General features: G+C 36.7%; 2 protein-coding genes and 1 non-coding gene across 4 annotated transcripts; 1 reads left to right on the forward strand and 2 right to left on the reverse strand.

The window, feature by feature from the left end:
- The first annotated feature begins 14,121 nt into the window (after positions 1-14,121).
- On the forward strand, positions 14,122-14,203 carry TRNAS-GCU (transfer RNA serine (anticodon GCU)). Its single transcript has one exon. It is a non-coding gene; the product is annotated as a tRNA-Ser (tRNA).
- Positions 14,204-21,594: 7,391 nt separating this feature from the next.
- Positions 21,595-23,719, reverse strand: LOC133797297 (RING-box protein 1a). The gene is made up of 5 exons (XM_062235157.1): positions 23,519-23,719; positions 23,369-23,419; positions 23,166-23,225; positions 21,996-22,067; positions 21,595-21,876 (listed from the first exon to the last, which is right to left on the reverse strand). The coding sequence occupies exons 1-5, from the start codon at positions 23,646-23,648 to the stop codon at positions 21,839-21,841; spliced, it is 351 nt and encodes a 116-aa protein (XP_062091141.1). The 5' UTR covers positions 23,649-23,719; the 3' UTR covers positions 21,595-21,838.
- Positions 23,720-42,046: 18,327 nt separating this feature from the next.
- Positions 42,047-44,113, reverse strand: LOC133793799 (serine/threonine-protein kinase RIPK-like). 2 transcript variants are annotated; one of them, XM_062231074.1, is made up of 5 exons: positions 43,538-44,113; positions 43,307-43,442; positions 43,058-43,194; positions 42,836-42,962; positions 42,047-42,738 (listed from the first exon to the last, which is right to left on the reverse strand). In XM_062231074.1, exons 1-5 carry the CDS (start codon positions 43,907-43,909, stop codon positions 42,362-42,364), a joined length of 1,149 nt encoding a protein of 382 aa, XP_062087058.1. In that variant the 5' UTR covers positions 43,910-44,113; the 3' UTR covers positions 42,047-42,361. The 2 variants fall into 2 exon arrangements, with proteins under 2 accessions (XP_062087058.1, XP_062087057.1); XM_062231073.1 differs by having other exon boundaries at positions 43,307-43,446; positions 43,538-43,653.
- Positions 44,114-72,089: the final 27,976 nt, after the last annotated feature.

Below are 72,089 nucleotides of genomic sequence, written 5' to 3' on the forward strand. Positions count from 1 at the left end.
GCACGGTCCTCTATCCCGAGCCTCTCCGAAATCCTAGTCACAACACATATAAAACGCCCTTTAATGCTAACCAATCCAAAACCACTTTCCGGGGCCAATCCCACACTCTCGAAACCCCCAAATCCCTAATACAATACATCGAAGACATTCCCCGAACCCCCGGAGTAAAGGCTCAAAATTGCAAGATCTCAAGTTCTGAAAATGGCCTAGAGCCGCGGCGCTGCCCTAGAGGGCCGCGGCGCCCAGCAAGTCAGAAAGCCTCCCCTGCCCAGAAACAGCCTCGAGCCGCGACGCCCAAGAACAGGGCCGCGACGCTCCTTCGCGAACCTAGAAATCTGGGTTTTTCCTTGCGTTTTTCCCGAGCTAAAACCATTCCAAGCAAATACCTAAGTCCCAAAATCATTTCAAAACCCCAAATGAACCCTTTAACAACCTATAAACATCATAAACAACACCAATCACACAAACACACCCAAAATCCCTTCTTGAGTTTCAAATTCCTAAAACTTAAACCATAGCTTCCAAGACGCAAACCAGAACTTGAAAACTATAAATCATGCCTCTAGAATCTTGAACCACACCAACTACGAAAATTAAACATGCTAAAGATTCTTACCTCAATCAAACTCAGCTTGAACTCCTCCCAATTCCAGCTCCCAACATCTTTCCTCTTTATTATCCTAATTGAATTTCCAAGTAAAACCAGCCATATTCCCTTTAGGTGTTCTCACTCAATCTCTGAAAATTCAGACTTAAATTCAACATAAACAGAGCACAATTCTTACCTTTGAGCAATCCTAGCTTAAATCTGGTTTTGGTTGCCTCAAACTCCTTTGAATCTCCTCCTAGGTCTCACAAGTTCAGCCCCTTCTTTATTTCCCCTTTCTTTCTAGCTCTTTCTTCCAAATTCAGCATAAACCAAAATATAACCAAGTGTAATACGTATTCCCTTCTCCTTCAGCTGAAGTAATCCAAATCTGTAACGCCCCAACTCCAGGGACCGTTACGGTGTGCCTTGTAAACAGTGCTAAACTCGCTAATCGAGTCATTTGGCCAAAATCATGTAACTAAGTATGATTAGCGGTTTAGGGATTAAAAACTTTGGATAAGATGTAACGTTTCACTAAACGTTTAATATATACATTGGGATCCCAAATATATAATTTTAAAGTCTACTACAAGAAAATATTTACTACAGGCCGTTCTAAGCGGCAAAACAGGGTTTAACCCTAGTTCCACTTTAAACCTCGGCCGTGGCGGACGAGCAGCTGCATATGTACACGTCATCACCTAAGCTCTCCAACTCAAGGATGGTCCAACTTCCTTTTGCCTTTACCTGCACCACAAAGCACCCATGAGCCGAAGCCCAGCAAGAAAACACAATACAACATGATATAATATCAATAGTAATCGTATTACTTGTTCAGAACCAACAGTCCAAGCAAATAGGTGACTATCACAGAAGTCACAAATGTGGGGACAACACCCTTTAGCCATGTGATGATAGGATCACCAAGGCTTAACAAGTGAGTGAGCATCTCATTATCTTCAAGAGGATAGGTGCATGGTGATTGGTCACCAACATAACCTTCCTCCCGACTCTAGAATCGTAACTATGGAACAGCGTTCCCTAGCCATGTGACAAACAGTCACCGGGGCCATATGCCCTGGCTTTGATCATCTGGTCTTAGACCAGGCAAGCGCTTATAAGTTCATCGACTTTAGGTTCGGTCCAGCATTGATGCCATAGAGCCATTCAATGCTGATATCGATTAGATCTAATCTTCATTCGGCCCTGCGTCCTCGACGCTCATGCTGTTTCTAACCCTCAGCTCAGTGAAACACGACCAGTGCTCAACCCGTTGTGAGCTTAACTAATAAGTCACAACCTCACAGACGGATCTGACACCATTGCCGATTCTGATTAATAAGTCAGTGCCATACACAAGTAAGCCATGCCACCAAACATATATCACATGTCCAATATCCATAAACAAGGTATTCATCATACTTACTTAACAAGTATTAATACAATTAGGACCATGCACAAACCCAGAGGCACAAGCTCTGAACAATATCATACCCAGTACTCAAAGAATGTCCTAATCACATGTTTCACATGCATCACATACATTATACTTAACAATCCAACATGCACCAATAATATCCATGCATGTCACGTTTAATAATCAACCAACATACATTAGTAACAGCCATGCATGCCACATTTAATAATCAACCAACATGCATCAATAATAGCCATGCATGTCACATTTACACAGGGTGCAGTTTTCTTACCTCAGATTCAAGCTAGAATGATTTAAAGAACGACCCTTGAGAACGATCAACTTTTTGGTCCTTTAGCGGTTACCTGGTCATAACCAATTATGAGATTCCGTCAATAAAATGAATAACAAAAGGTTCCCAAACCAAAACCTAGCCTCCGAGACATCAAAATTTACTCAACCGGGTAGTAGGTTCGACCCCGAGGCCTAAGGCTTGAATCACCAAGCTAAAAACACATTTCTGGCCAAAAAGTCACTAAGGGCCGCGGCGCGCCCCTCAAACAGAGGCGGCCTTCCCTGTCAAGCGCCATGGGCCGCAGCGCACCATTGCCATGCCGCGGCTCATTACGCAAATCAGCTAAAAATCCAGCACGCACCAGCTCGACTTCCCCTGCGTTTTCCCTTGAAACCAGCCCTTCAAACCAATCCAAAACACCAACCTAACAGCCAATACAACCATTAAACATCATCCACAACTCACCCTCATCAAAACCCAAAGTAAACATCAATCAAACTTCCATTAATCCAAACTTTCCATCAATAAATCACCAACTAAAACTTAACTCAAAAACAGAGTATGGCTCAAACTCAGGTTCAATTCCTTACCTTAAGCTGATTTGAATCCTTCCCAATGGCTGAACTCAATCTATAATCCCCAAGCTTTGACTCCCTAGCTTGCTTCTTCAATTTGGGACCAAAAACCTCTAAGGGTAAGAGGAGGAGATGATGCACGGGTGAGAAGGAGATAAGGGCTCTGTTTTTTACACTTCTACAGCCTTCTAAACACTCCCAAAGGCTGATATATAACTTAGGGGTGAAAAGACTATTTTTCCCCTAGGTCAAATAAAGGCTCCTAAACACTCCCAAGGGTAAAACTGTCATTTCCCGCTTATCTCGTTAATTATAATTAACGCTCTCCAATTCCCGCTATTCTCAATATTCTCAAATGCCAATAAATCATATCCCATTACCCTTTAATTCCCGATAATGTTCTAATCATCAAAATGACCCCGAGACTCACCCCGAGCCCCGAACTTAAACCCGTTATGACTAGACCGAACACTTACATTTCATGATCGTCTCATGCCGAATAGCTCGAACCAATCCACCTTATAATATGGCTATATTAATTAATCACAACCATGCACTCAAAATACATAATTACGCCCACAGCGGCCACATTACCGAAATGCCCTTACAATTAAAATATGAACCCATATGCATGCATTCACCATCATATAATAATATAATTCACATAAACATGCATATAATCATTAAATACCATAACAAATCAATTATGGCCCTCCCGACCTCCTAATCAAGGTCCTAAACCTTATTAGGAAATTCGGGGCATTACAAAATCCTTGCCTAATGGCCATTTTACCCTTCCATCTATTTCCCATTCCAACTCAACCTCAAGGCCCTTTTTGTCATTCCTACTTCCTTACAATTCTACCACTTCATTTAACCAAACTTGTTACTCTCAGTGGTTACTAACGGTTACACAAGTTACCAAATTACCAGTTACCACTAACTCACAAGAACCCAATTGCAAAATCCCCAAAATACCCCTAGGCTCCTCCCGAGTCGGGTATTTAATCCTGTTGTGACTTTTAAACTAAATAGCTCCTTAGGACCGTCTCGGTACGTGCATCACACTGATATCACCACACTCACGTGGTACAAATCACACAATACAATTATCGTATTTATGCCCTCAACGGGCTAAGATTATCAATTTACCCTTATCATGCAAACGGGGCTCACATGCATATTTATACCACCTAAACATGCATTCTAATCACATATTCATTTAAATTCACATATTATCATATTAATTCACTTATTGCCCTCCAGGCACGCTAATCAAGGTCCTAAACTTTATTAGCAACTTAAGGTGCTACAGTAACCCTAGCATAACTAAATAATAAAGAAGCACCACATATATGCCAAATATGCCCAAAATGGCCAAAATATGAAAATCACCCAATTAATAAAAAATGAGTTCAAATGCATATTTAATACACCGAAACATGCATATAATAAATTAATAGCATAATAAATCAATTATGGCCCTCCCGACCTCCTAATCAAGGTCCTAAACCTTATTAGGAAATTTAGGGCATTACAATGATCATCATTTCTCAAATTGTAATTCCATAATATATGTTACATTTGACAAAATAACATTTGTCACACTCTATTATTAGTCACATAATTCATTTAATCAAAATATTATATTTTTGTAAAATAATATAACATCCCTCTACTTGATTAAATGATACTTCTCTTGTGACAAATAGTTTGTAACATTTATTTACTCAATCAAACATTATATTATAGAATAATATAATATAATATTCCCCCACTTGATTAAATAATTCAACTCTCTATAGAAACCAATGCATTAGTGCATAAAGTAAAATGTATTTCGACTTGAATTTTACCTTAGTGTAATTATCACAAAGTTTGTTGAAGTTTTAGTTGCCGAAGCATAAAAACCACTATTCCTTGATAACAAACCGGTGATAATGCACACAATTTTTCTATGTTCACTTGAAAACCTCATGGCTCGTTTGTGCACCGTTAATGGCCATGTGCACAAATCCATTCATGGACTTTTCTTGAGAATGAACTCCTGATTCTCTTGTGAGGTGACACCACCCTTAAGTCCATATAGGTGGAACTTTTATAGTATCTTATTACCCTTAAGATACTTGTCATCTCAAGACCAAGTTCCATTAAAAAACCTTTCGGCTTTAACCCTCCAATTAGTAACACTTAGTACTTATATCTCAGATGAGACAATTTTAATTACTATACACATTCACTTAGTTGACTTGTTATTTCCTATTGAACCTAACACTAGTTTGAGTAACTAGTATATTAAGATAGTTTACCATCAACCATGAATCTCTTTAGAGAGTTTTAGTCCCATCTCTCGAGGTGTACTGGATATTTTGTAAAAGATTTAGTTAATTGTCAAGTCTTCACTTAACTTCTCAAGATTTTGATTCCATTTTGAATCATTTTCTTTTACAAATATTATGCATGGATCTCTCATTATTTTATTCAAACTTTGTGTTTGCTATAGTTTGAATAAAATAGTTACACCTTTATCAAAATAGTGAGTTTGACTGTAGTCAACACCTACACTATTTTCACACTTTAATGTCCAAGATAATATATTTTATCTTGATTTGAATATAGAAACATATTTGTTTTTATAACCCCCTTTATGGTTGAAATTGATACCTTCTTGAATCAAATATCTCACAAGCAAGAACTTTAGACATCAAACATGTCTAGAGTATTCATTTTATACACATATAGTTAAAAATAATTTAGAATATGGAATTCCAAATCACACAACTTGTATGTATACATTATAATAAGATGACCAAATTAATCAATCATTTTCCAACAAAATAAATTGATTAATTTTGGAGCATCACCCTCACGTTATTATCACTTTAAAATAGAAATTTCTTCATTTCTATTAAGTCATTTACATTATCCTCCAAGATAAAACTAGACTTATAATTCCCAAAATCTACCATGAGTCCTTAAACTACATGATAATTTCACATTAGATCAAAATAAACAAAACATCAATGCTAGTTTATTTTGACTCATTTACTTGCAAAAGCAAGACACACTATTTGAATGTAACATTCACTTAGTTTGCTTTCTTTTCATATTTCACAAGATGAAATATGTAAACACAAATACAATGTGAAAATTTCTCAAGCAAATAATCACTAATTTTTACTTTTAGTTGTCTAAATAATATCAAAATCACTTAAAAACTTTTGTGCATTTTCTAGGAGTCTCTTTGAGATTCTTATGAAAGCACTACTTTGACATCTATTGATTTTTCTCACTAAGATCAATTTCAAGATGTCAAAAACACTTAAATCAAAGAAAATAAATCTTCATTGATTTATTTAAATACCTTGATTTCTTATACTTTAAAATTAGTTTTACAATTAAAAATGTCCTATCATTGAGAATAAATTGATCATATCACCATTTTATCATCTTTAACCAAAATGAACAAACTTTTGGTTTAAAGATTCAAAATTGCTTCTCCAATTTTGTAATGTCTCCTCATTGAGACATTGAATATTCTTAAAGTCTATTGGACAATGTGACGTTATCTCAAAATAATATTTGGCACACTCTACTATTTGTCACATAATTCATTTAATCAAAATATTATATTGTTTATAAAATAATATAACATTAGATCCTATCTATTATGAAATTAAATTTCTAATTTGTTCAATTTAATATAATTTTGTAATTTGTTTAGAAATCAGATGACAAAGTTGCTCACTTTTTAACCTGGTTTTCATAGCTCTAGCCATATATACTCATTTTATTCTTGCATTGAAGATTGAAGATTTCATTTATTAAACAACTCTTAATTATTAAAGTATTTAAATTCATAGTGTTGATGGATGTCTTTGTCAACTGATTGATTAAGTTGTATTAATTTAAATAACATGTAATGTGGGCACTGATATAAATCTTTTTTGAATGGGGTACATTTGGTTCAAAATTAGCCTAGTATGACGTTAATTATATTTGAATACGAGACAAAGACATTGGCTGGAGTTAGTAAAAGATTATGACTATGAGATTTTGTATCATCCAGGAAAAGCCAACGTTGTAGCTGATGCTTTAAATCGGAAGGGTCCGGGACAGATTTATGGTATGAGGCTGATAGCCAGAGAGTTAGCAGATGATATGACCAGAGCTGGTATAGAGTTGCTGGTGGGCCAGTTGGCTAATATTACGCTACAGTCTACACTGTTGGAGAGAATCAAGGAGGGTCAGTTGAGTGATCCACTGTAATGCCCCGGATTCCCTATTATGGTTAATGGCTGGATTAGTAGGCCGGGAGGGCCATAATTGTTTAATTATGTCATTAAATGTGTTTATGCATGTTTGTGAGAATTATATTATAATATGATGTTAAACGCATGCATGTGAGTCCTCATTTGTTTACAGGGGTGTTTTGGTAATTTGGCCCGTTGAGGGTATAATTGAATATCTGTTAGCATGTTAATGATATATTGTGAGACCACATTATAATGTGGATTGGTTCGAGTATTTCGACGTGAGACGATCTTTAAACATGATTTATCGGTTTGGTCATAACAGGTTTGAGCTCGGGGCTCGGGGTGAGTCTCGGGGTGATATTTATGGTCATGGCGTTACCGGGGATTTTATGGTAACGGGATATGAATTATTGGTGTTTGAGGATATTGAGATTAGCGGGAATTGGGAAGCGTTAATTATGATTAACGGGTTAAGCGGAAAGTACCAATTTTGCCCTTGTGATGGTTCTAGAGGCTTTGGATGACACAAGGGTATTTTGGTCATTTTAGGGAGGATATATGTGACTTTAGGTGGCTGTTGGCTGTAGAAAGTGGTAGACTAAACAGGACAAAAACAGAGACTCTCATCTTCCGTTCCCGTACACAATTTCCTTCATTCTTCCTTTGAGGTTTTTGAGTTCTAGGTGGGGATTCAAGCTAGGAAACTCAAGGGCTGGCTTGGTGGACTTGGTTCAGCTTGTAAGGGAGGTCCAAAACCGGTTTCAAGGTGAGTTTTAGCCTTTGGTTTCAGGTGTTGCTCTGTTTTCGTTTTAGTTTTCAATTCATGGTTTTTGATGTGGGAAGTGTGAATCAAAGGGGGGTTTTGTGTTGTTTTGATTGGGGTTTGATGAGGGTGAGCTATGGGTGTTATTTGGGGGTTTAATTGAGTGTTTGGAGGAGGTTTGGAGTTGGTTCGAAGGGTTAGTTCCAAGGGAAAACGCAGGGGAGAGTTGGCTGGTGCGTGCTGGTTTCTTGGCTGGTTTGCGTAATGAGTCGCGGCTTGTCTATGGTGTGCCGCGACCTGTGTTGGCTTAAAAGGTGGAAATGGCTCTGTCAGGAGGGTGAGCCGCGGCCCATCAGGGCAGATTTAGCCAAAAAGATGTTTTTAGCTTGGGGTTTCAAACCTTAGGCCTCGGGGTTGAAGCTAGTACCTAGTTGAGTTATGTTTGATGTCTCGGAGGCTAGATCTTCGTTTGGGAACCCTCAGTTATCATTTTTATTGATGAATCCTATATTTTGGTTATGACCAGGTGACCGTCGAGGAATTTAAAGGTTGATCGTTCTCAGGGGTCGTTCATATAATAATTCTCACTCGAACCAAAGGTAAGAAAACGGTGTATGAATACAGTTGCACCCTGTATAAGTATATGACATGCATGGTTTGATATTGGAGCATGTTGGTTGATATATGTGGACGTGGATTGCATATTAAATGTTGATGTACGCTGATTACCTGTTTAAGACACTGACTAGTCAGGGACTGACTCTAAAGTCGAGAATCACGCATTGAATGGCTCTATGGCATTAATGCTAGACCAACCCTAGGGTTGAAGAACTTATAAGCGCTTGCCTGGTCTACAACCAGATGTCTATAGCCAAGGTATATGACCCCGGTGACCGTTTGTCACATGGCTAAGGGACGTTGTCCATAGTTTCGACTCTAGAGTCGTGAGGAAGGTTATGTTGGTGACTAATCACCATACACCTGCCCTGAACAAACTTATGAAAGAATCACTTATCAGTTAAGCCCTGGTGACCCTATCGTCACATGGCTAGTGGGAGCGATGCTCATTATTGTGACTTTTGGCTATTGTCACCTATTTGTTGGATTGATAGTCCTGAATGGTTATTATGATCGTTGTTGATATTATATCATGCTATATTGTGTTTTCTTGCTGGGCCTTGGCTCATGGGTGCTTTGTGGTGCAGGTAAAGGGAAGGAAAAGCTTAACCAACCCTGAGTGGAGAGCTTGGGCGATGTGATGTACATACAGGGCCGCTTGACCGCCACGGTCAAGGAGTTCTCAGAGGGACTAGGGGTTTACCCTACTTTTGCCGCTTAGGCCGGCGGGGATTGTAAATTTGCAACTGTAGTGACTCTTTTGTATCATGAACATCTTGTAAACATTTTGAAAGGCTCATGAGCAGTTTATCTACTTAATGAAATGTACCCTTTCATTTTTACTGGTTTTCACCTTAACCTGATAATAACACTTAGATCACGTTTTTAACCAAAGGACTCGGGTAGCGGGTCAAATTTCTGGTTCACTGTTCACCGTAACTGTTCTGGGGTAACCAGGGCGTTACATCCACAACTGATCAAGATGAGAGAGAATGTTTTGGCTGAAGCATCCAGAGATTATACAATGTCTGAGTTAGGCTTCTTGAGATATAAGGGGCGGATATGTGTTTCGTTGGACACTGCTTTAAGGCGAGAGATTCTGGATGAGTCTCATACTACACCTTACTCTTTGCATCCAGGCACCACGAAGATGTATCAGGATGTGAGATCGTTGTATTGGTGGCCGGGGATGAAGAGGGATGTAGTAGAGTATGTGGCTAAGTGCTTGACATGTCAACAGGTCAAGGCTGAGCATCAGAGGCCGGCAGGGTTATTGCAGCCTCTGGATATCCCAGAATGGAAGTGGGAGGACATCATGATGGATTTCGTGGTGGGCTTACCCAGGACTGTTGGTCAGCATGCTTCTATTTGGATGATAGTGGATCGCTACACCAAGTCAGCTCACTTCTTGCCAGTGAGGACTACATATACAGTTGACCATTATGCAAATCTCTATGTGAGAGAGATCGTGCGCCTCCATAGAGTACCTAGGTCGATCGTGTCAGTTCGGGACCCTACTTTTACTTCCAAGTTCTGTGGGAGTTTACAGAAGGCCATGGGGACACAATTGAAGTTCAGTACTGCTTATCATCCTCAGACAGATAGGCAATCTGAGAGGACGATCCAGATATTGGAAGACATGCTGCGGGCATGTGTGCTGGACTTTGGTGGATCTTGGAGAGAGAGGGATGTGAGTGATCAATTCAACAATTAACATAAATGAACCATTTAAATAGCATAGGAACCCTCATTAGACTCAACCAAAGACTAGAACATCTTATTTTGAATTTTGGAGGGAAAAACACGTCACTGTACGATCCCATATGGACAGCCCAAGCAACGCGTCGCCTGCACCCAGACGGTGCATCGCTTGTGTAGTCCCTCAAGGGACCAGCGATGTGTCACCTCCTAGAGGCGACGCAACGTAGATCCTTCTGACTTGACGTTTCAAAACTTGTCTCAAAACACTCCCAAATGCTCCCAAATTGTTTGGGTACACTTATATACTCAAAAGAAATAATTTGGACCCAAAAAGATGATTTATAAATGTCTATACCAAAAGTCAATGCTTACATGTTGACTTTAGTGAAACTGTTATGGTTTTTGCACCTCTTCGTGCTTAATCAATTTCACTATGTATTTAACTAATCATAATAACAAATGTGTATACTCCTATGAATAACAAGTGCCATTTTATACTGATTTTTAAATTACAGAGTACCCAATAATTATTATCGAGAACACAAGGTACTATACTGATTTTCAAATTACAAGATACTTGATGATCATTATCAAGAATACAGGATACCAAAGTTGTACTTTGTTATACTACAGACCTCTTATATGTCGAAGAATAATGATATGTGTACCAAAATTATGTACCAAAACATTATACCAAATGTTTTTTAAAATATTGGGTCTCGTTTGAAATAAAATTTGATTGGTTAAATGAAACTGTCACATCGGTTGTTGTGATGTTTTTGTGCATAATTTTAGTGCACATATCATTACTCTATACCAAATGTATGGTGGGAGTTTTGTAACGAGGGATATCCAAACGCCCCAAAAACGGTGATTGTTTCTATATCTAAACAATGAGTCTAGAATCCAGATCATATAGCACTATATAGGTACTTATATATAATAATATAAATTATAAGGACAAACAGTGCCCATTAATATGTGTTTTCTTTTTACCTACCGACAGTGAAAAGGAAACGATGGTCCAAAGCAATACTAATTTGTAAAAGAAATGGCTTATATATATTACGGATAGATTTGATTCCCCATAATACTATATGATATGATAAGCTTCGAAGTGGCATAAACTGTGTAACCACTTTAAGCTCACTAGTGGTGGGTAACATTAGAAGTTATAGTTCCACTATCCCAAATAATGTAAAAATGACACCTTTTTCCTTTGAAATATTAGTTTCATTTTCATTTATAATATTATGTTAGCATAAATTGGATCGATTAATTATGTGATACATTTATACTTTCTCCAATCTTAATTACCTTCGTGATCATACATGCATTTTACATTTGATTGAGTAGGTCATTTATAATTACATTTATTCTATATTAGATGTAGTAAGAGCATCTCCAACCGATATAATATATGATGTTGCACCAATACCGAAATAGTAAAATTTTAACACTATATTTTTTTTCTATTCCAATTACAACAACAAAAATTACACCAAAAAATATATTCTTTAATAAAATATAATATTTTTTTATTATTATATTTAATAAATATATTATATATTTAAAAAGTTGTATTAATAATATTATTTTATTATAAATTAAGTTTGTCGTTGTCTACAGTTGCACACTATATATGGTGTGGCACTGTAGACAACTCTATATTTGCTATAATATTTACCGTTCGGTTGGATTGAATATGGGGGATATCAAAGCAAATTTGGTGTTTTGCAGCTGGGTTGGAGTTGGCCTAAGAGCATCTTCAACCTATAACACCATATATGGTGTTGCACCAATACCAAAATAGTAAAATTTTAACACTATATTTTTTTTCCTATTCCAATCACAACACCAAAAATTATATTCTTTAATAAAATATAATATCTTCTTATTATTATATATCTAAAAAGTTGTATTAATAATATTATTATATTATAAATTAAATTTGCCGTTGTTTACAGTTGGATACTATATATGATGTGACACTGTAAACAACCCTATATTTGCTGTAATGTTTACCATTTGGTTGGATTGAATACGAGGGATATCAAAGTAAATTTAGTGTTTTGCAACTGAGTTGAGTTGGAGTTGGCCTAAGGATGGAAAAAAAACCATCATTATATTTATTGATTTTGTAATTTCTTCAATTTTGTTGTCATCAAACAAATTTTGTACAGTGCCCTATTAAAACGAGACCAACTTAACAGTTTGGAGTTTCTTATGCAAAGAAAAAAAAAAAAAAAAAACCTTCCTTCGAAAGAAGTAAGCAGAAGAAGACAAGTCTCTAGCTAGTAATTAAAATTTAGATTCCACAGATGAATTATTCGTATGTTGTTGACTGGTGATACTTAACTTCGAAGGATGTTGATCATGAATTCACGACAATAATTAATTAACTTCATTTGTTATAGGGAACCGAAGTCACATTAGCCACAGTTCACCCATAACTGACTAGCAGACTCTTAATTTATAAGTAGTCTGGAAATTAAAGAATATGATTTTTGAGTAACAAGAAAGATAATGCTCATTATTAATCGATAAACGTGTCCAAGGAGTGTGCATTTCAAGGTTTGAGTATATACATACACATATAATAAAAACAAAAACATATAATCATAACATTTTTCTCCATTGGAGTTGATGAGTGATTCTTAAAAAGATGTTGTCTAAAGTGAGAACATTTTTTAAAGGGCACGTCCTATACCAAATCAGAAAGTTCCTTTATAATTCTTTGATATGACTTAAAGAAGCACATGTACAAGGAAGAGAAATCAATGATCGATGTATTCTACCAAAGCAAATTAAGCTTTGGTACGTGGTGAATCGGTATTGAGAAGATGTGTCTTATAACATCAACCTCTACTTTGCCCCTAATCTACACAGAAGTTTTTTTTTTTTTTTTCATATAATATATGTTAAAGGCTAGCACTTTTAGGAATTTGGAGGATACAAATTTGTTTAATTATTAGGGGCTATAGTATGAAAAATTGAAGTTAGAAGAAGTAAGTCAAGATATGAAGATTGATTATTGGGTTAGAGTTATCGTGAATTTAGCCGTACGTTTCAGTAGCAAATGAATTAATAAACCAAATTGTAAGTCGTGTAAAATTTGAGCATCAACGTACGTGTATTTTAACCATTAAAAAAAGTGTTAGAATTGCGTAAGTATAAAGACAAGTGAAAAGTGTTGACAAAACCTACATTAGTCCATGTGAAAAACAAATAATTGAAGTGGTAAAGCTTTTATAAAAATATTGCTCCATTAAGTGGGTCTTGGGCTTTATATATCAAAAAAAGATTGAAGTGGGTTACATTTTTTATTCACTTGTGCACGGGTGGTGTGTTTTTTTTTTCTTTCACAATGTTGGTTCAAGATATAAGAAAGCATGCCCCCTTCGGTAGCATAAATTTGGACATTGATATTGATTGAAGACAAGGTTAGCATGGTTAGTTAGTGATGCCAATTTAACACGTGTGAATGTGGGACGAGGATTCCCCATTTTATATATTATGGTGTTAGGTAGAAGAGTGGTATTAAAATATGAGTTTCTCATACCTTCATATTTATTTGCATTATTTTTTTCTTAATTATTTATATATTTTATAAAATAAATAATTTTAATACTTTCTTTAGTTTTTTTATACATATAGCTCAAATAATACATAGAGACAGTAGTATATATATATATGTATATATATATAAACAATTGCCCTATCCATTCCATTTTTATTTAATAAACAAAAAAAAACAGAGATCATTTTGAAAGGAGCATTCTTGAGCTCGTTTCGCCACTTGTTGTGGCTTGATTGGGTTATATATATTTTGTAATGAAAGAGGGCAGTTTTGGTGTTTACAAATCAAAGTTAATTAGTATATTTAATTCCAAGACTAGACAACAAAGTCGCTTTGGCCGAGTGGTTAAGGCGTGTGCCTGCTAAGTACATGGGGTTTCCCCGCGAGAGTTCGAATCTCTCAGGCGACGTAATTTTTATTTTTTATTTATATCTTTATATTTTTTTCACAAATTTTTTATTTATATATTTTTGTACTAACACAAGCAGAATTTAGTTTTACTACCAAATACAAATATTTGACCAAACTCTCCCATTTATGGAGTCGGATGAATAGTGTTTTGAATTTAGTCGATATTTTCGCCCCCATAATGGTTTGTTTGTGGGATCTGGGTGGTGCTAAGATTAATTCCTTTTGAGATTGAGAAGTGGTCACCACCAGGCTATCCACAGCATTCCATTCCACTATGGGAGTCTTCTCTCTTCTGGTTCTTCTAATTTGGCATTATAAGTATGAGGATAGTCATGTTATGATTGAGTGGTTGCTGGACTTAATTTTCCCTCTCTCGTGGTATTCCATGTTTAGGCGATTGTCTTTTATGTTAAGAGGATCTTGAAAAAACTTCATGCTAACTCTTCGGTAATGGAGCAACTAAGTGAAAATTGATGGTGTCATAGTGTTATCTTTCTAAGGTTATAGGTGGAACTAATGACGTTTACGTTGCGTCTTTGGTTTTAGGCTTTATAAGAAGTTAATTTGATTGAGCTGATGATTTCTCGTTATGGTGTGTTTAGCCTTAGCTTATTTGGTTCATTTGATTTGATATGATATGATATGATAGGAACTCCTTGGTCCATCAGGGTTTGGGAAGATTGATGAATATTATTTCGGAAAATGCTTTAGTATGTGATTTTTTTTTTCCTTTTTCTTTTTTTAATCGTGTATGACCCTTCTTGATTGACAAAGATACACTTGTCATGAAGTCTTTAACCTAGCAATTTAAAAAGTACGAAAGAAAAGGAAACAAAACTTTAAATTTTGTCATACATTTTTATTTGTTTTTGTTTAGTTTTTCGAAAGAGTTACAATAGTGTCGGGATAATTCATAGTTACAAATACTCATAGTTATTTTCTCTAAATGGTGCATATTAACATACTCTGTCTTGTATATGTATTTTACTTCTTCTGTTTTTGGGTTTGTTTAAAAAAAACGGAGTTTAAAAATTATTATGCAATATTTTTTAGGAGTCACACGTGGGTTACTCATAACACAAGCAAGTGCTCGAGCTCACTGGGAACAACCTTGGGCAAATTTTATGGTTAGCACTCAGAGGACCGAGAGTCATTGGTGTTCGGGTTGCGGGCGTTGTGAATTTTTGCTGATTTGTTGGATTGCACCGCATGTGCAATCTGAATAATTTTTCAAACCACACTGCATAGAACTCAAACCACATAAACCGCACCTCAAAAATACAGTGCGGTAAGAGCGGTTCATATCTATCGCAAAATAATTTAACAATTAAATATTATAATTGATAAAGAAATAAAACTCATAACTAAAATGTGTTTAACAAAACAATAAATATACAACAAAGTTAAAATGTGATATAGAAGTAAAAATTTTGTTTAAGGAGGAATATATTTAGGTTGAAGTAGAATATGTGTTAGCATCTTATGAAACATAATAATTTTTCTATGTATTGTGTATATTATACTATCATTAAGTTTAGATGTAGTAAAATTGACAAAATATATATATATATAAAAATTAATATATATAAAGATGCGGTGCGGTGCAGTTTGAACCGCATTTATAAAATTTAAAACCGCAAATCGCGTGATTTGGTAAATATGCAAACCGCAACCGCACCGCGAAAGATTCTAAACCAAAATTTGTGGTGTGGTGTGGTGTAGTGCTCGAGGAAATGGAATGGAGCACTACTTGAAGTAGAATCTCAAACAACTCTTATTATGGGAAGAAGATGTTTAAAGGAGATGAAAACCTAATCAATATGTCTTAGGCTGAGGTCAGAGATTAATGATTGATTAAGCACTATTATGGGTCACTATGGTGCCCAATACCACTTTGATATTAATTAGTGCAATTAATTATAGGCTTATTTTCGTCGCAGGTCCTTAAACTATACACGTTTGGGCAAATTGGTCTCAAAACTTTTGTTTCGGCAAATTGGTCCCCCAATTTTGATTTTTTGGCACCGTTAGTCCCCCACCGTTAATTCACAATTATTTTGTTAGTTTAGGGACCAATTTGCAACCAAAAAAGTTTGGGAACCAACTTACAAAAATAATTCATGACCCAATTTTTTTACATGACAGTATTCGTTGGCAGCTCTCTTGTACATTTTCGAAAAATTCTAAATAATTAAGTATGCTGAAAAAATGGTTGATTTTTTTTTGTTGCGTGGTATTTTGGAATATCAGGAATTTTGTTTTCGACACACCAAATTATCATAATTTCCTGAAAACGTCTAATGGATTTTCGTAGCCACAACGAACATTGTGATGTGAAAAATTGGGTCATGACTTATCCATATATGTGAAACTGGGCGTGTCATATGGGTACAACAAATATTAAGAAGTATATATCAAATTATTTTTTATTTTTTAATATAAATAAAATAAAGGAGTGTACAAACAAATTTATACAAATGGGTAATTTTGTATTAAATGAAAATAAAAAATGCATGCTTATTTAGTAAAAGATGCGTATAAAAAACAGAATTCCTAATGTTTTGAACTACCACACAAGCAAAAAAAAAAAAATCAAACATATTTTTAGCACACTAAATTATCAAGAATTTATGAAAAACGTACATGATGGTTATCGTAACTACAATGAAACCTATTATGTAAAAAAATTAGATCATGACTTAACTACGTGTGTGAAACTGAAGATGTACCCAATGGTGAACTCAAAAATTTTGTTCACTGGGGGTGAAAATTTTTAAAAATATTTCGAGGGTGCATAAATATCAAAATATAAATAAAAAGTATTAAATTGTAAAATGTACATAAAAAGTACGAAATTGTAAAGTTTAGATGGTATAAATGTCAAAATTGACATAAAATGACTAAATTATAAAAATAAAATAAAAATTTAGTGCGGCGGGCATCAGCCCACCCTAGGCCCATCTGGGCTTGCTAGTAGTCGTACCGGTACAACAAAAATTGGGTCATGTCCTATTTTAGCAAGTTGGATCCCAAATTTTTTTTATTGCAAATCGGTCCCTAAACAAACAGAAAAATGGTGAATTAACGGTGGGTTAGTAATGGTGCCTAGAAAATCAAAGTTGGGGACTAATTTGCCAAAAAATAAAGTTGGAAGACCAATTTACCAAAATATGTATAGTTTAAGGACTCACTATGCAAATAAGGCTTAATTATCGGCTCTCACCTATTATATTTTTAATTAAAATATGTATAACACATACATCAAATTGTACAAATTACATTATATCCTTAATTGGCACCATTAGTTGACCACACCATAAGATATCAAAGTATAACAAATTGGGTAACTATTCTAAATTTTAGGGATTTCATTTGTAAAAACTATTATATAAATAACAGAGTCAAGATGAACAATGTATACACAAATCAATAAATATATTATTACTTTGCTGATTTGTAAACTTAGATTGAACTTTCGAGAAAACTCAAAGTATACTATTATTCTGCTAACTCAAAACTCAGTAATCTCATTATGTAATTCTTCAAGGTATTCATAAATAAAATTGAGTCTTGAACCTCATTAAAATTTGAACCAAGTTAAAAATTCTTCTGGTCATTTTATTATTCAGTAATCTTGATTAAACTTTCGTAGAAAACTCAGTAATCTCATTATGTAATTCTACAAGGTATTTGTAAGTAAAATTGAGTCTTGAACCTCATTAAAATTTGAACCGAGTGAAAAATAATCTAGTCATTTTATTATGGGTTTATGCATTTTTAGTCCATGTGTTTTGCCTCATTACCTGTTTGGACCCTGTGTTTTGACAAATTACTTTTTAAACCCTATGTTTTCTAAAATAGTTCAAATAGACCCCTAAACCTGATTTTGATCAAAGTTTTTTGAACTAAAATCACAAATAATTCATCAAACTAACAATTCAGAACAAAAATGCATTCATTCTACCTAAGAACTGTGTTGTTATATTCAATTTTTTGTTCATCAAAATCAGGTTTATGGGCCTATTTGAACCATTTTACAAAATACATGGTCCGAAAAATAATTTGTCAAAACACTGGGTCCAAACAGATAATGAAGCAAAACACATGATCTTAAAATATATAAACTCTTTTATTATTCAGTAATCTTTTTTCTCTCTTTTTGTCTTTCAACTAAAATGTGGCAAAAAAAACTATTTAGGTAATTGTTTTATTTATGTAATTTAAATCATGAAAAATAAAAATTAAAGGAAAAATACAATTTTAGTCCCCTAGTTAAGTTCCAGACTTGACACTGTTTAAAATAGCTCAAATGATAACCTTCTACTTAATAAAATATACCAAAATCAACCCTACACCTTATTTCAGTCAAACTATTTAAAATAAGAGCCATGTACCCTTGTCTTATTATAAAAAAAAATATAATATAATTAACTTATTATATTTTTTAATTTTGTTTACAGCTCATACGAGACTTTCACTAGCAATGGTAATAGTATAGATTGGAGAGTCGATTCCACAAAAATATAAAGAACAAAGTTAACAATAAAATGAGTTAAAAGATAAAAAAAATATGAAAAAATTAGAACAAGTGATATTTTTGTAGTTTTTGAGATTTAAGAACTACAAATAAAAAGAAGAAAAATATGTGATGTAACAAAATGTAACAAGTAAGAAAGAGCAAGAGTCACATATATGCATACTTATTTATTTGAATATTTGATTCACAAAAAATATACAAATGAAAAGTTCACATTCCAACTATTCATTTTATTTAACATTGAAGCACAAATATATTTCACAAAAAAAGTATTTAAGTAATTAATATTCTTTTATATTATTTTCCATGGAAAGATGGGATAAGTCTTATAAGAAATAAAAAAATGACACTATACCATTGGCAATATTGCAATAAAATATTGGACATAAAACTTAACACAAATATTAGTTTTATTATTTGTAAAATACATAAAAACAGTATGACTAATTTTATATTAGATTTACCAAAAATAAATATATTGAGTGAGATGGAAAAATAATGAAAATATTGTCAATATTAATTTTACTAATTTGATAATACATAGAAAGAGCTTGGCAAGATCTATATACTGTTAGTAAATATAAATAAAGATAATAAGATGAAGAAAAAAAGATGAAAGAAAATAAATCACTCAAATATATAAACTTGAAGTACATGGTGAATAAATAATATCAAATAAAGTCATAGTGCATATAGGATCATCTCTAACCTTCTTAAGAAAGTTAGCCTATTATGCTACACATTCTCATAAAAATTATAGAGAGAAAAGATGAGAAGTGAGATTGAAATTTGATACAGTTTTGCTACCTAAAAATTATGTATCAAACGAACAAAAGGAGCTCTTATTTATAGATTCTAAAAAAATGTTGAAATTAAATTTGGGTTTGGAAATAAATAATAAAATATGATTATTTAAAACCAAAATTTATTATTAATATTAATATTTAGATTATTATCATAGCAATTTTTTTGCCTTTTTTCTTTGCATGGAGGTGTAGTAAATAAGGGGCTAATGGGCTAATGGGCTTAAGGAGGCTTAGATGAGCATAAAAAAGGCAATTGACTCTTGACTGACGCAACCAATGCAGAGGCGACACGTGACGCATGGAAGGCTGCTGAGTTGTTCATCGAGCAGGTCCCCGCTCGAGCAGCTCCATGGGATGTTACCAGCTTCTTTCTCTTCAAGCAGCACACTTGGGCAAATCAGACTGTTGTTCTTTATACTGGTGAAGTCTACTCGAGCAACTGTCTTATCTCGAGCAATTCTCAGAATTCGATGTCGTTTACTGCCTCGTGTCCTCTTCAAATGCCACATCGCCATATCCAATTTTGGGTTTAACACTTTGTAGAGTAGATTGATAGGTGAATTTCACTTTTTAACAAGTGAATGAATCTAATGGAAAAATAATCATGCTTTTGCTTCAAATAGAGAAATAGAGAGAAATGCATTTTTGTTTCTCGAAAATAAAAATAGGTGGCAATTTAATGAGGAGCCACGTGGGATTTTGAAAATGATTATATACTGCTGGCGTTTTTAGCTCCAATATTATAGATGAACCCACTCCAATATATATAGGGCTAGTATGGCACAGTTGTGCTATGAGAAAAAACAGTTGTAGCTGTGTTGTAAGGAAAAACAACTATAGCTTTGATATAGGAAAAAATTGTTAAGTGTTTGGTAAATTATAGATTTTATAGTGTTGTGAGTTGGAAAAGCTATAACAGAGTATTTTGTAAACTACATGATTAAAATACTATTAAATATTTAAAGACCAAAATAAATTTCATATTTATTTTATTTTATTAAAATAAATTCACACATACTAAATAGATTTTAATATAAATATTGTATTTATTTAAACATGTTAAAATTAAAATATATTTTCGATAAGACACCAATAAAATGATCATCAACAAAAATGTTATATTATATAATATACACATATAATAGTATATATATTATAACTAGTTTGTGTAGCTAAAATTTTAATTATAATAATCATAGTATAATAATATCATCATGAGATAATCACAAATATACAAATTTAAACTATGAAAAACTCTCATTTTTTATATTTTTAATTATTTCCTTTTTTTTTTTCTAAAACATTAAATTAATATGTGTTTGATAAATATAAATTGAAAATAATATGAGATGCAAAAATAATATTATAGTATATAATCAAATTTATATTAATAAACATTTTTTAAAAAGTAATTTCTATATTAATGTGATTTGTCAATAAAAAATTACTAAAATAAAATATTTAATAAATATAAAATTATAAAAATATTTTTCGAACAAAATAAAAATATTTAAGATTTAATTGTTGTTTATGTTATCATCATATTAATTTATTTTAAATATTTTAATTTAAATTAATACATAATAAATAAGTAAATATATTTAGATAAAAAAACAAATCTATTATAGAATAAGCTAGTTTGATAGTTTTAGCTTCTAGCTTATGCAATAAGCTGATATCTAACTTTTATAACAAACTGGCATGTTAACTCAACTCTTAAATTATAACTTTTTTTTTTTTGAGGAAAAAAAAAATTATAACTTAGGCAATAGGAACTCCATAAAACAGTTGTGGAACCAGAATTTTTTATTCAATTTGAATTGATAAATTATAACCATTCGGTATACAAAATTATATAATGTGGTTTTATTTAAAAGATTTTTAAAATTAAGTTGGTGTTTCATATTAATGTATTGTTTTATAAGGGACGAAAAGAACAAGGCAATTGATAGACCCACCCAAGCGTATGCAATATATTATCCCAAATATATATAAAATATGAAATAGCTGAATCAACAAAGCTAACTATGAACACAAGGTACCAACTCAAGAAAATAAGTTCCGCTTAATGGTCATAACAAAACAAGGTAGTCTGTATTTTGTGGGTGATGTATGCACAACTGATTTCAAACACAGCTAATGCTTTCAAAAATAAAACCAATCCAGCCGATAACAGAGACGGGGGCTAATAAAAATAATCCAGCCGAAAATAGAAATCTGGTAGAAGTAGAGCACAGTGAATTATAATCCTCCTTGACACTAGTGTGAAAAAGAGAACCACGTGAAGCTTCTAGTGACCATACTTCTGAAACTCCCATTCGCTGTTATCTGTGTTGAACAATACAAGCGCAATAGGTAAACAAGTTAATGTGGACATGATGAAAAAACAGCAAAAAGTAAAGCAAGATTAGAGTTGTACAAAATAGGGAACGGAGCATAAAACATACCTAGTGGACAAACTTGACGGGTCTTGAGCCAACGGCTAATGCAATGAAAGTGAAAAGCATGGTTGCAAACCCCTACAGAGATAGAACGAACAAAGATGTTAAATTAAAGAATCCTTATCTACGCAACCACGCACAATACAAACAATTTCACATTACTTCACACACACAAACAACAAACACACACGCCCACATTTATATATGATAAGAAACGGATATCGTCACGTTAGTCCCAGCTTGGGTTCGAGCTTAGACCCCTTAGCCTCATGTGGCACTTCCACACTACTATAACTAAAAAATAAATAAATACACAAACAGGGATAACCATAAGGAACGTCTGAGGTTAAATATGCAAAGATCCATTAATCAGTTTCAAGCAAAGGATACGTCGCATAAGATGAATGTATAAAATTACAACAGTTTAAACAGCATCTTGATTCACAAACAAAATAGTATAGAATAGTGCAAATGGAGTTAAGTCAATTGGCACCTAATGATACCTAATATACCCAATAGCAAACATTATGCAGAGAGGCAAGTATGGAGCTTCAAGCAGCAAGTCAATGAATGACAAGTGAGAATTTAATCAACCATTAAGTATTGGTTTCAATGTATGAGGATACAAGCTACTAAATCTTGCAAAATTATATATTTTCTTTTCAATAGCGAGTAATATAATTATAGAGAAATTATCCAACTTCACAAGGAAAAGTTTAACTACCCTATAAAGCAAAATACAAAAGTAACTATTACTCGTGCCTGGTATCATCTAAAAGACTAAAACAGCAACTTAATTAAAGAAAAAACAAACACATTTACAACGCAGGAATACGTAATAACACAAATCACAAAAGGTTGAAAAAGGGCCTGAGTTCATACATACAACCATGAACCAACAAACTATGTCGCTCACAAACATTCACAAACCACTTCAATGAACTTCACAACATCAAAACCAAAACTCACTCCATTACATTGAAACGTAATATAAACATAGAAAATAGAGCAATGCCATACTATTAAATTAAAACAGAATGGAATAATAACCCTTTTCTTTCTGTTAAATACCATAAACCCCATTTCGAGATTAGCCCAAAAACTCAATCCTAAACAAATAATAATTGTAGCCAGATGAAAATAACAGACAAAATGCATAGACCTATACAAACATACCCCAAGCGACCGTACACTCCTCGCTAGTGGCGCTAGCCTGGTTCGCTTGGCACTCGATACCTGTAAGTCCAATAAGTAAACAAAATTATAAAAGAAAACTAAAGAGAGAGAGAGAGAGAGAGTTCGCCCAAACTAACAAAAAGAAATATTTAAGTTTCAAAATCAGAAAGAAAAGAAAACCAAATCGAAAATGACAAACTCACAAAGATCCATGATATGGTTCCTGCAGATCGCGCAGTTATCAACCACGATATCTGCATCAAAGAAAAAAATCACATAGAATTCAAAACCCTAAAATGAATAATTTATAATAAATCGGAGAAGAATGTAGGGTTAGGGTTTAGAGAAATTACCCCATGCCCAGAGGGCAACGGCGTTCCATTTCTTGATCTCGAATCGCTTTGGCTTCCTGCTGGAAGGGCCGGCACTGCTCGAAGGTTCGCCGGCGGGAACCATGGGAACATCAGTATCTAGAGTAGCCATAGCTTGGTACGCTTCTGCTTCTCTACGAAAAAGAACTGAATTTGTATTGGGGTTGAAAGAGTCAGCAGAGTTTATTCTCTAATAAAATAGTTAATAATTCTTCTTCCACCTGTCATAGGCTACTGAGGCCCACTGTCTTCTGGATCACTGTAGTATAGAATGGGCCGTCCGTTAATAAAGTTGGACTTATTGGGCTCTCTTAATAAGAGCCGAGAAGATATAGCAGAGAGGCCCATTACTTCTGGGTAAAACATCTTTTATGGGGTTTTTTAACAAGTTTACAAATATATGGTTTTTTCCAAAAGAACTTATTTTATGGCTTTTATTTAAAAAAATTAATTTTATGGATATAGTTCCCCATGTTTTTGTACAAGAATTAGTTTATGTCATAATTTTACTCTTAATTAAGTTTATTTAAATTATGAAATTATTTTAGGGTCCGTTTGGTAAAATTTTTGTTTTTAAATTTTTTAAACACAAAAATAGAAATATTATTTTATTTCTGTTTTTTTATTTTTAAAAAATACAAATATGTTTGGTAACTATTTTTGTTTTTTGTTTTTAAAAACAAAAAATAATAAACGTGTTTGATAACTTTTATTTTTATTTTTTGTTTAACAATGTGATGTGTTAATTTGAAGAAGAGGAGGAAAAAATGAAAACTGTTTAAAAAAATTTTGAAAGTGAAAAATTTCTATTTTCAAAATTTAATAAATTTTGTTTAAAATTTAAAAAAATAAAAAATATAAATAGAGTTACCAAACGCGATTTTATGTTTAATTATCAAATTTTTAATTAATTAAATAAAAAACTGTTTTTTTTAATGGTTACCAAACAGCACCTTAGTTATTTAAGTGTTTTTCATTTGATTATTTTTATATTAGTTTTATTATACAATAACTTAGTATTTTAAAAAGAGAACTTAATCTATTTTATTGTTTTTATATTGTTTAATGTTTATTTTTCATAATTTAATATTACAATTTAAAATCACATATACATTATCACTTTACTAATTTTAGTTTTTATCTCTTCAACTAATCTTCTCATTGAAGTTTTATTTCTCCTTCTTCTTTGTCGAACTTTTTTAGAGAAAACTTATTATTAAGTCGCCTCCCATTCAATTCAAAATATTTTATTATTTATTATCATTTTTATTATTGTACTTATTTTTTTTACTATACATAAATAAAATAAAATCAATTTTTTTGTTCTAACTTTTTTTTTTTTTACATTTTTTTAAAGATCATTACTATTTGTTTCCTTGTCTGGGTTAAGTAACTAATAGCAATCACATTTTCATATATGATATTTTTTTCAAATTTGGATGTTCCCATTAGGATAACCAGGTACCCATTAACGTTTTCGTATTAGATTTTTTTCTTTCAAATTTGAATGTTTACATCAAGGTAACTGGTTACCCATTCATGTTTTTTATAGCTATTTTTTTCTTTCCAAATTTGGATATTCCTATTAGGGTTACTAGTTACACATTCAAGTTTTTATGTCTAATTTTTTTCTTCCAAATTTGAATGTTCCCACTAGGGTAACTATTTGCCCACTTACATTTTTATCAGATTTTTTTTCTTCAAATTTGAATGTTCCCATCAGGGTAATTGGTTACTCATTCAAGTTATATATATATTAATATATATATATTCCACATTTGGATATTCCCACTAGGATAACTAGTTACCCATTCGCGTTTTCATATTTTTATTGTTTTTCTTTCCAAATTTGGATGTTCCTATAAGGGTCACACTAAAAAGAAAATGCTGAAAAAAAACTGATTTGATTTTGTTTACATAAAGTGGAAAAAACTATACAAAACAATTATATAATAAAAAATAATAAATAGTAAAATAATTATGTAATGTTAAAATATATGTGTGAAAAAAAAAAGATAATGCAAGGAGAAAAGAATAAGTACAAAAAAAAAAGATAAAATGGAAGGAAAAATTGAAGAAAAAAGAAGGAAAAAAAACCAGAGGAAATAAAACTAAAAAAATAATAAACTAAAGAAAAAAAATAGATGAATTAATAAAAATGAAAAGAAGAAGAAGAATAATAATGGAAAGAAAAAAAAAGATGAAGGAAAAAATGAAAAAAATGGAAGAAGGAAAAAAGAAAGAAAAAAAAAAGATATGAGAAAGGAGAAAGGAATAGATACAAAAATGAAAAAAAAAATAGAAGGAAAAAAAAAAAGAAAACGAAAAAAATATGAACAAAACAATACAAATTAAAGAAAAAATAGATAAATGAAAAAAAGAAGAAGAAGAAGAAGAAGAAGAAGAATAAGAAAAATGGAAAGAAAAATGGAAAGAAAAAAGAAAAAATAGGTAGGAAAAAATGAAAAAAAGAAAGAAAAATTAGTAAGGAAAAAAATAAAATAAAATAACTTTAAAATCAAAGAAAACATAACTATGATAAAAAAAAATGTAGCATAATTATATATTTTTTCAAATTATAAGAAAAAAAAATCTCATAAATATAAACTTTTAAATCAAATAGCTATAAAATATAGAAAATTAAATGTCCATATTTTTGTAAAACAACTTTAAAAACCCCATAAATATGAAAAAGTCTCATAACTTATTCATGTTGGCCAATAACTTATTCATGGATGAAGGTAGTTCCCATTGGTATATGGATATATCATACATAGCAAGAGAAAAGCAACGTCCACATTTACTTAATTTTATTTATAAAATTTATTAATTTTTTTATTAAATTTATATTTTTATCATATAAATTTTAAATAAATAAACAATATTATATATAAAAAAAATGACATAAATATATTAAATAAATAATTAAAGCAACATTATTTATTATTTAAAAATATATATATATATAATAAGATAACTTTTTAAACATAAATGATTATATTTTTAATAAAAATAAAGATTATGTATTATATATGATTATTATAATGATATTTTATAATATTTAAATTTATATTAATATAAGTATTAAATATCTAGTATTGTATTAAATATTATTATAATAATAAAATTTTATAATATTTGAATTCATATTAAAAAATTATGATTATATATTATTATCATAATAATATTTCATAACATTTAAATTTATATTAATATAATTATTAAATGTATAATCTTGTGTCATTTATTATTTCAATAATGATATTTTATAATATTTGAATTTGAATTTATATTAATATCATTAATAAATATCTATTTGTTAATTAGTTTTAAATGTATATTCCATTAAATATTTAGAATATTCCGTTAAGGTTAACAAAACAAACCGTTAAAACCAAGCTTTTTTTGTTATTTACACACTTTTTATATAAAAGACATATATATTTACATATATATACTAGATTATTCACTTTTGCTTAGTTTTATTTATAAAATTTATAAATTATTTGTACTAAGTTCTTTTAATTGTCATATAAATTTTAAATAAATAAATAATATTATATATAAAATAATGACATAAACATATTAAAAGAAAATTAAACTAAAACATTGTTTATGATTTTTTTTTAAAATAATATGATAACATTTTAGATCACAAACTACCATATTTAAGGTACAAAACTTTCATGATGTTATTCAAATCACACATCAATAATTAAATAAGAAACTTTTTTATTATTGATAGAATATAAATGTTATTCTAATTTCTTATTTAGTTACATAGCATACTATTTGTACACATAAACACTTATATATAATGTATTTATTATGTATTATATATTATTGTAATAATAATATTTTATAACATGTTAATTTATATTAATATAATTATTAAATATTTATTCTAGCAAAATTTTATAAAATTTAGGATTATATATTATATGCTATATATTATTATAATAATAATATTTTATAATATTTGAATTTAGATTGATATAATTATTAAATATTTGTATTACATATTATTATAATAATAATGATATTTTATAACATTTGAATTTATATTAATATAATTAATAAATATATAATGATATTTTATAATATATGAATTTATATTAATAGAATTAATAAATATTTATTTTTAAAAGTATATTTCGTTATATATTTAAAATATTATGTTAAAGTTAACAAAAGAAACTGTTAAAACTAATAATTTCATTTCTGTTATCTACACACTTTATATAAAAGAAATATATATGCTAGATACAAGCAAGGTGCAATGCCCATTTGCTTAGTTTTATTTATAGAATTTATTAATTATTTTTATTAAATTTGTGTCATTGTTATATAAATTTTAAATAAGTAAATAATATTATACATAAAATAGACATTTTTTTAAAGATCTACACGTCTAAGATGTGTACACACACATTTGAGAAGTTGAAAGTTTGAAAACATACCCAATTTTGAAAATATAAGGGTATTGTTTTGAAATTTGGTTTATTTTCAAGCTTTAAACTTCCCAAATGTGTATGTACACATCTTACATCTGTAGATTTCAAGAAAATACCCAAATTAAAAAAAAAATCACCTCAGACGAACGTCCGAATGAAAAATTATGCACTTGCTATGGATTGCATCGAGTTGCATCGAGACCTGTCAAGGCCTATCTAGGTGGCATCGAGGTGTGTAGAGACATAAGTTTTTTTTTTCACGAAAAATCATGATCTTTTAGATATACATCGATAGACCTCGATGTGCCTCGATGCCCAGTTCGATGGGCCATTAAAAATCATGATTTTCAAGAAAAAAACCACTTGCCTCGATAGGCCTCGACATGCCTCGATGCAAATCAATGAAATTAATAGAAAGTGCATAACTTTTCACTCGGGTGTCTGTTTGAGGTGATTTTTTTTAATTTTGGTATTTTCTTGAGATCTACACGTTTGGAATGTGTTCACACACATTTGGGAAGTTGAAAGCTTGAAAACACACCAAAGTTCAAAACAATACACTTATATTTTCAAAGTTGGATATGTTTTCAAACTTTCAACTTCCCAAATGTGTGTGTACACATCCCAGACGTGTAGATCTCAAGAAAATACCCAAATTAAAAAAAAATCACCTCAAATGGACACCCGAGTGAAAAGTTACGCGCTTTCTATTAATTGCATTGATTTGCATGGAGGCATGTCGATGCCTATCGAGGTCTGTCGAGACCTATCGAGGCAAGTGGTTTTTTTCATGGAAATCATGATTTTTAAGGGCCCATCAAGGTACATCAAGATCTATCGAGGTATATCTTAAAAATCATGATTTTCATGAAAAAAACCATATGCCTCGATACACCTCGATGCCACCTCGATAGGCCTCGACACACCTCGAAGCAATTCATAGAAAGTGCATAATTTTTCACTCGGGTGTCCGTTTTTTTTTAATTTGGGTATTTGCGTGAGATCTACATATCTAAGATGTGTACACACATATTTGGGAAGTTGAAAGCTTGAAAACACACCAAAGTTCAAAACAATACCCTTATATTTTCAAAGTTGGGTATGTTTTCAAACTTTCAACTTTCCAAATGTTTGTGTACACATCCCAGATGTGTAAATCTCAAGAAAATACCAAAATTAAAAAAAATCACCTCAAACGGACACCCGAGTGAAAAGTTATGCACTTTCTCTATTAATTGCATTGATTTACATCGAAGCATATTGTTGACCCAGATTTTGGTCAACTGACACGGAGTCGGAATATGCTTGATGTGAATGAATATGTTGAGAAGAATCCAATGACAAAAAGTAATAAGAACACGATATTTTATAGTGGTTCGACCCCATGATTTGGTAATGACCTACGTCCACTTAGACTGTTATTGATATAAGAATCAAAGGAGTGATCAAAGAACAAGGGTTCAATGAGTTTCACTAACCTCTGAAGAACAATACAATATTCCAAGGAGAATTACTCTAATCTTCAATAATTCCAAAGCCCAAAAAAAAAGTCCCTTCCTTGAGCTCTCTTTTTCTATTTATAGGCTCAAGGGGGATTACATAAGATCGTTACATATATTCTCTCCTGAATAATCGGATACTCAGGAGATTGTGTGAGTTAAATTCGGGATTTACAAAGATCTTCACAGTAATGTTACATTGCATGCAGAACCATCGACCAGACCGGTCGCAGGTAAGACTGGGCTGCTTACTGCTTCTAATACGTCTTCTGGTCGATGCACTAGCAGAGTTCCTCCAGATGTCAGCCACATGTCCAGAGATCAGTTGTCACGTCATCAATGCCAATTTTTTGGATAACATTTTCCCCCCAAGTTTATTTATTACGAGCAATAAATAAACTTTTGAGCGAACGACCCTTCGGTAACCCCGCCTTACGTGTCAGAACCCTTCGTGTGTTCTTGGAAAAAGCAACCTACTCCTGTCTAATCATGACCTTTCGGTTCCCCAGTAATAATTCGGCGGCCATTCTTCTTCCCCATATTTCGAAAAAGGGAAACTGATGATTACACCTTTTTAATGCCACAGACAAACTTATATAATATCTTCGAAATCTTCCTTTTCTTTTTACGCACGCCACTACTCTTTCCAGAAACCCTAAAATCAGAGCTCTCGTCTTCTCCCAGAAACCGTCCTTCTGTACCTTCCAAGTTCATCTTGAAAGCACCTCGACTTCCGAAGACTCTCTACCCTTCTCAACGATCTTTTTCTGGTAAGTCTTCAAATTTTTATGTTTTGTATTTTCGCAATGCATGCTTCTGTATGTCGACTGTTTGAGTTCATCTGTTTCTGGTTTGAGATGCTTGTGGGTAAAAAGATTTACAAGTTAGTTTGATAGTTAGGATCGTACTTTTAGGACGTAAAATCGAAGTAAAAATTCGATCTTTAGGCTAGTTGGAAAATAGGTTTTTCCCGCCCTAAGGGGAGTTGAAAAAGCTTTTTTGAAAAACTTTTTACTTTCACCCTTTGATCCGTTTTCAAACTGTTCGTGTGGAAAAATTTAGCTTTTTGTTAGAATGCTGTTGTATAAAAGTTTGGCTTTTATACTCGACCAGCGCTATTCTAAAAAGCCTTTAAAAATTCTCCATCCTCACCTCCCCATTCTTCTGTTTGCAGACATTGATGCCAGATTTGTGGGGAGGTGAACGGCCCATCGATGACGATCTTCTCGTCCAGCTGCTCGAAGGCGAAGAACAACCGGCCGCCCGAATCCACGAGATTCCTTTTTCTCGATCCTCATCCAGACCTCGTCCTTCTCCTCCTCAAATGGCTCGTTCCAAATCCGTAGGCAAGAAAAGACCTGACTCCGACGATAATCAAAACCTTCCTGCTCAGCCTGATTCGCAGGCTAGGGTTCCCTCGACCAGCGGTCGAAACAATCCTGTTCCTGACCCTAATATCCAAATTAGAGCCCGCCCTCGCCATCAGAATCTGCCTGATGTCGAGTGGTATATTTCCCCGACCAGCGTAGTGACCCTTCGGATGGTTGCTAACTATTTCAGGAAGTATCCCCTCACAGGGGTTTCCATCAAAATTCCTGCCGCAGACCAAAGGGCTAACCTCCCCGGAGGTATATACAGCGCCTGGTCTCGGTATCACATAGAGGCGGGGGCTTTCCTCCCTCTACATCCTTTTTACCAGGGGGTGGCTAATTATTTCGATGTCGCCCCCTTCCAAATTACTCCAAACGGATATAGAATGCTGGCCGCACTCTATATCCTGAACAAACTTAAAAAATGGCCAGAACCTACTCCCCACGAGCTCAATTATCTTTTCGACCTTAAATCTAACCCGCAACAATATGGGACGGGTTTCTTCCACTTCTGTCACCAGGAGACAAACCGGACGTTCCTGAGTGACACTACGCACATTTCTAACGTGGGGCAGTACAGTAAGGAGTACTTCCTTACTCCGGACATAACCAGCAACAACCTGGCCTTCACTCGAGGAGGTAAGTACCGTTTTTGACTGGTCGATACTTTTAATCAAGGAGTTTCCTTTCATTTTTCTCAAACTGTACTTTGTCTTTCAGGCCCATGGTTACGTCCGACCCCAACACCAGACATGGTGTTGAGGTCCAATAGATTGCCCAGGATGACAGACGCAGAAAAAATCGTCAAGTCCCGGGTTACTGATGAAAACCTGAGGCTGTCTGGCCTCCTGGCTCCTCGCCATGAAACAAGAGGGTCCGTGGTAGCTGATGCCACTGCCGAGGGGGTTCCCGAGTAGCAACCTCCTGCGTCCCCTCCTCGAAGGAGGCCGACGGGGGTTACAATCAGGGAGCCCACGGGCAATCCTTCCGCAGAAAGGCCTTCTGCTCCCCAAGGCAAGGGGAAACAAAAGGCCAAAGAGCCAGTTGTGGACCTGGGGGAATCCTCTGATGAAAATGGTAAAGTTATTTTGCTTTTAAATAGCTTGCCAATTCCCTGTCATTTGTTTGACGGGGAAGGTAACTTTACATATACTCCAAATCTAGGGCCAGACTTCTTCATGCCAGATAGTGAGTGTGTGACTAATAGAGTCAATAGTATAACGACCAGTAGTTGTAGCTCAGGTACTAACTTTGTGACCTTCTTTTCCGTTTTGATAAAGAGTCTTCATCTGCTTTTATCTTTACCCTTTGCACGTTTTTACTTGTGTGGAGATATGGCCACTCCCAACGTCTTCGACTTATACCAGGCTGAGGAGGAAGAGGAAGTTCCTCAGCTTCGGCGAAAGTCGTCACGGAGACACCACGGCGAGACGAGCCAGGGGCCTGCCAAAAAGAGTCGAATAGAAGATCATCCTAGGGGTGTGCCAACTGGGCAAACTTCTGCTCATCCTCCGGCCCCTGCTGAGAAGGAGACTCCCCCTGCTCCAATGAACCCTCTTCCGGCTGCGCCCAGCAGGGAACAAGACAAGCGGGAAGAAACTCTTGGGGCCAGACTCTCGAGCCGTGCCGTACGAGCAGCCAAAGACCGTATTGCGCACATCGGGAAAAACGACTGCGTCAAGGATGCAATGGTTGAGGCAGAGAGTATGACGGTCGACCTAATTCTGAACAGGACCCTGAATGAAATAGCCAGCGTAAGTACTTCTTTATCTTTTCGGCCTTAGTCTTTTAATCTTTGCCACAGGTTCTAACTTTATCCTCTATCCTCAGGCTTTGTTGTCTGCCACTACTGCTCGTACCCGCACCCAAGCCACCATCGAACAGGCTCGGGCAAAGGCTATCGAGAGGCACCAGGTGAAGGCAGCCGAGGAACTTTCGGCTGCAGAGGCCAAGCACGCAAAGGAGTTGGAGGCGCTGGCTCAGCAGAGGGATGCCGCGGTGACAAAGCTATCAGAGGCTGAAGCTACGAAGGCAGCTATAATAAAGCAGAGGGAGGAGTATCAAAATGCCACCCGCACCCAGTATCGCGAAGTCAAGAGATTGGAAGAGGAGCATAAGTCCAAAGACGAGGCCATTGTTACTCTTGAGGGCAAAGTAAAGCAGCTGGAGCTTGACAACTCCAAGAATCTGGAAAGATATAAGAGGACGACGCTCCGGTGTTTTTACAATTTCTGGAAACACAATTAGGGTGCCAACTTCAGCTATCTTTCAGAAGATGTCAGGACTGCTGAGCTGGCTCGCTGCATTGCCCAACTGGCTGAAGAGGAGGCAAGAGCCAGGGTCCCTGCTTCCCCAAGCATTGCTGGCGTAGAGGAAGAAGGAGTTGCTGAGGATGCTGCCAACCAGAATGCTGATAAAGACCCTCCTGCTCCCAATGCCTCTTGAGCTTTTTTAATATTTTTTCTTTCTTTTGTTTATACGACCCACGGGTCGTGATGTAAAGACAATTCCTTTTTTGAATTTGCTGCATGGGCAGCAAACTTTTTCTTTTATTTGAACAGTTACATCCAAGCAGTGATGCTTGCGGTGTAAAAGATTACATCATGATGCTATAACATTTTCATTTATTATAACATTTTTCCGTATGACCGAACTTAGCATAGTACTTTGGCTTGATTTAACAAAATATAAATTTTGAAAAATACTCTAAGTACCTTAGCATGCTTTCCCTCATTTTGTTCATGTGTTTACATACCTCATGGTACGCTTTGCTATCGATGTGCCTTATATGCCCCCCAAGTGATCGAGGAGATTTAGGTCATTGGTCACTTGCCTTGACCACGACCTGTTCGAACATTTCTGCTCGGGAGAAAAAGTAATACTTGTAATACAGCAAAACAACACACGTAATGAACAAATACTTGTAAATATAAATTCACAAAGGTTGGCAAGAATGACTGGCTGCGCACAGTCCCTTATAATCTCGTATTAAAAATGGACTAAACATGTCTTTACGAGTGATTCTAAGATAGAATCTTACATATATGAGCGATTAGCCATACAGCGTGGCTAACCCTCTTTGCAAAACTTGTAAAAAGTAAAATTAATACAAGCCAGTCCTTTAAAAAGGACTGTTCACTGATAGTACTTGCGCAGGTGTTCTCCATTCCAATAATGTGGAACGAGATCCCCGTTTAAGCGTGCAAGTTTGTAGGTGCCTGGATGAAGGACTTCTTCAATCTGGTAAGGTCCTTCCCAATTAGGTCCGAGTACTCCAGCAATGGGGTCGCGGGTGTTTAAGAAAACTCGTTGTAGCACCAAATCTTCGACGTTGAATTTTCTTTCTTTAACTTTGGAGTTAAAGTACCGGGCGACTTTTTGCTGGTATGCAGCAACTCGGAGTTGGGCTTTCTCCCGTATCTCGTCAATCGAGTCTAGGGATTCCATCATCAGTTGGCTGTTCTGGTCTTGGTCGTATGTTAATCGTCGATGTGAGGGGGGATCTAATTTGACAGGCAACATCGCCTCATATCTGTAGGCTAAGGAAAATAGGGTATGTCCTGTCGCTATTCGATGAGACGTTCTATACGACCAGAGGACTTCAGGCAGCTGCTCTGGCCACGCTCCCTTAGCTTCTTCAAGTCTCTTCTTCAGGGTATCTTTAAGAGTTTTATTCACGGCTTCGACCTGCCCATTCGCTTGGGGGTGTGCAACTGAAGAAAAGCTTTTGATAACTCCATGTCTTTCGCAGAAATCGGTGAATAAGTCGCTGTCAAATTGGGTTCCGTTATCTGAAACTATCTTTCTAGGCAAGCCATATCGACAGACAATGTTCTTGATAACAAAGTCAAGAACTTTCTTGGTCGTGATGGTAGCGAGCGGTTCAGCTTCGGCCCATTTGGTGAAGTAATCGTCTGCTACGACTGCGTACTTTACTCCGCCTTTCCCTGTAGGTAGGGATCCAATCAAATCTATCCCCCATACTGCAAAAGGCCACGGACTTTGCATATGCTTTAATTCGTTTGGAGCTGCTCGTGGAATCTTGGAGAACCTTTGACATTTATCGCATCTTCGTACAAACTCCATCGAATCCTCGTTCATAGTTGGCCAGAAGTAGCCTTGCCTTAGAATTTTCTTCGCCAAACTCTGCCCCCCAGCGTGATCCCCACAGAAGACTTCATGCACCTCTTTCACGAGTTCCTTAGCTTTTTCTGGTGTAACGCATCTGAGTAGTGGCAAGGAATATCCTCTTCGGTACATAACACCATCGACCAGTATGTACCTAGCAGCTCGCCTTTGTAGAGTTCTGGCTTTGTTTCTATCCGTTGGTAGCGTACCATTTGCCAGATACTCCAAATAAGGTGCCATCCATGTATCCTCCATTCGAATCTCCATACTGGATTCGACCGCTTGTATGCTTGGCTTACTCAGTCTTTCCACTGGCACAATGTTCAAAGTGTCAGCATCCTTCGCGCTCGCGAGTTTGGCTAAGGCATCTGCGTTTGAATTCTGATCCCGCGGAATTTGCTGAAGGGTGTACTCCGTGAATTGGGCTAGCAAGTCTTTTGTTTTATTCAAGTAGGCCACCATTTTTAAGCCTCGCACTTGATATTCTCCTAGAACTTGATTCACCACCAGCTGTGAATCACTGTAAATATCAAACGTCTTTATGCTTATGTCTTTCGCCATCCTCAATCCAGCGAGGAGTGCTTCGTATTCGGCTTCATTATTTGACGCGGTGAAGTCGAACCTAATAACGCAGTGAAATCAATGCCCTTCTGGCGTTATAAATATCACTCCCGCTCCTGCGTGGGATTCGTTAGACGACCCGTTCGTGAATAATTTCCACGAAGGGGCTTTCTCTTGAGGCTCAGGCGCACTAGGCTGTTTGCACTGCTCGCTGTCTGGGAGTTCGGTGAACTTCGCAATAAGGTCGGCCAAGACTTGTCCCTTGACTGCTGCTCGCGGTGAATAAGTTATATCGAACTGCCCCAGTTCGACTGCCCATTTTAATAATCGTCCAGCCGCTTCTAGTTTTTGGAGGACTTGTCGAAGGGGCTGGTCAGTTAGAACTGTAATAGGATGGGCTTGAAAGTAGGGGCGTAACTTTCTAGAGGCCAGGATTAGGCAATATGCTAACCTCTCGATTGGTGGATATCTCAATTCTGCCCCGATCAGTCTCTTGCTGACATAATAGACTGCCTTTTGTACGCCTTTTTCCTCTCGCACTAGTACCGCGCTAGCAGCAACTTCAGTAATCGCCAGGTAAATAAACAAAGTTTCTCCTTCGATCGGCTTTGATAAGATGGGAGGTTGTGCCATATGGGCTTTCAAGGCTTGGAATGCTTGCTCGCAGTCTCCTGTCCATTCAAACTTCTTATTTCCCCTAAGTAGATTAAAAAAGGGGATACACTTGTCTGTTGATTTCGAAATAAATCTACTTAGGGCTGCGATTCTCCCGGTTAAACTTTGTACATCTTTGATCCTTTCTGGCGACTTCATATCGATCAGGGCTTTTATCTTGTCGGGGTTGGCCTCAATTCCTCTTGAATTTAAAATAAACCCCAAAAACTTCCCTGATCCAACTCCGAAGGAACACTTAAGGGGATTTAACTTCATTTGGTATTTGTTCAATACATCAAAGCACTTTTGTAAATCCCTTACATGTCCTCCTTTTTTAGACTTTACCAGCATGTCGTCCACATATACCTTCATGTTTACTCCGATCAGCTCCTTAAACATGTGGTTGACTAGCCGTTGGTAAGTCGCACCTGCGTTTTTCAGTTCGAAGGGCATTACTTTGTAACAGTATAAACCCGTATTGGTCCAAAAGCTGGTGTGATCCTCGTCGGGGGGATGCATGCTAATCTGGTTGTAGCCCGAATACGCATCCATGAACGAGAGGATCTCGTGCCCTGCAGTTGCATCGACCAGCTGGTCGATTCTTGGGAGTGGGAAGTAGTCCTTTGGGCAGGCTTTATTGAGGTCTGTAAAATCCACGCAGGTTCGCCATTTGTCGTTTGGCTTGGGAACCAGCACTGGATTAGAGACCCATGATGGATAAAATGCCACCCTGATGAACCCATTCTCCTTTAACCTTTCAACTTCTTCTTTTAAGGCTCTCGATCTATCCTTATCGAGCAGCCTTCTCTTTTGGTGCACGGGTGAAAAGGTCTTGTCTATATTCAGGACATGGCTAATGACTGCAGGATCTATCCCAGCCATGTCTTTATGCGACCAGGCGAAAACCTCCTGGTTCTTTCGCAAAAATTCCACCAGTGCGTGCTTCGTGGTAGGCTCTAAGTTTTTCCCAACCTTCACGACTCTGGTCGGGTCTTTTTCATCTAGTTGGACCTCCTCAAGTTCCTCGACGGGTCCAACATTTTCTTCAAAATCCCCAAAGCAAGGATCCAAGTCTCTATCCTATCTTTGGGCAACACCCTATTTGGTGACTTCATCACCGGATTGGGCTTGTGTATCAACTGTCATCTGCAACCTACCGGAGGTAGTGCTCTTCGGCGTTCCATTCTTTGCCTTTGTGATTGAGGCGTTGTAGCACTCCCTGGCTTCTCTCTGGTTCCCCAACACGCGTCCTACCCCCGCGTCTGTTGGGAACTTCATGGCCAAGTGCCACATAGAGATGACGGCCCGTAGATCAACCAGTATAGGCCTTCCAATGACGGCATTGTACGGTGAAGGACAATCGACCACTACAAAAGTGGCGAGTAATGTCCTTGTTGCAGGCGCTGTACCCGTCGTCACTGGTAGTTTGATCAATCTGGCGGGGGCGAGTCCTTCTCCAGAGAAGCCATATATCGTTTGGTTGCAGGGCTCCAAGTCCTTAACGGACAATTTCATGCGTTCCAGTGTAGACTTATACAGGATATTGACTGAACTTCCTGTATCGACCAGCACTCTCTTCACCATCATGTTGGCCATCTGGATGTCCACGACCAGCGGATCGGAATGCGGGAAACGGACATGTTGGGCATCGCCGTCAGAGAAGGTTATTTCACCTTCCTCTGCCCGAGCCTTTTTTGGTGCACAGTCCTCCACAGTCATCATCTCGATGTCCTGGTCGTGGCGCAGAGTCCGAGCATATCGTTCCCTGGCCTTTCCGCTATTTCCCGCGAGGTGCGGGCCTCCACAGATGGTTAAGAGTGTGCCAGTCATGGGGGCAGGTTGTAAGGGTGGCGAGCGTTGGCGCGTGGGCGCTTGCTCGTTGCTACCCGGAGCTTCTCGTTGGGAATTTCCTGAGGCCCGTACGTATCTTCTCAAGTGTCCTTGTCTAATAAGGAACTCGATTTCATCTTTCAATTGGTTGCATTCATTGGTGTCATGTCCGTAGTCGTTATGATAACGACAGAACTTGGTAGTGTCTCTCTTCGAAATATCCTTTCGATTGGGGCCAGGTTTTTTGTAAGGCACACTAGAACTTGTGGCCTGATAAACCTCTCCCCGTGACTTAACGAGGGCAGTGTAGTTAGTGAACCGAGGTTCATAACGATTACCCTTGGCTCGTTTATTGTTGGAGGTGGAAGGCTCGTTATACGGCCGTTTTCCACCATTCTTGCCATTGCCGTTGCCGTTGCCATTAGGTTTGGAACCATTGGCGGCTTTGGCGGGTTCGGAAGCCTTCTTATCCTTGCTTGAGGGTTTTCCATCGTCGGCAATGGCTTCTTCGAGCTTGATGTAGCGATTAGCCCGGTCCAAAAATTCCTGGGTAGTTCTCACTCTTTCCTTTCGGAGACTTTTCCAGAGGGGAGAATGACGTTTAACCCCTGCGGTTATGGCCATCATTTTGCCTTCGTCCCCCACCGTTTTCGCTCCAGCCGTCGCTCGCATAAAGCGCTGGATGTAGTCCTTCACTGATTCTCCATCCTGCTGGCGAATTTCAACCAGCTGGTTTGCTTCGGTCGGATGCACATGTCCTGCATAGAACTGTCCATAAAACTCTCTTACGAACATTTCCCAGGAAACTATGCTTGCGGGAGGGAACTTAAAAAACCATTCCTGTGCGGCTTCAGAAAGTGTTGCAGGGAAGATCCTGCACCGAGCGTCTTCAGACACTTTCTGAATGTCCATTTGTATCTCAAATTTATTGACATGAGATACTGGGTCTCCGTACCCGTCAAAATTTGGAAGTGTAGGCATTTTGAACTTGCTTGGAGTTTCTGCATTAGCTATACTCTGTACAAAAGGAGTGCATTTCCTCCTAACGTGGTCGATATACGACGTCCTTCCCCCGACCAACTGCTGCACTGCTTGGTTGAGGGCATCTATTTGGGCCTGTACAGCGGCAGGAATCGCTGTGGCCTCTGTTGTTGGGGGGACGTTCTCGCCATGCCGCTCGCGGCGATCGTTGAGTACGTCACGCAAATCTTCGTCTCTTCTCCGCTGCTCGCTACCCCCGAGCCGGTTGAAGACATTATTTTGCTTGGGCTGCCCCCCAGCGTCCCGTCTATTGGGCTGGTCATCTTGAGGTACCTGGCTCCTGCCTTTACCTCTTTCTTCATTCCTTCGGCCAGCGTTTCCCTTGCCTGAGTCGGCCTCATTATATCCATGGCCATCTCTGAACCTTGATTGGCTATGGTGGGATTGACTGTTACCTCGATTTCCGTCCCTGGCTGAAACGTCCCGAACGTTAGAGGGCGGCCTGCGCTGGTCGTGGCGTCCCCGTACATTATCATGCCGTGGGGGACCCCGGACCGCAGAGCCTAACTCTGAGTCCCTCCTGTTACCAGGGGGATACTGACCTCTGTTCGGTAGGTTTGGCTTATCGCCCCTACGACGTCTAGGACTATGAGGCTGATGCTCGGCCCTATTCTGCCTCTGTTGCGGGGGATTGCCGCGACCAGCTTGGGATGGTGGCTGTGCCTCAGGGTCCAGCGGGACATCGTCATGGGGCACCTGAGGCTGCTCGGGCCTTTGCGGACTCGAAGGCTGGATTGGTGGGCTGGGATTAGGACCCTTTTGGGGTGGCCCATTGACAGGTTGGTCAGGCTGCGAAACAGGTGCGGCCTGATTCCTTGCCAGTTGCAAGGCTGCCTCAAGGGCTGCCATGGCTTCGCTCTGGCGGCGGACCATCTCCGCCTGCCTTTCGCTTAATTCCGCGCGCTGCCGTTCAATCTCCTGCTGCTGCCACGCCACAACTTCGGCAGCAGTCTCTTGACTGGCTTTCAAACTAGCCAGCTCCTCCTGCAACGCCCCCAGGGTACTCTTCAACGTTGTATCATCCATCTCTTCCTCCTCAAAGTCCAGATGTGACTCATCCTCCGCCATGCTCGCAGGGGGAGGAGGAGGTGGGTTTGATGGCGCAGCAGCGGCTGCCTGTCCAGTTTTCGCCATTAGTTTTCTCAGCAATGATAAATCAAGCTCTCAATGAAAGCACCAGAATGTTGACCCAGATTTTGGTCAACTGACACGGAGTCGGAATATGCTTGATGTGAATGAATACGTTGAGAAGAATCCAATGACAAAAAGTAATAAGAACACGATATTTTATAGTGGTTCGGCCCCAGGATTTGGTAATGACCTACGTCCACTTAGACTGTTATTGATATAAGAATCAAAGGAGTGATCAAAGAACAAGGGTTCAATGAGTTTCACTAACCTCTGAAGAACAATACAATATTCCAAGGATAATTACTCTAATCTTCAATAATTCCAAAGCCCAAAAAAAAAGTCCCTTCCTTGAGCTCTCTTTTTCTATTTATAGGCTCAAGGGGGATTACATAAGATCGTTACATATATTCTCTCCTGAATAATCGGATACTCAGGAGATTGTGTGAGTTAAATTTGGGATTTACAAAGATCTTCACAGTAATGTTACATTGCATGCAGAACCATCGACTAGACTGGTCGCAGGTAAGACTGGGCTGCTTACTACTTCTAATACGTCTTCTGGTCGATGCACTAGCAGAGTTCCTCCAGATGTCAGCCACGTGTCCAGAGATCAGTTGTCACGTCATCAATGCCAATTTTTTGGATAACACATGTCGAGGCCTATAGAGACAAGTGATTTTTTTTTCCATGAAAATCATGATTTTTAAGGGCCCAACGAGCTGGGCATCGAGGTCTATCGAGACACATCAAGTTTTCTGTAAATTTTTACGTTTCAGATCTAAAAAATTGTGAAAAAAATTGCAAAAAAACAAAAAAAATCTTGCACAAATCTATTTGAAATGCATAAATTAGTGTCTTTATTGAACTTTTAGTAGGTTTAAGTTTTATACCATCAAAAACTATCATGAGACATTTTATTTTAGTCTCCATGAACACTTTAAGAGGGAGGAAGGAAAGAGAGAAGAAAAAAATAGAGGGGGATGCCAAAGTTGTAGACGTTTTTTCAAAGAAATTTGGTGGTGATGATGGTTTGGTGGTAGCTGCCATAACTCCAAAGAATAAAGGTGACCCGAGAGAGAGGGAGTAGAGAGAGAGAAGAGAGATGGAGGCTAAAAAAATGATAAGGGTATTTTTGGAAACCAAACAAATAGTAGCATTATTTTGAAATGATGTTAAAGAATGATATTGTTTTGATATATGCACATACATTATGCATAAATATCTAAATTTCCCTTTATATATTTTTGGACTCTATATTTGGTCTTTTTAGTTGTTCGGATCTTATATTTTATAAAATAGTTTAAATAGACATTTAAATTTGATTTTAGTCAAAGTTTTTTTTGAAGTAAAATCACAAATAATTTACCAAACTAACAATTTAGAATAAAAACACAATCATTCTACTTAGCAACACTGAAGGCGGTAGGAGCGTTCATAGTTTGATGCACAAGCACCAAGCCAACCAACATAAACAACCAAATCACCACTCACACACTATCACGTACGCTAGACACAGTTCAACCCAACACGAATGCACACGCAGTGACATCATGGTCAAAAAAGCATACACACACCAAGAAGCCCCATGACTGCACCGCTAAGTGTGAAAACACAAAAAGACGCTGAAAATGGGCCTAGTGTGCACCTACGGTGCCCACCAGTCCCACTCCCTCACGTCAAGTTCGGACCCCCCATAATTATATTATTATATTTAATTTTTTTTCTTTATCATAATTGGGTTTGAAGGTCTATTTTACAAAATACAAATACTAAAAAATAATTTACCAACGACAGAATCTAAACAACTAATAAAACAAAAAATATGGTTAAAAAGAGTAAAAATCCTTCAAGATATTCCAATGAGTTGGTATTTTCTCACTATTGAAAAAAATCTACAAAATGAAATAATAATGATATTACATTTTATATAAACAATTCAATATTAAAAAAAAAATCTTCACATTTTGAAGAGCTATAATTCAGATTTAGTCTAAGCTCTCTTTCAATTAACAGTATCTGTCACTCTATTCTAACCACATTACTCTAAGCTCCCTTGTCTTTGTGGTGGCCGTTTACACACTTCACACAATTTTTATGGACTATGGTCCTGTGTCACCCCATTTTCCGAATAGTAAAAATTTGGGGACTTTGGGGACCTTAAACGTTGCCTGCTCTGGTCATGGGAAGTGGAATTGTGTACACAAAAGGCGCCGAAGTCGATAAGTCGTCGAAGTCCATCAGTAGTTCCAGAGTTTGGACGGCGGTCCTCATCGTGGGTCGATGTTTGGGCTGGCGGCTCAGACATTGGTAAGCCAATGTGGCGACTTTTTTCGCTCCTGTTACGCTGTATAAGCCTTCCATTCTGGGGTCCATTATCTGGCTAAGCATTCTCGGATCGATCAACATGGGCCTAGTCCAATCTACTAAGCTATACTCGCTAGTCGGCCGTTTCTTGTCCAACGACTTTCTCCCCGTTATTAGCTCCAACAGTACCACGCCGAAGCTATAAACATCGATCATTGCTGTCAAGCGACCTAATAAGTTAACAATATTAAAACATGTTAATTAATTATGCTTTTAAATTAATAAAAAATGTAATTTTTTATTTTTATATAATGTGAATTAGTTTACCTTTCTTGATATATTCAGGCGCAGCGTAACCTTCAGTGCCCATTATCGGAGTTGACACCACAGTGCCCTCATCTTCGGAATCAGGATCTTTTGCGAGCCCAAAATCAGAGAGCTTTGGAGTGTAATCCTGGAAAAACCAAAAAGAAAATATTAATATTGAATAAGCTATCATATAATACAATAAAACAAAGTAGATAAGAAATTAATATAAATGAAACATACGGAGTCTAATAAGATGTTTGCAGGCTTAAAATCCCTATGTATGGCTGGTTGTTTATATCCATGTAAGAAAGCAAGACCCTTTGCAGCTCCAAGCGCGATTTTCATCCGCGTTGACCATGGTAGAGGAACATTATATCCTGTACATATCACACAAAAAACAATATTTGACAAATTCTTTGCTATGGATACAAGAGGGTTCATAAGAATGTTTTCATACAAAATTTGAAAAGTTGCTAAAGCAAAACGTACTTGTAAAAAGTTGATGCTCTAAGCTGCCTTTTGGCATGTATTCATAGACGAGTAGTCTATATTCTTCTTCACAACAATACCCAATGAGCTTCACAAGGTGTGGATGCCTCAATAGACCCAGATAAACCACCTCACTCTGACTAATATCAAGAAAAAAAAAATCAGAAATCATAACTTTTTACAATCACGCATTCAATAAATTGTATATAAATCAAGCGTAGTCAAACTTACCAACCACTCCCTATGGCCTTGAGTTCCATCCAAGTTCATGGCCTTGACCGCCACCAGCTGGGCCCTCAAACCAGGCTTAATATTGTCATCGACGAACCCCTTATGGACCGGGCCGAACCCACCTTTGCCAATTAAGTTTCTCGACGAGAAACATTCGGTTATGACCTTTAGCTCGGTGAGTGTAAAAACGTGGATAATAGAATCGGTGGAGAGATCTTCGGAAAGTGTCGAGCTGGTATTACTCAAATCTGACAGAGAAAGCCTCTCAAACGACGTCGTTTTTGTTACCGCTTTGTTCGGATTCGTGGGGGCGGAATCGGCTTTGTAACAACTAGTGAGCAAACATCTCCATGTGGTTTTCTTTTCTGTCATTCGTAAACAATAGTCGTTTTTGCTTTGTTCGTCTTCTTCACTTCTAAGATACAACTTTTTGGTCTTTGATCTTCTATAAAATGAGATGTTTGTAACCTAAGAAAATGGATGGGGAAGAATATGAATTTAGAGGAATGTTTTTGAAGGCTTCAAATGGGTTTTAAGATTTAATACCAACTACCGTCCAAGCTAGACAAATGGGAAAGAGGGATCCAACTTTCTTTTCTTAGAGAACCAATTGACTTTTTAGAACATATGATAATCATTCTGTGCAGTTCTCTCTCTCATTTGTATAGAGTATAACTTGGTTTTTGGGTATTATTTTATCTTCGGATTAACGGGTAACCCGTAAGTCCACATGTGGTTGGTTCCAAGAGAAAATGACATGCATTCCTCGACTTTTATAGCATTATTGGGAGAAATCAACTCAAAAGATATGTATTTAAGAATACTGGCAATGTTACACATTATTTTGATGATCAGTAATAGAAAATAGAGTGTTTTAAAATTGGAAAGACGTCGGTTCTCAGAAATCCTATAATTGACATCTTTCCCAGGGATAAAAAAAACTCTATAACAAATAATGCAATAGATGAATGCTTTTCGTCGGTTGGAAAAACCAACATAATGAATGCTACAACAATTGAAATAAAAGGGGTCTCGTGTAACTTAAGAGTGTGAAGCTTGTCTTTTCATAAGATTACACATTGTTTTAAAAAAAATTATAGAAAGAGATCTTTCTTACAATTATTTCATAATTTTTTTTATCAGAACTTGAATACAACCACTGCTGATTATCATTGTAGTTTTCAATATAATTTCAACTAAATAAACAAACCTCCGGTACAAATAAACAAACACTACAAGAAACAATATTTTCACCGGCGCATTTGGTGAATTGCGCCGGCAAAAGTCATTGTTTTTGCCGGCGCAATTCCGAGTTGCGCCGACAAAAGTTTAATAATATATTATGAAGGGATTTTTGCCGGCGCAATTCACCTAACGCACCGGCAAAAGTGAGCGTGAAATTAATGCTGTGCACGTTTTCAAGGAGGTAAGTGGCCAGATTTTTTCCGGCGCGTTTCGTTGCGCCGACAAAAGTCAAAAAATGCGCCGGTAAATGTATGCTTATTTAAACGGCGTCGTTTTGACCTAGGGTTTCTCTGATAGATTTTTGCCGGCGCATTAAGTCATAACATTATAACTTAGCCGCCCGAGTCTTCTTCTCCATTTTTTTTTTCATTTTTTCAGATTTCTCTCATTTCTTCCCCATACCCTCTCTTCTTCAACGGCTCCAACTCTCTCAAGGGTAAGTTATTTTATTTTTTTGTTTGTTAGTTTGTTTTGCCCATAAATTTTCTTATTATTTTTTTTTTCTCAGTTGCACACACCGCCGACAGGACCACCCCGCCACCATCGGACCACCACGCTGCAAAGGTATATACTGATATATATATTTATATATGTTATATATTATATATAATCTGATATATATATATATATTATATATTTAAACTAATATATATATTTAAACCGGTATATATATTTATATTTATATATGTTTTTTATGTTTTAAAATGTATATGTTTATATTTATATTTATGTTTTGTATTTTCTTATTTTTTTATTTTTTTATTTTTGTTTATATATGATTTAATTTTTGTTGTTTGTTTTTTTTATTTTTATTTTTTGTTTTAAATTTTAGAAAAAGAGGTACAAGAAAAAATCAAATTTTATGTTGTGCATAGTAAAAATCATTACATTAGATGATTTAATATAATCTCATAATTAGAAATTAATTTAATTAGTATTCGATTAATCTTAAGATTATGAGATTAGATTTGGTATTATACTAAGATTAAATTTTAGCAATTAAAAATCAAATTTTAAAATATTTTAGAAATTTTAAGTAAATATGCGTTTATAATTTGCATGCTCTGGGAATATTCTGTATATTGATCTAGTAATATTATGTATATTTTTGTGTGTAGTTTGCAGGTTTTATAAAATTTTGGGATAGTTTAAAATATAGCTGTTATGCTGCCCAAATTTTGTTAGTCTTAGGAAAATTAACATTAATTACAAAAAATATAGCCGTTAACATTAATTTTTATTTTAATGCTTTATATGTATTTGTTTCTCTTAATAACAACTATATTTAAGTTACTTTTATAATATATGTTTTTTGTATTTATTAATTTTTTTTGTAAAATTAAAAAAACAGATTTGAATATGCATTTTTATTTTATTTTAATGTGTTATATGTATTTGTTTAATTTTGCTTGTTAATATTTATTATATTGTATTTTGCGATATATGTATTTTAGTTAAAGTATGAACTTAAAAAAACCAGATTAATAATGTATGTTTATATTTTTAAATTGTTTTATATTAAATGTGATATTTTTGTAAATATGTATTTACTAATTTTTTTTTGTAATAATAAAAAAATCAGTTTTGGTATATGTTTTTTTGTGGTTAAATATTTGTATATATGTAAATTGGTGTTTTTGTTAATGTATATATATGTTTTGTATGATTTGGAAATATTCTGGGTATATATGTGTTTAATTTGTAGGTTTCTCATCAAAAAAATAATTTTTAACTATAATTTAAATAAAATAAAATTACCAATCATAATAATTACTAATTAATTTTAATATTAATAGTAGATGTTTTGTAATTGAAAAAGTTAAAAATATAAATGATTTAATAAAATATAATTAAGTAAAATATAAATATAATAAAATTGTTATTGATTAAGTAAATAATCCAATACAAATTGAAGAATTTAATAAAAAATTACAAAATGAAATTAATGTATAATTAAATTAATTTCAAAATAAAAGTAATAAATAAGTAAATGTTAAAGTTGACTGGTCAAATGACACGTGGCACTACATGATTTGTTCACATTGTTATTATTCTTAAAATAATTTTCAATTTATTTTTCAATTTAACAAAAAATAAAATTTACATTTTTTTAATAAAAAAAATCAAACTTTTTTTCAATTTAAGATTAAGTATGAAAAATACATTTTTTTTTAAAATTTAATTTTTTATTGTTAATATCCTCAAATTTTTTAATTTATTATTATTTTTATTATTAAAATCTTCCTATTTATCATTTTGTCTACTTTTTTTCAATTAAAGATTAAGTAATTTTGTTTAAAATCCAAGCAATAATTTAAGATTAAATATTTTTTTTACTTAATCTTAAATAATTGATTAAAAGCAACAAATTTGATTTTTTTTTTTAAAATGAGAAAAAAATTATTTTTTGTTACTTTTAAATTGAAAAACAATAAATTAGATTTTTAAAAAAAAATGAAAAATATAAAATGATTTTTTTTATGAAAAATTATTTAAAATAATAATAATGTGTACCAATCATGTGGTACCACGTGTTATTTAATTGTTAGTAAGTTGTAAGTTTGAGTAATTTAGCCGCAAATATCCCTATAAATAATTATTTTTGCCAGAGATAAGATATTATTATCAGTTAGTGATAATTAGGGAGACAAACAGTCATGAAATACTTTGACTATCATTTCCCTCATTTTAAGACAATTATTAATATTTTCTTAATTATTTCGCTTAAAGATGGCGAGCGACAGAAGCTGGATGAGTGCGAGGAATCATTGGTCTCTGGAGTATAGAAATGGTGTTAAGGAGTTCTTCGATATTGCCAAAAATCAGTTGAACGATCAGGGTTTGGTTCGCTGTCCGTGCAAGAAATGTGGGAATGTTAAGTTCCAGCCTATAAATGCAATTTCGATGCATTTATTCAACAATGGCATCGTACAGTCCTACAAAGTGTGGCATTACCATGGAGAGGCGCTGCCGTCGCCACCAGCTGTGGTATGAGATCATGATAGAGATAAGATAGCGGATATCCTGGAGGATGTTTACACTGAAGATGACGTTCCCACTGGAAACTATAATGATCCTCCCCAAGATGATCCTCAACATCGCAACAAGTATGACAATTTATTTAAGGAGATGTCAAGTGAACTGTACCCGGGTTGCCGAAAGTATTCCGCATTGAACTTCTTGGTGAAGCTGATGCATCTGAAAGTTATTAACAAGTGCAACAATCATTACTTTGATGGTTTGCTGGAATTGTTAGTCGACACTATGCCTGACGGAACAATTTTACCTAAGTCTAACTATGAGGCGAAGGCAAAGTTGCAGAGTATTGGATTGGGATATGAGTCCATCGATGCTTGCAAGCATGACTGTGCACTGTTTTGGAAGGAGAATGTGAATTTGGAATTCTGTCCGGTTTGTGGTGAGTGTCGCTGGCAAGATAATCGTGGGAACGGGAAGAAAGTTGCCCATAAGGTCATGTGATACTTTCCGTTGACGCCGAGATTGAAAAGGTTGTATAGTTCCAGATATACTGCAGAGGATATGAGATGGCATTATTCTAAAAGGCCAAGGGAAGATGGTGTGATGAGGCACCCCGCTGACAGTAAGGCGTGGAAGCACCTTGATGAGTTGTACCCATCTTTCGCAGCCGAACCTTGAAATGTTAGGCTTGGGTTGGCTACAGATGGTTTCAATCCTTTTGGGAACATGAGCAACTCTTACAACATGTGGCCTGTGATACTTGTCCCATACAACTTGCTGCCGTGGAAGTGCATGAAACCACAGTCATTAATGTTGTCTACTCTAATTCCAGGTCCTTCTTCACCTGGAAAAGATATCGATGTCTATATGAGACATTTGCTTCACGAGTTGAAGGAGTTATGGGTGAATGGTGTCGAGACACAAGATGTATACAATAGTACCTTGTTCAATATGCGTGCATCAATCTTGTGGACCATTAACGACTACCCAGCTTATGCTATGATGTCTGGGTGGAGCACAAAAGGGTACAAGGCGTGTCCCACATGCAATGAAGAAACTCCCTCTGTAGGGATTAGAAGTAAAATTGCATACATTGGCCATAGGAGGTTTCTTGATATGAATCATGAATGGAGGAGCAAACGAGCACTATTCAACGGTAACAAGGAACTCAGGCCACCACCGAAAGATTACTCCGGTGATGATGTATTGAAGCAATTAGAGAATTTGCAGATTAGACATCCTGGGAAACACAAAGAATTTGGTGGTGTGAAACGCAAAAGGGCTCCGATTGAACTTAATTGGTCGAAGAAGAACATATTTTTCGAGCTTGATTATTGGAAGGAGTTATTGTTGAGGCATAACTTTGACGTAATGCACATTGAGAAGAATGTTTGCGACAGTGTCTTGGGAACTTTGTTGAACTTAGAGGGAAAATCTAAAGACACTGACAAGGCAAGACTTGATCTAGCAGACATGAAAATTAGGGAAAAACTCCACCTCCGCAAAGAGGGAAATAAGTGGAAGAAACCGCACGCCAGTTACACCCTCAGTGTCCCGGAGCGTCGAGTTTTTTGTGAATTTGTGAAGTCAGTTGAATTCCCGGACGGTTTTGCTGCAAACCTTTCGAAGAATGTCAATGTCAATGATGGCAAGATAACTGGGCTGAAATCACACGATTGCCACGTGTTGTTTCAGTAGTTGTTGCCCGCCGCAATTAGGTCGTTTTTGGTTCCTGAAGTTCGGAAGCCAATTATTGAGTTGTGCGGTTTTTTCAAAAAACTTTGTGCACGAACTTTGAATGTGAAAGACCTTGAGAAGATGGAGACAGACATTATCACCATTTTATGCAAGTTGGAAATGATATTTCCTCCAGCACATTTTTCGACATTATGGTGCATTTGGTTTTGCATCTTCCGAAAGAGGCAATTCTTGGCGATCCCGTGCACTTTAGGTGGATGTATCCCATTGAACGTTCGATGGCAGTTTATAAACAGTATGTAAGAAATCGTGCACGTCTAGAAGGTTCAATCGCAGAAGCTTACGTGGTGAACGAGGCCTTAACCTTTTGCTCAATGTACCTTCGGGGGGTTGAGACTCGATTCAATCGACCTGAGAGGAATGACGATCGTGTTGAATCCCAACCAAATCGGGAATATTCTATTTATAAGGCTGTTGGTCGTCCATTTGGTAAGAAATCAAGTATGCTCCTCAATCCGCAGTTAAAGCAAAAGGCTGAGTGGTATATCTTGAACAATTGTGCCGAAATTAAGGAGTACCTTAGGTGTGTTTTCTAGTCTTTTTTCAATAATGATGTTTGGTTTATATAACGAGTAAAGGCCAAAATCATAATATTGTTGTCCATTTGTAGTGAGCATATGGATGAATTAAGAAGACGGGGGGGCTCGAATCTTGAAGTTCAACAAGAAACTGATTTTCCTCAGTGGTTCAAAGAAAGAGTATGTATATTAGTCAATTATTTTCCGAAACCCCACTTAATCAATCCAAAACTAACTTTCAATGTTAATGTTGATAGGTGAACGGTTTGCATGAGTCAACACCTACTGAAGTGAATAATGAATTGTATGCTCTCGCAAACAAATCAAGCGGCACTGTGTACTCATATCCAGGGATGATAGTGAATGGTGTGAAATTTGTGACTTGTGGTCGTGATATGAAGCTTAAAACACAAAATTGTTGTGTAATGGTGCCAAGTGAGGAAGGAGTGAACTACTATGGAGTTTTGGAAGAAGTAATTGAATTGTCCTTCTTGATGGGTTACAGTGTTGTCCTATTCAAGTGTAGATGGTTCAATACAAGTAGAATTAAAGTGAAATCCAATTTTACGAGCGTATATGTGAAGGAAGAATGTTATAAAGATGATCCTTTCGTTCTCGCATCTCAAGCGAAGTTGGTGTATTATCTTCGAGATGTGAAAAATGGGGATGATTGAAGGCTCGTTAATGAATACATTCCGAGGAATGTATGGGATTTCTCAAATTTTGATGTTGATGATACTGAGACCACAAATGATATACCAATATTGCAAGAAGTTAATTCTTCTTCATTTCAGTTGTGGGTAGAACTTCCAATTTTTGATAATCTTCAGTATGATCGGGTTGATGTCAATGCCACTGAAGTGTACAACGTCGATGATTTGGTTGGCGAAGGTTCGGATGAATTTGTTGTCGATGATGAAGTTGAATTTGAAGACGACACGTTGGCCGAGTATGAAGATGATGAGGATGACGATAATGTTCTAGTCGATAGTGATAGTGATAGTGATGTTCGTAATGATGTTGTAGTTAGTGATGATGAGGACAGTGATATGTAATTTAAACAAGTGTATGTAACTTTTTATTTAATTCAATGAAAACTTTATTTATTATCATTAATTAATGATAGTATCAGATATAGGTACATACGCACCTATTGGATGTCTTGAGGATAATCAATGTATTCATGTACTGGTACTCATTTTTTCAAGATATTTGATGAAATATTTTGAAAAAATGGGTATTCGCACATGTCTGCTTACTATCTCCAAGGGATCCACTAGGTTGGAATACGGTAGGTTGGGAAAGACAATAAGTAATAAAATGTTAATTCAATAACAAAAAACAATAGTGATGCACCTAGTGGATGCCTTGGGGATAGTCAATGTATTCATGTACTGGTACTCATTTTTTCAAGATATTTGATGAAATATCTTGAAAAAATGGGTATTAGCACACGTCTGCTTACTATCTCCAATGGATCCACTAGGTCGGAATAGGGTAGGTTGGGAAAGACAATAAGTAATAAAATGTTAATTTAATAACAAAAAACAATAGTGATGCACCTAGTGGATGCCTTGGGGATAATTAATGTATTCATGTACTGGTTCTCATTTTTTCAAGATATTTGATGAAATATCTTGAAGAAATGAGAATTACTACATGACTGCTTACTATCTCCAAGGGATCCACTAGGTCGGAATAGGGTAGGTTGGGAAAGACAATAAGTAATAAAATATTAATTTTATAACAAAAAATAATAGTGATGCACCTAGTGGATGCCTTGGGGATAGCCAATGTATTCATGTACTGCTCCTCATTTTTTTAAAATGTTTGAGAAATATTTAAAAAAAATGAGGAGAAGTACATGACTCCTTACTATCTCCAAGGGATCCACTAGGTCGGAATAGGGTAGGTTTGGAAATACCATAATGAATAAATGTTAATTTTATAACAAAAAACAACAGACATACATAATTTGAAATAGTTAATTAATGAATATTTTAATGTAAAATGGCCAAACCAAGTAATGACACAAGTGGTGGCTCCAAGAGAGGCAGGGGAGCTTATTACGGTGCCAATATCAAGAAGGAGCTGGCCACCAAAAAAGTTAGTCATTTGAAAGTAGAGTTTGATGCACAAACTGGAAAAGCTATTCAAACGTACGGCAAGTGGTTCAATAATTCCATGGCTCATTATTTGCGTAGCACCGTACCCCCAACTACACTAGCTTGGGAACAAGTAAAACCAGCTGATATCCAAGTTATTCGAAATAGGCTATCTGTAAGCATTTTTTAAACCTTTAATAACTCACTATTAAATATTTTGTCTATCTTCATAATATTTTAACAAATTCCAAATTTAATTGTGATTTTAAGAAAAATTCATTTATCCACAAGACAATCCAGTAATCAACGATGCCATGGTAAGACAAATGCAGAAACATCTGACTGATTGGCGCCACACGATGAAGAAACACTGGGTAGAGGTTGGAGGAGAGGTGGACAATGAGAGAGCGAAGTCAAAACCTTTTGTGATTTTTGGGCTTCTGATTCTCACCAAGTATGCCGTAGATTTTACATTAATCTTTAATTATAAAATTACAATCTAGATTAATGAGTATTGTTTTCTGTTTGAAGCGTATATCGAAGAAAAATAAAGAAGCTCGAGCAAAAATGGCCATACCAGGAGGACACGGTTCCAAATCCATCGTTGCCCATGTTTATGATCACGTAAATTATAATAACCTATTTCCTTACATTAATGAAAATATTATAAATGTCACAATGTTTAAATAATTTACTTTTTTAGATGGACCCATCTACTGGCGAGCTCCTGAGCATGATCGACACATTCGAGCACCTCCATAAGAAGAAGGACAAGTGGATTAGTGATGTAGCGGCGACAAAACATGTAAGTTGCATAACCTTAACTAATTTATGATCATTTAACTTTAAAAAAGTTTAGTAAATAATTAATAAATATTAATTATTAATTAGTTGTTGTCAATTTGTAATTATATATTAATTATTAATTAAATTTTTAACAATTAAATATTTATAATCTATGTGCCAATATTTTTATGATTAATGATTGTGGACTAAGATAAAAAAAGAATGTAACTAATGTTGTCCCCGTATCAGGGAGCTTGCGGGCTAATGTAGTTGATGTATATGTTTGGAGACATAAATTCCCCATTAATGGAATTAACTTCACTTACCGTATATATCAACAACATCTTCATGACTTTCATTTAGATTGGATTTTCATGACCAAATTTACTTTAGCCCACTTGCTCCCTGATATGGGAACAAAATTAATTACATTCTTTTTCAATCACTGGTCTACAGTCATTAATGATAGGATGTTGGCAGATAGATAATAAAGTTATATTTTATATGTTGTTATATTAAAAATTTATAAGTTAGGTTTTCAAATAATGTTATATTGGAATTCGAGATACGTGCTTTTTATTGTGCAGACTGAGATGAACGAGTGTCGAGCATCGCAGAGTACGGCCCCTGTATCATCTGCTGCTTCTTGTGTCGGCGATAATGTCGACGGTCAATTCCCGCCTGATATGGATATTGTCACGGATGTCCTTGGACCCCGCTCGCGTTATAAGAAAGGGTTTGGGGGGTTGCCTAGGTTGAAGGAAATTGGCGCAAAGAGGGAAGCATCTTCGTCAACTTCTCAAATGTCCAGGCAATTGCCACCTGAAGTGGACAGCCTTTTGCAGCGAACTGAGGACATTATGCTAGAAAATCATAACCTAAAAAAGCATAATACTAAACTTGAGAGTCGTCAACGGCGTCAAGATCTCCTGCTCAGTGCTTTGTTGAAGCAGGTTGGTGAAATGGCTCCTGGTTTTATTGCTGACTTACAAGAACAGGATTCAGACGATGACAATGATGCTTACGGGGGTGGGGATGATGAGGCGGGCAGTACTTATTTGTAGAACTTTTTATTTATTTATTTAAAGTTTAATTTATTAGACATTTATTTTACAAAACTACTTTTATATTTTCATATTTGGTGGAGACAATAAATATTAATAGTTGTAATATTTTTTATTTATTTATAAAATTTTAATTTTATTTCTAATTAAATAATATTACTAAAAAATTAAATAATTATTAATATATTAAAATCAAAATTTATTAATTAATATTAATATATTGAAAATAAAATTAGTAATATAATCAAAAAAAATTATTTAAAAAATACTTTAACCGGCGCAAAATTACGTCGGCAAAAGTTTCAACCTTTACTGCATATATACATCTTTACCGGCGCAAAAACGCGCCACTAAAAGAGTAAACTTTTGCCGGCGCATTTTTGCGCCGCTAAAAGTGTTTTCCACAACAACGTGACAAAATTTTTTACCGTCGCATCCCTATTTTTACCAGCGCATTTTTTCGTCGCCAAAAGATACCATTGCCAGCGCATTACATTTGTGTCGGCAAAAGTAACATTAGCGACTGGGATACGTCGCTGAAAACTATATGGCTTTTGCCGGCGCAAATTTGCACCGGCAAATGTGAGGTTTTTTGTAGTGGAACCATGTACAAGAAAGCCTAAAAAACCAGTAAATATAATAAATGGAATGACTAAAAATCCTATACCTCTAGTGTAAGTGTTGCCAATGATTTAAAAGAAAGAAACAAAAAAAGTATCCACTTTGAACAAAGAATTACAAGACCTGAATAACCAAATCGCTAGGGCGTGGAATGACATTTTCTAGAGATTTAGAGAATGGCTAACTCTCGAATTTTCAAGCGTGAAGACGAGCTTCACGTTCTCGATCTATATGCTTGCAAAAAATCACCCAAAAAGAAAAGATGCACGCGAACATTTATGGATTGAAAGTGTCCATGATTGGGTTATGGAGTTCTGCAAGTTTTGAATACACATCTGGGTATATTTGAATATTAGATCAGTGATTCTTCGTACCCTGATAATTTTCACAGAATAGTCAACGACACGCTTAACTAATAGACACCATTATAATTTTCATCTTCATTTATGCAGTTGAAGAAGAATGAGGTCAAACAAAATTATTGAATAGAATGGAAAGTTGTACGCCCTGATTTTCCCACGGGCTGATTAGCAAGCCGAGCTGCGGCCTAACCATGATTATCTCATGGTCATCCCCAGGGCTGGAGCTTCTGTCGTAATGTCGTGCCTTCTTAGCTCGAGGAAGCCCCAAGAGCTCGCCTTCACCGTCCAAGACCGGGGTAGGGATTTCGAAGGCCGAAGACCGAGATAAGTGTGAAGCTCGTACCACGAGCTGGATATGGAGGCCGTGACCCTTTGTGAAAACACACGCAAGGTAAACGTGCATATATCAGGCATCACGTGTCTGATATCCCCCTGACTTCTCGGACACGCAGCAGGAACGTGCGTGTTCAGACACCCACGACTGGGTTGGGCCGTGCGGCCCATTACCTCCTTACCTATTGATTTGACCACACTTATGTGTCAGGTTTAGGAATTAATCATGAATGTCACAGAATTGATACGACAGCTAAGAAGGTCACGGGATGACCTTCTTACCAACTTCCAGGTGTCTTCTCCTATAAATATGGAGACCTTGGGAGTTGATAGGGGTTGAAAAAATAATCTCTTGTAAGAAATACTCTGTAATCAAATACTCAGTATAGATCAATAATATTGACTAGTGGAGTAGAAGGATTTTAACCTTCGAACCACTTAAAAAATGTGTCTTAAGTCACCTCTTTGATCCTCTAAGATCAGATATCTATTTCGGTTCACCTTTAGCACTAATCCCTTTATCTTCTCCTCTTAATTACCTGTTGGCGAAGAACCGCGTCAACAAAAGCATTTTTTTTTTTTGTGATTGATCCACTAGCTTTGAGAGAAAGAGAGACTGAGATGGATTACTAGGTTCAAATAATGAGGTCAAATGTGATAATCAATTTGGAGCTTGGGCTATATGGAATTAGGCATATATTGTTAGAGAAAATATCTCACATGGAGAGTGTGTGAGTATATTCAACAATTTATAAGAGCATGAGTTACTTCACTCACCACTAATTGGTTTAGAGATGAAACCACATACTTCTTACCATGTAACACATTCTACTTCTAAACCACTTTCCACATTCTAACTTATATCACTATATGTTCAACTTTTTTTAAAAAATCAAATGAAATAAATAAGCCTATCACGTACAACGACGACGTGGTAGGCTTGTTTTTACATTGGTTTCCCTCGTAGAGAAGATTAGAATCACAAAGATCATAGTTGAACCACGTAAACATTGTGTACTTGTGTGTGTGTGTGTGATTCTCAGATTGTGTTTTGTTCTTGGGTGTTCTTGAAGTTGATTACTGGTGTGAGGGTTCTGTATAGTTGCATAACAACTGGTATCAAGAGCCAGGTCATTCGAAGGGGGGTCTTGATTTCATTTTCAAGATTCTAGTGGACAATCAGAGAAGATGTGAAATGCGAAATTCGATATTGAAAAGTTTACAGGAAAGAATGATTTTGGGTTATGGAGAGTCAAGATGCGTGCTTTGTTGGTACAACAAGGATTACATGATGCCTTGTTGGAGGAAAAGAAACTACCTGCAACATTGTATGAGAAGGAGAAGACTCATTTATTTGAGAAGCACACAGTGCCATTATACTCAGCCTTGGTGACAAAGTGATACGTGAAGTTTCAAAAGAAGCAACATCAGGTGGCTTATGGGTAAAATTGGAAAAGCTTTATATCGTAAAATCTCTAGCAAACTGATTATTCTTAAAATAGAAGTTGTATTCTTTTAAGATGACACTGGGAAAGAACATTGAAGATCATCTTGATGACTTCAATAAGATCATTCTTGATCTTGAAAACATTGGGATCAAGGTTGAAAATGAAGACCAAGCCATCATAGTCCTTAACTCTCTTCCCCCAGAAAGCTATGAGCATTTTGTGGACAGATGTATGGTAAAGATTCATTGACATTAGTAGAAGTGCAAAATTCTTTAATGTCAAAGGAGATAAAGAGAAGGTCAGAACAGAAGGAAGAAAACAATGGGGATGGTTTACTGGTTCAAGGAAAAGTTTTCAAGAAGGAGAACAAAGGTCAGAATAATTCAAGTAATGGGAAAACAAATTCAAAGTTCAAGAGAAGATGCTTTATCTGTAACATATCTTCAGAAGAAGAGTGGAGATTGATAACTCTACAAAATAGAGTTATTTTACCACAATTTTTATGTTAATTGTTGCTTAGTTCTTGAGTTTTTAATTGATTTATTAAGTTTTTAAGTAATTTTGAATTTATTAGGTTTATTTTAATTTTATAAATTTTTGTGTGTTTTTATAGTTATTTTGTTGTAAAATGTTGTATTTAATTATTGTTTATCCATAAATCAGCTGCTGATGACGTGGCAAGGATTCTCGACACGTGGTGGACACATAGCAAAGATACGGCTCGCCTATCGACCAGCATTATTTCTACACGAAGAGATCAAGTTCTATATACGACCAGCTTGGTCGTATATTTCGTTTATTTATGTAAAGATCTGTACAGTTGTGATGATATCCGAGAATATCTCTTCATTATGACCTGCAGATCTGATCATTATGGATAGATATTATTTCCTAATTCATGTAACTCTTCCTGAGCCTATAAATATACAAGAGATAGCTCACGGAAGGGGATCAACTTTTTTCTTTGAGAATTATATTACTATTATCCATCATTGTATTGTTTTCTTCTTCGAAGGTTCGTGAAACTCAGGAACCCTAGTTTTTTGATCACACCTTGGGAGCTCAATATTAATAATAGTACCAAGTGGACGTAAGGTCATTACCAATCACTGGGGCCGAACCACTATAAATATCTGTGTTCTTTATCTTTCCATTAGTTTATTTTCAAGCTCTATATCATTTTCCTGTCGTTTTCTAGACTCCGTGTCGTTGACCAAAATCAGGGTCAACAATTATTTAAATTATTGTGTCTAGTTAGAAGTAAGAAAATGTGTGTTTTATTGAAACTAAATGTTAAATTAAATTAAGTTTTAATTAATATTTTCAATGAATTAATATGATTTATTTTATAATTGAAAATAATTGATTTTGATTTAATTTATGTTTATTTTGTGAGTATGTTGTATTTTATTTGCTCTTGAAAAGCAAGAAAAATGATGAAAAAAATGTGGCATTTTTGTGAAAAAAGCAAAGGAAATTGGCATTTTCCCAGATGTGGGCCTGCCCAGCCTTCAGGCCCAAAGCCTCCAACACCAGCTGCTCCCAGGTCCAACGCCTGCCTCTCCCAGCTGCTCCTTCCAGCCACAAGGGCCCAGGCCAAATCTTGCCCACTTCCAGCAACTGCACACAACACGCCTCCTGGCTTCTCTCCACCTGCTTGCCTCTTGAAGCATTTCCCCCAGCCACCAAAGACCCCTTCAGCCAAATGCCTCTACCAGCCATGCCTGGCACCAGGCCCATTCGGCCCACCACCGAATTCACCCAACCAGCTTCATTCAATCGCCTGGCTCATCAAGGCCCATGCCAGACCAAGCCTGCCACCAGCAGCCACCATATCTTTTTTTCCCCTTTTTGTGCCCAACAAAAAAATCATTTGTCCCTTTGTCCCCTTTGTTTAAAATTACCATTTTTTACCCAAACTTTTCTACACATTTTACTCCAAAATCATCATTACACCCTATAATTTACCCCTATTTTCCATATTAGTAATTAATTTAATTAATTTTATCAATTTAATTAATTCAAATTAATTATTTTAATATTCTCATTTTGGCTATAAATAAGGGCTTTCAAGACCATTTGGGGTGTGCTTACTTTTGAGGAAAGGTTACACTACACAAGTTTTACACTTTCAAAACATCTCTATTCTCTTCATCTTCTTTTTCTTTTTGGTTAATTTTCTATGAGTTTTTAGAGGAAAAATTTGGGGGTTCATCCTCCAAATTTTCCTATATATGTTTGTAATTTTTTGGTTTGTAATTTCTATTCTAGTTATGAGTTTCTAATCTTTTTAAGATTATTAAGGTGATGATGAAACAATATGTAACTAGATAGTGTTTATTTTGTATGTTGATTTCCCATTTTGTGCAATAAAGTTTATGGATTTTCTTCTTCAAATATTTTCTTTCATCTTAAATATCTTGTATTTTAGATTGTTAGAAAATATTTACACTTTGTTCTTCATTAGTGCAACAACATAACATTTTTTGTGTAAGATGTGTCATTAAATTGTGCACATCCAATGCTTAGAACAAAAATATTATGTTTTGCCTTATAAATAATGTTCAATGATTTATTTGTTATTTCATTAGTTTGATTTACACTAAATGCTTTGAAATTATACTTTTTGAAAAGTGAAGATAGATCCTATATTTTTATAAAAACTTGTGCTTAAATAGAATATCTAATTTGAATAAGTGATGGTTTGATTAATTTATACTATTACTAAAACTTGGGAATCAATGTAGTTTTAAATATTATTGAACTTATATTTTGTGGATTCTATTATCTTAATAATCTTTATTTTACTATATTGATTTCTATTATTAATTTATGTTATATATATTGTTTTTAATATCTTTATTATTATCTTTTATTTTATTTTTATTGTTACAAATTCTCATCAATCTTTGGAGCTAGGTTAGAATTTATTAATTTTGGTTTTAAATAGTTTTCTTTTCGATTTTGGACAACTCCTTTGGGTTCGACATCCTTGCTTACACGATCACTATTCTATATGAACAATTCGTGCGCTTGAAATTTATAAATATTTAAAACATATCCGTTTTTGGTCCATCAGAGATGCATATGTAGTTTCTGAAGGTGATGACAGTGATGGTTATGACAATGCTGGTGTATTGGTTGTAACAAAAGGATGTTCAGATCATGGATGGGTCATTGATGTAATATCCAACATTTTCATAATACATTTCTTTATTATAAATCAGAGTTTCAATACATAAAATGTACACGTTTACAAATTTAAGAAATAGTAATGGAAAAATAGTGTTTAAAATATGATTTTAATGAGATTAAAGAGAGAGAAACTTGAGTAGTCAAGTATTGGACCCAAATGTCATATAATTTTAATTGGGGATTTTTATAAAATTAAGAAAATTTTGCAAAAGGGTTTATTTGAAAAGAATTTTAGTATTTTGGGTCCAAGTGTAATTTAAAAAAAAAATAATAATAAATAAAAAGAAAAGGCTTCAGCCTTTCTTTTTACCCGAGCCTTTCTCTCTCTCTCCTCAGAAAAATCTTCCTCTCTCTCTCTCTCACTCTCGCGTGCGTGCGTCTGCCCGACCACCGAACATCCACTGGCGGTCACCGTTTATAGCCACGCGCCGGACCGTTGGATTCAAAGGCCTCCGAACTATCGACCTCGCGGGAATCTAAAGCTTACTCGCTGATTAAACACCTCAACTGGTCGATTTAAGTTCGGCCACCCTGCGACTTCAAAGTTGCGATTAGGCCACCTCGGGCATCCGTTTGCCGATCCGTCACCACCATCGTGTTCCTCTGGTTGTGGGCTTCAAAACCCAATAACTTGTTTCTACATCTACCATAGTTGGGTGGTGGGCCCACCGCGATCCACCGTAGACCGACGATCAAAACTTAGTGTTCGAGGTTCCGAAGTACGTTTTGAGTCTCAGAAAATCATCGTTTGACTTGTTGTGGAACCCGATCATTGTGGTATAATTTATTTGACCTATATATCGTGATTTAATTGTGATTGATTAGAGTAATTGTTATTATGTGTATTTATAGTATATAATTATATATTCTTGATATATGTAATATTTTTCTATAATTATACTGGCTGTCTGGGATTATATGTATTTCTGATACAGGTTTTGATTTTGAGATTGTCCATTTTATAGCCGTTGTGCTGTCCAATTTTCTAGAAAATATTAGATATTAAATAAATTATAAAAAAAATACATATTTAGTTGATTTTCTATTAATATGAAAATTATTATGATTAATTAATTAATTATAATTATTATTATTCTTATTATTTTGTTCAGTAAATAAGAATATAGTTTCATATATATATATATATATATATGAAAAGTGTGATTTATAGTAAACGTATTATTTAAAAATTATTATTATATATTAATATTTTGTTAATATTTGAATATTAAAATAATATAAAATATTAGTTTCTTACAGTTATTGATATTTGTGAGACTAGTGAATTTTGGAGAAAGTATATTTATTATACCACTGGGATTGATATTTCAATATTAAAAATATTATTTCTTTTATAAAATGACTATTTGAATATATACATTCACATATGTATTGTTATTAAGGTATTTTGTTATTAATATTGAAATAAGTTTATTTATAGAATTATTATTATTATTATTATTATTATTATTATTATTATCATGAGAGTACATTATTTTATGAGCAAGGTTTAAATCATGGTTTTATATGAAGAGTTAATTGCATTACGTTGATAATAATTATTATTATCATTTATATAGTTTCTGGTATTGTTAATATACACTATCAATAGTGTATATTTAAGATTTTGATAGAATTTAATAAATGATGTGCCTTGAATAGGAATTGTATGGATTTGATTGATTGACTCTTGGTGAGCAGTTTTAAAATAAGCTAAGGACCTAAGGTAAGTAAATCTCACCTCTTGTGCTTAAGTGTAAGATGCATTACTACATTGATTGTGTACATCTGATGAGTTAAGTATGGTATGATGATGATGCATATGATAAGTATGTGAAGAATGGTTATATGAATATCATAAAGGTGTTGTGTGATATGTAATTGATGAATTTTGTGATATGTGAAATATGTCTTACTTGGTTAAGATTGATATGAATTATGTGCAAGTATGCGTTCTTATGTTGATGAATATGTGGATTACTTTTATGTTCATGATTTTTGTTATGTGTTATGATATATGAAGCATTTAAGTTTTTAGGTTGGAAACCTTAGACCTGAGCCATAGCTCTACGTTAAGGTATAACAACGCCACCAACCCAAAGCTTCATGTATTATGACTAAAGATGTTTTGAGTTATATGAGATGTGATACAATGCCTTGATTGAATACCATCAAACATGAATCATGAACATGAACATTGCCATTTCAGCATCTACATGTATGCATGGCATGTATAGTTATGTGATACATTATTATGTGATATAAGACCATGCATATGAATATGAGAAAAGTTATGAAATGCCTTGAAAAAGACTTATGTAAAGTTGAACATTTTAATGACACAAGGCTTAAGCAAAGTGATAATAAGATGTTAAAAAGGGTGCCACTGTTTTGATGAAGCAATTAAGTAAGTGCAATGAAGAAGACGGAGGTCTATAAGGCTTATAGTGGCTGCCCACTGGTATGGGCTAGGTCAGAGTTGACCATTCAGATATGTTTGCCATGTTTCCGTCTTTCTCCTCCACATGTGTAATAAGTATGGCAGCTATGGCAACGATGAAATGAGTGTTATGATGAGCCTAGCTGCGATGATGGCTAGCCGGAGGAGAACCCATGGGATTCTATATGATATGTGTTACACCCAAATTTCGAGCTATGTTAAATATGACCTCGAAAGTTGGACTCGCGAATAAGTGGACTCATAAGGTTGGAAACATGCTCCAGGATCGAATGTCGAGCCTGCAGGACATAGACGACCTCGAGTATGGTGACCTCGAAGTATTCATGATCTCGAAAGATAGCTCCGGGGACGCTCTCATCTTCAGGGATGATCTCGGATCAAGGGTCCCGAGCTCGACGCACATACGATCTCGAAAGCCATGTGGCCTCGGGAGATGTTTTTAGCTCGATAGATGACGGGAAACCTGGGAAGCTAAAGCCTTAGAGATACGCGATAACCACCTTGAATATCTACAAGTGTTATAAATATGAGATGTAATCCTCATTTATTATTGTAAATCCCCTAGAATCGTGGGATATTATTTGGTCAGTTATACGTCTCCTGATCTTCAGGGGACGTTTCCTTTTATATCTGATTATAGGCATTTAAAGCCATTTATTTTATTTACACAAAAAGAGTAACTACCCAAAATATGTGGGATAGTATTCTACAGCCTTCTCTATAAATAGAGAGGCCATATACCATTGTAAAGGACCGAAATTCTGATCTTTGAGAGAAAACTCTGAAGAATTCATTCCTGAAGAGTTCTCAGAGATAATCTTGAGTTTAATAACAGAGACTCGTGGATTAGGCAGATTTAACTGCTGAACCACGTAAAAATCGTGTGTTTATATTGTTTTATTTCAATTGGCCATTATCAATTATTGTTTATGTGCTCTTCTTTCACTGTTTGACGAAAAGTGGCGTCAACAGTTTGGTGCTTTCATTGAGAGCCTTAAGCATTCATCCCTGAGAAAATCATGGCCACAAACAATCAGAACACCCCTGAAGAAAATTACCCAAGACGTCCTGGAAAACAACCAATGGAGAACCCGGATGCTGAAGAGAGAAGTGGGTCCTCTGATTCCCGGGGACCACCTCCTCCACCAAGGGATGAGGATATGTACTACAATCCTGAGCGGTACGTTCCTATTGTGGAACTTGAAAACCGACAACTGAAGCAGCTGTTGGCAGAAGCCAACAAACGGAATGAGGAGTTGACAAGGATAGGCGCAGAGGCGCAGGTGGCTCAGACCCCGCCTCCGCGCGAAAGCCAAGTCCCTCCTCCAAGGGACGTACATGTTCCTCCCCGGAGGCCCCGCGGGCGTCCGCGAAAGGATGCTGCCACAAGGAGGCCGACTCAACCTCCGGCACCAGCAGAGCCATCCGCTCCACCTAGGCCCCACAGGAGTACTCGAGCTCGGGTCCCGGCTAACCCACCTGTGGAAGTGCCTGCAGGAGTTGAGAATAACCGAACCCCTGCAGAGGCTCGGACTCAGGTACCTGGGAGCGCACCGAATGCAACTGACCCATCTCGGGAAAATTCTGGACCCTCTAGGCCGCGCCAGGGGTGGCAGCCACCGTCGCCTATACGGTTCCCTCCGTCACCCATAAGATATCCTTCGCCCCCACACAGAAACGCTCAACCTGTTCGAGATCAGGATCAAGGGCGTGCGGGGGAAAGACAAGGAAACAGGGAGACTTTCCAGGAGCGGAGAGGCGCTCCATCTGAGAGAAGTCAGACGTCTCGGTCTCGCACTGCGGAGATGAGGCGACGTGGAAAGAATCCATCGTGAAATAACCGAACAATGAGTTTCACCAGTGATGAGTCCGGAGAGACCAGGTCCATCAGTAAACACGACCGAGGTCGTAAGAATACTGGAAGTCGCAAGAATCATCCTGACCTGCGAAATCATCTGAATCAGAGTCGGGGGAATGGAGATCAAACAAATCTGAACCTGAGGGATCGCTTGAATGAGCATAGAGATCCCTTACGAAGACGCGAGCCTAGAATCACTATCAATGACAGTCAATTCCAGACAGCACCTTCTACTGACCCAGTCCAAGAAAGAATCGATCAGCTCGAAAGAGCCTTTAGGCTCTTAAAGAATGAACGAGGAAATGGTCGCTATGAGGACTCTGATGAGGAGCTCGAGCCGTTTGCTCCCCATATTTCTGACACTCAATTCCCTCAAGGTTTTCGGATTCCTCACGTCCCTACGTTTGAAGGAAAGACCGACCCGTGTAGTCACCTAAGCACGTTCAACACTATCAGGAGAGCCAGTAACGTGGGTTACGAGCTCAAGTGCATGCTGTTTCCAACATCATTGGCAGGACCTGCCAAAAGTTGGTTCGAAAAGTATAAGAGACACTCAATAACCTCATGGGAGCAGTTGTCTAAAGACTTTAAAAAGCAGTTCAGAGCAATGGTAGGGGTCAGACCAGAAGCGTCCACCTTAATTAACGTCCGGCAGCAACCGGGCGAAACATTGAAGAGTTACTTAACAAGATTTAATCTGGAAGTAGCCCGAGCTCGGGATGTGGATGACAGTGGACACCTCATGGCTATCAGAGCTGGCGTATTACCGGGAAGTGCCCTTTGGGACGACATGCAAGGGAAACCGGTAAGGTCAATAACCGAGTTTAACAGACGAGCGCAGAGGTTTGTCAATGTAGAGGAAGCGAGGTCGACGCTTAAAGCGACCTCCCAATATGAAACTACAACAATAAACATCAACTCTGCCTCCACCTCGGCGGACCCAGCGGCACCAAAGCCTGCCTCGGAGAACCCCTCCAAGAGGAAAAAGACCGAAGGAAGTAACCTCGAAGCTGAGGGAGGAAAGAAAAAGAAAGGGGAGAGGTATTTCTCCGTGTATAAGGTATACACCGAGCTCAATGAGTCTCGGGAGAACATATACCTGGCTAATGAGAACCAGGTCCCCTTTAGGCGCCCTGACCCGATGAGAAATCAAAAATCCAAGAGGGATTCCAGTAAATATTGTCGGTTCCACAGAGACACCGGACATACGACCAATGAATGTCGACAACTGAAGGACGAGATCGAAGGGTTGATCTCGAGAGGTTACTTCCGGCATTATGTCAAAAACCAGAGTACTAGTCAGGCGGCCACGAGCCAGAGAGTAGCCGCGCCTCCGACCACACAAAACAATAACTCCCGATCTCGGGAAGAGGACAGGCCCCCGCCGATCGATGGAGAGGATGTAATAACCATCTCGGGAGGGCCTCACCTCGTAGGAGGGGGCAGGAATGCCCAAAAGAGGTTTGTTAACGAGTTGAAGACAGGGGACGGGTCTCCTTATGAACCCGAACCTAGGGCACCAAAAAGCCAGAGGATTGAAACACAACCAATAACATTCACCGAGGAAGACGCCTCTCATGTTCAGTTCCCTCATCATGATCCGCTGGTCATCACTCTTCAGTTAGCCAATAAAAGGGTCCACCGAGTTCTCATAGATAATGGGAGCTCAGTCAACATCCTCTATAAAGCAACCCTCGAGAAGATGGGACTCTCCCTTCGTGACCTGAAAGCATGTGCAACTACTTTGTACGGCTTTTCAGGAGAAGGAACTGCCTGTATGGGATCCATTGAGCTCCCCATAACCTTGGGAGACTATCCTGTCTCGGTGACCAAGATAATGGAGTTCGTGGTAGTAGACTTACCATCTGCCTACAATGTACTGCTCGGGAGACCCGCCCTGGTCGGGCTGGGGGCAGTTTCATCAGTAAGGCATCTGGCCCTTAAGTTCCCGACCCCTAGCGGAGTCGGGACGTTGAAAGGAGACCAATTGGCAGGGAGGGAATGTTATAGCATCTCCATGAGAGGAAAGAAACAAACGAACGCTCAAGCACTCGTCATCATACAAAACAAAGACGGAACAGTTTTAGAAATTGACGAAGAGATCGATCCTAGCATTGAAGAGAAGGTTGACCTCGAACCTTTAGAGGAGCTCGAAGAAGTTCAGCTCGAAGAAGCTGATCCCTCAAAGAAGGTGAAGGTCGAAAAACACCTCCAAGACGAGGCCAAATAGCAATTAATCTGTTTTTTGAAGAAAAACCAGGATGTCTTCGCATGGTCGCATTCTGACATGGTGGGGATAAGCCCGAATGTAGCAAGCCACGCTCTAAACATAGACAAAAGCTTTCCCCCAAAGCAACAAAAGCAAAGGCAGCTGGACGAAAACAGAAAGAAAGCAATGAAGGAGGAGGTTGACAGGTTAAAGGCAAACCATTTCATTAGGGATGCCTTTTACCCTGACTGGGTAGCCAATCCGGTGTTGGTCCCAAAGCCCAATGGGACGTGGAGAACTTGTATTGACTACTCAAATCTCAACAAAGCTTGCCCAAAAGACTGTTTTCCTTTACCAAGGATTGACCAGTTCGTAGATGCCACGGTGGGGCATGGCCTGATGTCGTTCATGGATGCCTATTCTGGATATAACCAGATTCTCATGCACGCCCCCGACCAAGAACATACGAGCTTCATCACGGATAAAGGGCTATATTGTAATAATGTCATGCCATTCGGGCTCAAGAATGCTGGAGCCACATACCAGCAACTCGTAAACATGATGTTTTCAGAGCAAATAGGGAACAACATGGAGGTTTATGTTGATGACATGCTTGTGAAGTCTCAACTCAACAAGAACCATGTTGATGACCTCGAAGAGTGCTTCGACGTGCTCATGAAGTATAACATGAAGCTAAATCCTCAGAAGTGCACTTTTGGGGTATCTTCAGGGAAATTTCTGGGCTTTATTGTGAACTCCCGTGGAATCGAGGCTAACCCCGACAAGATCAAGGCCCTGATTGACATGCCCTCACCTCGAAGGCACAAGGATGTCCAAAGTCTGACTGACAGGATGGCGGCCCTAAGCAGATTCATCTCGAAGTCTACAAATCGTGGTCTTCCATTTTTCAACTTGCTGAGAGGAGGTAAGAAGTTTGAATGGACAGAGGAATGCGAGCTGGCCTTTCAGGAGCTCAAAAAGCACCTTGCGGAACCATCCATCCTGTCAAAACCTGAAACGGGGGAAATACTGTACCTATACCTTTCAACTACCGAACACGCGATAAGTGCAGTGCTCGTCCAAGAAGAAGAATGGGTGCAAAGACCCGTTTACTACATCAGTAAAAGATTACTGGGGGCAGAGTCAAGATATCCACTGATGGAGAAACTCGCGCTCAGCCTGATTCATTCATCCCGTAAGCTCCGCCCCTACTTTCAGGCACATCCCATCCATGTGCTGACTGATTAACCACTTAGGCAAGTCCTATCTAAACCAGAGGCTTCAGGTCGACTTCTTAAATGGGTTGTTGAGCTCGGACAGTTCGAGATCACCTACCACCCAAGAACGTCCATTAAGGCACAGGCATTAGCGGACTTTATAGTAGAATGTACGGGTATCGCCGACGACGAGGTAATAACCACGGCCCACGAGCTGTGGAAACTTTACGTCGACGACTCGTCAAATGAAAATGGAGCAGGGGCAGGGATCATTTTGGTTACCCCCGAAGGAAGCAGATTTCATTCTGCCCTAAGATTTGGCTTTAAAGCATCCAATAATGAGGCCGAATACGAGGCTTTACTCGCAGGACTTCGTATAGCTAAGGAGCTCAAAGCTAAAGCTATACATTGCTACAGTGACTCCCAGCTGGTAGTTAATCAAATCTTGGGTGAATACCAGGCTCGCGGCACGAGAATGGCAGCTTATTTGGAGAAGGCAAAATCAGCGTTAGAGTGTTTCGAATTCTATACAATCGAACAAGTTCCCCGCGAGCAGAATTCAAATGCAGATGCCTTAGCTCGACTCGCAACGTCCGCCGAAAATGAAGAGCTGAATGTCGTACCCATAGAACACCTACCAGCGCCTAGCATTAACGAGCCAGAAGAGGAAGATGTGTGTATGATCGAAACAGAGCTGACTTGGATGACCCCGATAGTTGATTATCTCGAAAATTGAGTTCTTCCAAAAGATCGGAACCAAGCTCGAAAGTTGATGTATCAACTTCCCCGTTACACAATCTTGGATGGAAGGCTGTACCGAAGGGGATATTCCATGCCGTTACTCAGGTGCGTAACCCCTCCCGAAGCTAAGAAAATCATTGAAGAAATTCATGAGGGGTTCTGCGGAGATCACACTGGGGGGCACAACCTGTCCAAGAAGATCATACGCCAGGGATATTTCTGGCCAACCATTAAAGCGGATTCTTTCGAGTATGTGAAGAAATGTGACAAATGCCAGAGATTCACCACGATACCTCGAGCCCCACCATCTGAGCTGACCATGATGACATCCCCATGGCCTTTCGCGGTATTGGGCATCGACCTCATAGGCTCTTTCCCGACTGGAAAAGGCAGAGTGAAATATGCTGTAGTCGCCGTGGATTACTTCACAAAATGGACGGAGGCTGAACCATTGGCAACTATAACCTCAAAGAAAATCCTTGATTTTGTTGTAAAGAGCATCGTTTGCCGATACGGAGTGCCGAGGAAGATCGTATCCGACAACGGAACCCAGTTCGATTGCGAACTATTCTCCAATTTTTGTGAAAAGAACGGTATAATAAAGAGTTTTTCATCAGTGGCTCACCCTCAAGCGAATGGCCAGGTCGAAGCTGTGAACAAAACTCTCAAGAGTTCACTAAAGAAAAAGTTGGAGGAAGCAAAAGGACGGTGGCCCGAAGAATTTCCCCAAGTCATTTGGGGATACAGGACAACGGCTCGAACCTCGACAGGACATACCCTGTTCTCTCTAGCATACGGCTGCGAGGCAATGTTGCCCATAGAAGTCGAAATCCCAACGATCCGAACTCAGATTTACGACCAAAGTTCAAACCATACTCATCTCGAGGAAACCTTAGACTTGATTGAAGAAAAAAGAGAAGAGGCCCAGCTGAGAAACGCTGCCTACCAGCAACGAACTACCAGATATTTCAACAAGAGGGTTCAAGATTGAAAATTCGGAATGGGAGATCTGGTGTTAAGACGCGTATTCTTGGCTACTCGAGATCTGGCAACTGGAGTGCTCGGGCCGAACTGGGAAGGACCATACCAGATAGAGTCAGTCATCCGACCTGGTGTGTACAAACTTGCGAGATTGGACAGGAGCCTAGTACTGCGAGCATGGAATGGCGAACACCTTAGACCTTACTATCTGTAGTGTAGGAAAAGTGTTGCCTATAACCATGAGTTTCTATTTGTATTAGCTTATTTGTTTTTGAATGTCATCAAATAAAAGTTCCATTTCGTTCAAATATGTTATCTCTTTTCATTTTTGCAATCTCTCTTAATTTAATAACCTATGGTCACACTCATAGGATATTAAGGGGGCATCATTGGTACAAATACCATCAGCTTAAAAAATAAAATAACATATACAAAAAAAAAAACATATAAAGTATTTGGATGTAACCAAATACGCGAGCCTAGAGAGTTCGGATATAACCGAATTATCAAGAACATATAAAGTATTTGGATGTAACCAAATATGCGAGCCTAGACAGTTCGGATATAACCAAATTATCAAAAACATATAAAGTATTTGGATGTAACCAAATACGCGAGCCTAGATAGTTCGGATATAACCGAATTATCAAAAACATATAAAGTATTTGGATGTAACCAAATACGCGAGCCTAGAGAGTTCGGATATAACCGAATTATCAAAAACATATAAAGTATTTGGATGTAACCAAATACGCGAGCCTAGAGAGTTCGGATATAACCGAATTATCAAAAACATATAAAGTATTTGGATGTAACCAAATACGCGAGCCTAGATAGTTCGGATATAACCGAATTATCAAAAACATATAAAGTATTTGGATGTAACCAAATACGCGAGCCTAGATAGTTCGGATATAACCGAATTATCAAAAACATATAAAGTATTCGGATGTAACCAAATATGCGAGCCTAGATAGTTCGGATATAACCGAATTATCAAAAATATATAAAGTACTTGAATATAACCAATTACGCGAGCTGAGATAGTTCGGACATAACCAAATTATAAAAAAAAATAGAAAACGTTTGGAATTAACCAGATGTGCAAACTAAACAGGTTTGGAACAAACCAGCCAAAAAACTAATCGATGATAAGTAGGAACCTAAATCTACTTCGAGATAAGTCGAGATCGAGGCTGGAATATCTTAAAGAAAATAGTTTCGAACTCTTAACCTCGGAGCAAAAACTGAGGATGAGGAAAAGTGACTAAACAAAAAAGATATAACCAAATCATTCACATTACATACCATATAAGTACTTTCGGGTTCATGGTTAAAGTAATATCCGACTTTGGAAATTAACGAGGTCGGAAGAGGATAATTTGAACAAACTGTGCATGAATGCATTGAGCTTCGAACCAAAATCCACAATATGTTTGTATGACTAAATAAACATAACTGATTCATCAATATAAAATATGCCAAATATTTCGAGCCAAGAAATGTAAAGCATATATAAGTAATATTTAAAGAAATTGTATCAGCCCCGAGGGCATAAATTAAAATAATTACAAAAATAAGGGGATGCAGCCCCAATAAATGGTTCCCCCGAGATCAGAGTCAAGGAAGAGGAGTCTCCTTGGCCTTCTCAGCATCTGCAGCACCGGATTCCTCAGGACGAATAGTATGACTATTCTCCTGAGCTCCCTTCGAAACGACGTCCCGAGCAGCCTTTTCCTTCTCGAGCTGCTCAGCCTTCTCCTTCTCGAACTGTTCAGCCTCTTCCTTATCGAGCCGAGCATTCCACCTTTCAAGAAGCGGCGCCTCGTGAGGACCTAAGAAGCTGGTGTCCAGATCTTCATTGTAGGCCCACATTCGGTACATAGCAGAGTCAACTGCTTGTTCCTTCTTCTCTTTGTATTCAGCAAGGAGGCGAGTTTTTTCATCCTCCATGATCTCGAAGGTGGCAGCCTTGTCCTCTTCAAGCTTCTTGTTGGTCTCCTGAAGCTGGGTGATCTCCTTCTTATGCTCCTCGAGCTCAGCTTTCAGCTTCCCGAGCTCAGTGGCCATGTTTTCACGTTCCTTGGCTTCTGCCTCAAGCTTCGCATTCGCTGCCTTCAGATCATCGCATGCTTTGAGCTGGAGATCCTTCGCTTCCTGAGCATGAGACTTGCTCGAGTGGACCTCATTGTTCATCTTATAGTTGAGCTGGGCAGTGAAGGCAAGAGCCTGAAAAAAGGAAAAAACCACCATTAGCTCCAGGTAAGTGTGATTATAAGCAGAAAAGAAAGGACTATAGAAGGATACTCACCGCGGCAGTATGCTCGATACTCTTCTCGTAGAGAAAAGTGCAGTCTCGGGTGTCATTTAAGCACTGCCATTGGGGAGCTTCGAGACTGCCATAGCTCTGGCCGATCCGGGACATAACATCTGAGACCAGCGTAGATCCATGGGACCCAGCGGCATTATCAACCACATATGCATCCATGTGGGTGGAGACTGATAGCTTCTATGCTCGAGAAGCAGAAGGCCTTCTAGAAGGCGGACCTAAGGAGGGCAAAACCGCCACGGGGGGTTGGGGCTCAGCCATAGCGGAGGGACCAACCAGCGAAGTCGGCGCCACTTCCGAGGCAACGACCTGCGAGGACGGCGCCGTTGTGGAAGCACCGGC

Source organism: Humulus lupulus, chromosome 8 (genome assembly GCF_963169125.1).
Source record: "Humulus lupulus chromosome 8, drHumLupu1.1, whole genome shotgun sequence".
NCBI classification, from domain to species: Eukaryota; Viridiplantae; Streptophyta; class Magnoliopsida; order Rosales; family Cannabaceae; genus Humulus; species Humulus lupulus.

Bases quoted from the DNA above. Each gene is read 5' to 3' on its own strand.
- LOC133797297 (XM_062235157.1), bottom strand. From the start codon at position 23,648: ATGGCTACTCTAGATACTGATGTTCCCATGGTTCCCGCCGGCGAACCT. The intron at 23,226-23,368 runs GTGAGTTTGTCA...TTGGACTTACAG, and splicing joins GAACCATATCATGGATCTTT to GTATCGAGTGCCAAGCGAAC. The intron at 22,068-23,165 runs GTATGTTTGTAT...CTATCTCTGTAG, and splicing joins GGAGTGTACGGTCGCTTGGG to GGGTTTGCAACCATGCTTTT.
- LOC133793799 (XM_062231074.1), bottom strand. From the start codon at position 43,909: ATGACAGAAAAGAAAACCACATGGAGATGTTTGCTCACTAGTTGTTAC. The intron at 43,195-43,306 runs GTACGTTTTGCT...TGATATGTACAG, and splicing joins AGAGCATCAACTTTTTACAA to GATATAATGTTCCTCTACCA. The intron at 42,963-43,057 runs GTATGTTTCATT...TGGTTTTTCCAG, and splicing joins CAAACATCTTATTAGACTCC to GATTACACTCCAAAGCTCTC.